Source organism: Hyaena hyaena, unplaced genomic scaffold (genome assembly GCF_003009895.1).
Source record: "Hyaena hyaena isolate Hyena2069 unplaced genomic scaffold, ASM300989v1 scaffold_198, whole genome shotgun sequence".
NCBI lineage: Eukaryota > Metazoa > Chordata > Mammalia > Carnivora > Hyaenidae > Hyaena > Hyaena hyaena.
The window spans coordinates 2,311,291-2,383,379 of NW_024080829.1; the positions used below are offsets into that span (position 1 = coordinate 2,311,291).

General features: G+C 38.6%; 1 protein-coding gene across 1 annotated transcript; it reads left to right on the forward strand.

The window, feature by feature from the left end:
* Nucleotides 1–3,555: 3,555 nt before the first annotated feature.
* Nucleotides 3,556–34,496, forward strand: ANXA5 (annexin A5). Its single transcript, XM_039241609.1, has 13 exons — nt 3,556–3,665; nt 3,805–3,848; nt 14,723–14,804; nt 16,311–16,405; nt 17,546–17,659; nt 19,488–19,578; nt 22,611–22,690; nt 23,111–23,167; nt 28,890–28,983; nt 30,327–30,422; nt 31,914–31,972; nt 32,198–32,320; nt 33,962–34,496. The coding sequence occupies exons 2-13, from the start codon at nt 3,840–3,842 to the stop codon at nt 34,022–34,024; spliced, it is 963 nt and encodes a 320-aa protein (XP_039097540.1). The 5' UTR covers nt 3,556–3,665; nt 3,805–3,839; the 3' UTR covers nt 34,025–34,496.
* Nucleotides 34,497–72,089: the final 37,593 nt, after the last annotated feature.

Sequence of the window (72,089 nt, forward strand, 5' to 3'; positions counted from 1 at the left end):
AACAACTATATTTATTAAACAAAACTAAATTTAAAAGTAGAGTAGTTGAAAATTTTATAGTCTTTTAGAACACAAGACTCCCAGTCTTCTAAAATTAGAGAAAAGCTATACTTATTTATGCAGAGCCTATTACCCATTTTTTTCTCTTTTTATTGATTACTGTATTTAAGAGAAACAGTAGGTCAATGAATATATGATCAAAATACTAAAGTTGAGAGATGCAGAAACTACAACACAGAAAAGTTTAGTGACTTGTTTAGAATAAATTGGCTAGTTCCTGAATGATCCAAATAATTAAGGACAAAAGTGAAAGCCGGAGAATCCCGCGTTTACAAATAAACTGAGTTTCAAATGTTTGTTTGTAAATCAGTTATTTGACATTTGGTATATTTCCCCAATGAAAAGAAAATTTTAGGTAGGAATGCAATGTGATTATCTCATCAGAAATTAGCTGACATCTATTATTTGTACCCAATGACAGTATAGCAAACAACCCCAAATTATTATGCAATACTTACATTTAACACAACAAGAATACAATACACTGAGTGAGAAGGATTTTGATTTTAAATGCATGAAAGAGAAAGCTTAGTTAGGAAGATAAGAAAGTCTGGTAGAGATTCTGAGGATGACTTTTGGACACTGATCAGGGACTTTTGGAAATGGATCATAGATACCTGTTTTTTTTAATAGATAGTAAAGGAAATGTCCCGAGTGCCCACTATTTATAATACCCAGGAGTTTAAAACAATCAGTCATTCAAAATCCATCAATTAAATACGCTATTCAAAGCAGCATCTAAATGGCAGTTTCTCTTTATGTACTTTTCACTCCATGCACAAAAAGGCACTTTCCTTCTTTTGTTTGCTCTACACCTAACCAGATCATCCTTTCTCTTCTCATTGCCTGGTAAAGTATCTTCCCTGAAAGCCTAATTTAAATGTCACATCGTGTAAACTCCCTTGACAAAATATTAGCTGTCCATTCATTAGAACCAGTTGCATTTTGACTGCATTTCTTTCGTGATGTACAGTGTGTCTTCTGTTTTCATTTTTGGTGCTCAGTAAATAGTTGTCAAATACAATTAAATTGTAATATTTCAGATTTGTCCTCATGAAGTGCCTTCAGACTGCCTTTGCGAAACAGTGTTCTCCACACCCCCAGTCCCTAGCCCTGCTTTATTTTCTTTATAGCATGCATTATGCTTGACATAATAGATATTTTGTCTTTTCCACCATAATGTATGACTTACTTTGTTTCATTTACTACATCATCTTTTCCTCAGCATTTAGAACTGTGCCTGATCCAGAGCAGGACTTGAATAAATTGATGTGACTAGAAGTGAAAGAAATGTCAACTGGATCTAATAATTCATTATTTCTATTCTATTTCTATTTCTATTTCTATTCATTATTTCTACCACTATTTAGCTGTAGGACACTGGGCAAGTCATCAACCCATGATGGGCATTTCCCTATAAAATCAAGAAGGTGTAATGTAATTGCATTACTCTGAGAGTCAGAAGTGAGAGAGGGGAAAATGGAAACTGAGTTCAAGGGCTCCTGGGTGGCTCAGTTGGTTCAGTGTCTGACTCTTGGTTTTGGGTCATGTCATGATCTTGTGGCTTGTGAGTTCAGGCCCTCCATCGGGGCTCTGCATTCATGGTGCTGAGCCTGCTTGGGATTCTTTTTCTCCTCTCTTTGCCCCACCCCCACTTGCTCGCGCGCATGTGCGCGCGCTCTCTCTCTCTCTCTCTCTCTCTCCCTCTCCCCCCCTTAAATAAGTAAATAATTTTATATTAAAAAAAGAAATGGAGTTCAAGTAGACATGTATGGGAAAAAGAATGCTGGAGGTGAAAGGCAGAGAGAAAGCAAAGAGCACGTGAGGAGGGAAAGATGCAGAGAAACGGCTGCCTTCAGATGTATGGGCCTGTGAAGAATGCTGTGGGAGCTGGAGGCCACACAGAGATGTTGGACTGGTTCAAAAGAGGCTCCCAGACAAGGGGAAAGGCAAGCTGAAAGGGGAGCCTTTGAGACAGGCTCCAGGCTCTGAGCTGTGTTGCAAGCTCCACAAAATTTTCAGCTTTGCCTTTCCATCCAGTAAAAAATCAGTCTGCGGGGACTTTGTCAGGGCCTATTAAGCATGTGGCTTAACAGGTGAAAGAAAATGAGATGTTTTCTCTCTCTCTCTCTCTCTCTTTTTTTTTTTTTTTTACAATTTTTTGAAGTTTATTTTTATTTATTTTGAGAGAGAGAGAGAAAGCGAGCAGGTGAGGGAGGGCCAGAGAGACAGGGAGACGTAATCCCAAGAAGGCTCTACACTATCAGCACAGAGCCCACCCAATGCAGGGCTCTCACTCACAAACCATGAGATCCTGACCTGAGCAGAAATGGAGAGTTGGATGCTTAACTGACCAAGCCACCCAGGGGCCCCAGATAATGAGATGTTCTATACAAGAATCACAATTGTTCTCCATTTAAGGGGAAAAAGACCTCTTCTTTATTCCCCAAGGCAGACTAGATTCCAATCTCTTATCCTGAATCTCCACAGCACTGCTCTTCTCATCTGAGAATATTTTATCCAGTCTAGTGTTGCAAGGTTGCCTTCTTGCCTTTCATCCCCAACACGAGGAAGTCTATGAAGGACACTATCTATCTTTGCTTTTTCTGTACCAGCCTAGCACAATATCTTGGAGCTAATCTCTGTCTCTCTCTCATGTACTTACATAGTTTATGTTGAATGAATACAGAGCAGAGGTGAAATTTTTAAAATGTTTTTAATGTTTTATTTATTTTTGAGACAGAGAGAGAGAGGGAGAGAGAGAATCTGAAGCAGGCTTCAGGCTTGAGCTGTCAGTACAGGGCCCGATGGCGGGGCTCAAACTCAGGGACTGGACCATGAGATCATGACCTGAGCTGAAGTTGGATGCTTAACCAACTGAGCCACCCAGGTGCCCCGTGAAATTTAAGTTTTGTTAAAATTTTAGGCTGGTTTGTAAAATAGGAACTGACCTAAGCAGAGGTTTTAAAATTCTTCATAAGCTACCAAAGAGCTATATACATTCAAGAGAGAGTCTTATCTAGGAAGCAACCACTGTAACTTTCTTATTTGTTTACTTAAAAACAAACTTGGGAAATACCCCTCAAAACTTCACTCTTATTCTACACCATGGTGAAAGACTCACTGTCCTTGGCCTCAGTGACTTTGTCTCGCCTTGCAAAAATTCGACTCAGCCACGCTATGTCAGAGCAGCTCCACGAAGCCACCACCCTCCCTGCAGCCACGGAGAGAAGAGAGGCCCCAGTGACCCCAAACCCAGAGCCCTGGCCAGAGACCCCACGCCCTCCCCGCTGCGCGACGACAAGGCAGTCCAGCGGCCCTTCCGGAGCCGCGCCTCCGGCCGCTTCCAACACGGCTGCAGCCCAACCCCACCCAGTCTGCGAGGCCTGGGACGAGGGGCGCCCTACGCAGGCGCAGTGGGGCCGGGGGAGGGGCGGGCCCCGGGCCCCGTGGCAGGCCGCGGGCGGGGCGGGGCGGGGCGGGGCGGGGCGGGTGGTGTTTCCGTTGCTTGGAGTGGGCTGAGAGCAGTTGCCTGGAACCTACCGCGCTCGCATCCCTGCCCTGCCCTGCGCGCCGCCGTCCCGCGCCCCCAGGCTGTCCCGGAGGTTCGGAGCCCTAGGGTCCCTCTGTCACCCGCGGGGGAGTGCTCGCCTAGCCGGAGCGGGGACTCGGTCCGGAGGGGGGAGGCGCGGGGAGGGCCGGTCTGCGGCTCGCTAAACCGGCCGTGTCTCTCCTCTCTTACAGGTTTGCATCACCTTTTCCTGACCTGAGCAGTCGCCATGGCACAGGTAGGACCGTGCGCCCCCGCGCCGCCTTGCATTTGCCAACTTTGTAAGCTGTGTCAGGGGAGTTGTAGAATTCGTCCGAAAGCCAAAAAAAGTTTGGGAGGAAGCGAAATCTGCCTTGGAGAAGTCTGGGATACCCTTCCTGTTTCCCCTTTCGTTGCTTTCCCCCCACCCCACCCCACCCCACCGTACCCCACCCCACCCTACCCCGCCCCCGCCTTCCCTGTGCCCCGGCGTATTCCGCAGAGCGCCCGCCGGAACCTGCCCGGTGGCCGCCGGTGGGGCGCTGCCGCGGGTGACGTGGCCAGATTTGTGTGCGCCCCCTTTTCGTGAGTGAATATGTAAAAGTGCGCCTCTCCTCCACCCCCCAATCAAAAGATCCGCTAAAATTAGAACCAGAGCTGGAACAGCACGTACAGGTCATGTGAGCCCAGCGCCTTTCTTCCTTTCTTTCTTTCTTTCCCTGCCTCCCTCCCTTCCTCCCCTTCATTCTTCTTTCCTTCTTTCCTTTCCGTTCCCTGCCATTTCCTGTATTATTTTAATACAATGAGTGGGTCTTGGTTTTTTTTTCCAGTAGAACTCTAGTGAGTTTTTTCCCAGTTGCTCAGCCCAGTTTTATTGTTAGTTGTAGGCAGTTGTTTTTTTTTTTTTTTTTCACGCAAAAGATTAAACAGAAGAGCTGCTTTTCTTAAGTAACGAACTCGTGGAACGAGTTCTAAGTTGAACTTGCTTTGGGATTGTTTCAGAACTCGATTACCTAATATTAGCCTCCCCCCCCCCCCCCCGCCGGTCTTAACGTTGATCAAAATTGCAGGAAAGGGGCGCGGGGATGGCCCCGAGGTTGAGCATCCGACTGGAGCTCAGCTTGGGCGGTGGTCTCAGGGGTTGGTGAGCTGCAGCCCCCGTGGGACTCTGCAGTCGGCGCGAGCCTGGCCTCCGCTTCCTATCGCGTCTCCTCTCTGCCTCTGCGCTGCTCTTGCGCGCGCGCTCTCGCTCTCAAAAATAAATACACATTCAAAAAGTATAGGAAAGAAAAGCATAGTTTGACTTATATAACAGGCTTTAAAAATTGACAATTTTGTACCGTCTTTTTTGAATAAACTATCACTGCTGACACCTCCACCTCAAAACTAATTTTACAGATCTCGGGCGATCTGATTGGCTTGTCAGCATCCAGATGGCTTTGTGTTTTTCCCTTCAGATAATTGTTTTTTAAATAAGTGTTTTAACTGCTCAGACAAAGCCCTCTTTTTATACTCTTCATTTATTTAAAAACAAAACAAAACAAAACAAAAACTCTTATCAGAATTGAATAAGGTTTCATGGTTCTTTCCAAGAGAAAATGGGAGGATTATGATGACTTGGTAACTTCATTAAATTTGCACAGTGCTTCCATTCTTACTTCCTCTTTTGCGCTTAAGAAATATTATAATAAACTGATTCTCCTATTACTTCAAGTGGAAACTTTGGTTTAGCTTCTTCCCAATATAAAGGATACTTTTATGTGGAACTAACTTTCCTTCATTGGAAATTACTTTTCTTATCTTGACATGCTGGTGTGGTGATGTAAATGTTGATGAAACAAGCATCAAAGAATAATTCCCTTTATACTTGCTCATTCGGCTGTTTCTTGAATCTCTTGTAACTTTACCCAGTGATGTCTGAAGTTTTTCAATCAATTCCTTTTAATTATGTAGATTCCAGATAGCATAAAGGAGCACATCTTTCCAATTGTGGACATTTATAATTTAAAATAATGAGAAGTGTAAAAGCTGCTATACATATATAACCTGGGAGAATGGTGGTTTATATTGCAAACTTATGTGCATGATCTCTGTCACAGTATAACACCAGGACTGTTTTCTGTCAAACCACGGTTTTTGATCACCATTAAAGTTACAAGTAATGTTAAGAAAGCTACAGTGTTGAATTTTGCACTAACTCTGTTATTAGTTATCCTTGAAAACCATGGAAGTCAAGCATTTTGTTAAAATGTTTACTATTAGGATAGTGTTTTGTTGTTTTTATACTTACATTTGATGGTGTGCAGAATGCCCACGTTAAGGAATTGCACTTTTACCGTTAAAAAAATTCCCTTGGTCTCCAGTGTAATTGTAGGAAAGCTGAAGTAGCTTCAGTGTTAGGTTTCAAATGGTTTCTATGGTAGTTTCGTTGACCCGTGGTTTTGGAAGCCAGAGACCTCCACTCCGCAGCCATCTGTAGAGTAGTGAAATCAGATGATGGAGACATAGAGATGCACATTGCAGCAATTTAAAATGTATCATTAAATATTGTCTCTTATTTAGTGAAGAATTAAAATGTCACCTCCCACAGCAGTTATTCTTCATGTTTATGAGCTATACCTTCCATACTGGTGTTTTTTGTCTTTTTATTTGACCTTGGGACCACCCTGCCAATCACAGTTTGCAGAGATCCAGGAATCAATTGTATAGGTAGCTCCTGGGCATGATGGTCCTGTTAAGAATTTAATGAGAAAGCATTGATTGATCTTCGATAGATAATTGGAGTTTCTTTTTTCTATAAACAAATATTAGGAATACTTTATACTCTTGTGTATATTTATATTAATATTTTTAAAAAAATTTTAAGCTTTTATTTATTTTTGAGAGAGAGAGAGACAGAGCATGAGCAGCAGAGGGGCAGAGAGAAAGGGAGACACAGAATCCACGAACAGGCTCCAGGCTCTGAGCTGTCAACACAGAGCTCAACGCAGGGCTCGAACCCATGAACCTCGAGATCATGACCTGAGCCAAAGTCAGACCCTTAACCAACTGAGCCACCCCTGCACCCCTATATTAATATTTTTTATCCATGCAATTTTTTTTGTTAAATTTTACCCTGATGGTGTCAGTCTAGGGGGACAAAGCCATGACAGCTACTGTGAACTACATAAAAACTGATTGATGTTGTCGTGTTGGGTGAATACATTCAGATCTGGAGGTGTTTGTGGAAGAACCACCACTTGAGCTCTGCCTTTCTCTTTCTGGTCCTTGTCCTCATCCACTAGCATTGAGACATCTGGGGGTCTACCCACTGACTGCTATTTTGGAGAGAAGTAGTCTAACATGAGGCTTCCCAGTCTATCTCAAAGGTAACACACTGATTAACCGTGTCTTCTCCATGACCTACAAGAAAAATCTGAATTACAAAGGTACCTGCATGTAAACAGTTCCCGGACAGTGTTTTTTTTTTATATCTTTGAAATCATCCATTTGAATGGTTTTAGATTTATATGGTTTGAAACCACAACATTCATATTATCTTAGAATAAACCTTGCTAAGTGAATGATGCATTTTTATGATTACTAGACCACTAACATTTTTCTACTGTGCTAAATTCGGGTATAAGTTAGCTCAAGATACTTACTAAGGAATGGCCAAAGAGCTATTAATTGCCTGAGTTATTTATATATAGTAAAATATTTTTTGAATCCTTTCATCCTTTGCAACAGTCAGCTTATGATTATATAAGTGTGAATTTTTAATTTAGGTGTTACGGTTATTTTCTTAGTCCAACTTAACCATATTTTGTGTTGGGTTTCTTAAACTGGACACTGACCTATTTCTCTCTTATTGCTTTACTTGCTCATGCAGGTTTTTAAAAAATACCACTATTTAGCTAGAGCCAAATTATTTCATGGATATTTTAATTTATTTTAGGTACTTAAAAGTGCATTCTGTACTTCTCTATTGTTTGGTTTAGAAGAGTTGGATGTATTTCAAAGATGAATGTTCCATTTAATACATTTTAATTCAATTTAAGTCTTTTATATTTATAATTTTATTTATGAGAATAAAACTTTAAAAATATAGATTTTGACTAATCTGAACTTACCTTTATTTATAATGTTGTTAATAAAGGTTAATTTAGAGCAGCAGGCATATCATGAAGCAAAATCAGGCTACACAATTTTTCACTAGAAACTTCATGAACATCAGAGTTCTCTCTCCTGTGCAAGGAGATTAGAATTTCTCCTAAATTGTGCAAGGTTTGATTAGAATTTTTTTTGGTTTCAGGGGTGCCTGGGTGGCTCAGTAGGTTAAGCATCTGACTTAGGCTCAGGTCATGATCTAACAGTTTGTGGGTTCGAGGCCCGCGTAGGGCTCTGTGCTGCAGCTAGCTCGGAGCCTGGAGCCTGTCTTCGGATTCTGTGTCTCCCTCTCTCTCACTCTCTTCTGTTCATGCTGTCTCTATCTCTCTCAAAAATAAATAAAAAACATTTTAAAAAATTAAAATCTTTTTTGGTTTCAAATCACTGTACTGTGACAGTTTATAAAGGACAAGCAGGATCAAATGTAAATAAATAAATTTGAGCTGCATTTCATGCTAGAGGGGTCAATCAGATATTGATTGCATCTTTTCCTAACATTCGTCTTAAGATCAGATCTCTCTGTAGTGATCCTTCTTGGGATCCTTGGTCAGGATTACCTGTTTGCCTATGGTCTATACTGCTTTGAGTTAGTGTCTCAGTTCCTGATTCCTTTAACTCTTGTTTACATTTTGCATGCTGAGGAAGAACTAGATCCAAAAATGCTTGGCTACTTTGCAAGCTCCTGAGCAATTCATTGGCATTCAGCAAACCTTAATCTATTCCCTTATCTAGATCTGGTACCCTTGGCCAGAGGTAGCAAGCTACCGACAGTTGCGCAATCTGTGGTTTTCTTTTTTTAGTGACTTAGAAATTTAAGATGGTAGAAATATAACAATATTTTTATATTATAGATCAGTTTCTGAAAACAATTTTATTCAGATAACCTGTATACTGTTCTATAACTTAACAAACACATTAGTTGATCTTTTACAAAAATTTGTTCTCCTAAAACCTTTGTTTTAAGTGTGTTATTTTTTTTTTTTTGGACCCAGCCTTTTAATTCAGTATTTTATATAATATGTCAACCTATATTCAATTGATTTATTGGAATTAATGCATTTTCCAGTTAGTATCAATTTTTTCAACACCTGCTCCTAACTGTTCTCTTTATTTCCCATTCATGCATGCATTCGTGAATGTATGAAGGTTTTGAGTTCCCACTATGTGCCAGGTATTTGTTAGACACGGGAATTAAAAAAGGAAATGGAATGAAAGTTTAGGGATAATACAGAAGCATTATCAAGTCCATTGTATGCATTATTTAGTGCTCATAATACTATTTCAATTTCACAGAAGAGAAAAATTGAGGTTACTTAGCTGGCATTAGATGTGACAAGGAGGAAATCAGTATATAGTCAGATGCTGTATGTGGAGGCAACAGCAGCAAAAGTAAATGCTCAGGGGTATAAAGGAGTTTGGCATGGCCAGGACCTGCAGGCAGTATGGTATTGCTTGAGTGAAGCTGCAGTCAGGTGGGGAGATGGAGCTCTGTCTTAGGAACAGATGCCAGAAAGAGCTTAAGAATAGGAATCATTTTGTAGGTAAGGAAAGATGTCAGGAAGTTGTAAGTTGGGGTATACCATGATTAGATTTACACTTAGCAACAATAACCTTGGTGCCAGTGTGATGTTGCATTTGAGGGCTGCAGAGACCTCATGGTGGTTCAAGGGTTGAGGAAGGGAAGGAGAGAGAAGCTGGGTATTGGAAGACCAGTTAGGAGTCTACTGCTATGGTCCTAGTGAAATCTTAAAAGACTTAAAGTAGGCAGTGGCTGGAACTTTAGATAGGGGACTGTCGGAGAGAGTGGGCAGATTGGATGCATGTGGTAGTTGGTGGTGAAGGGTCTGGGTAGGTTCAGGATGAGTGGCTTGCTTGACTGAGTGGTTGATTTGTCTTTTCTTTGAGGAAGGGTCAGAATAAAATCTCAAGCTCTAATTCTAACCCTTGCTCCAATCCCATCACAAAAAGTAAAAGTTCAGGGTGCCTCGGTGGCTCAGTCAGTTAAATGCCCAACTGACAGTGCAGAGCCTGCCTAGGATTCTCTTTCTCCCTCACTCTCTGCCCCATGCAGTGTGGACATGCGCAAGGACTCGCGCACGCGCTCTCTCTCTCAATAAATAAACATTTAACAACAAAAAGTGAAAGTTAAATTCAGAGACTTAAATTTAAATTGACCTTAGACCATTACCTTTGACCCTTTCTTAAAATCAAGTTTAAGGGGGAAAATATCACATAAATAGTTTAAGTTACATACACAGAGGTAGAAAAGAAGTTTGGATAACAAAATAAAGGCTTTGTCAGCATGATTTAGGTTTTTGTTGTTTCTTTAATACTCCCATGACTATGACTACTTCCCCACCAGGATAAGAATGCCTTCCCTTGGCAAATATCAGTAAATGGAAAGCTAAACTGTCTGTCAATAATTGTGATGCCTTGAGTTAGTTAGAGTGGGCAAATGCTTTAGCTTCCAATGAATACACATTTGGTATGGGGGTATGTGGGGTTCCATTTTACCTAACTGTTCAAGTGGGCATTCTGTGAACAGTAATTGAAAAGCTATATTACTAACCAATTTATTCACCAATGCTTCAGAAAATAAGCATATAGATTTTTCATATTAGAGCAGAGTGTGCATGGATTCACAACTTTATTTCCTTTTGTATCTAAACAAGGGGCAGAAACCTAACAAACAAGGTTGGTCCTACACAGAGGTAGGAAATGTTAGCCTCAAACCATTTTTAGTTGTAGGAAGAGAAATAATACAGAAATAAAAGACTATAGAGATGAAAGAGGATTGAAAGAGCATATATACCCTGCTGTTTACTAGACAGCACCTCCTAAATATTTTATAAAGAACGCAAATTCAACAAATCCCCTACTAATTCTTATCTTTTCCCACACCTCAAACCTTCCTTCCTTGACAGAGAGAAAGAGTGTGAGTGGAGGAGGGGTAGAGAGAGGAGACACAGAATCTGAGGCTGTCAGCCTCAGAGCCCGATGTAGGACTCGAACCCGTGAGCCATAAGATTATAACCTGAGCTGAAATCAGACGTTCAACCTACTGAGCCACCCAGGCAACCCTAAATTTGAAGTTATTTCTGTGTTGTTTTCCTGTTTCTTTAAATTCTGTCTAGAAAAGCAACCCTTCACTTGTGTTTTGGTTTAATTTTATTCATTTTATTTTGGCCTGCCTAGTCTTTGAAGGTAAAGAACTTGCTCATTTAGAATAAATGAAAAAAAAGGCCAACAAAATTATAGAGCTAGAAGAGTGGATAATTTTGAAGGTGAGAGTTAGAAGAGGGAATTATATGTTTTGGCCATATATCGTCTAAGGATATATAATAATTTCCTTGATAAGGCATTAGTGGCCAGGAGTGAAGGTAATTGAGGACAGACTGGGGAATGGGTGAAGGGAACAGTACCTACTTATAGTTGGAGTTAACCTTGGTAAGGTATAAATGTTTAACTTGAGGCCAGTAGGTACTACAGGAAGAGGGAGAAGCCCTCTGGTATGAGTCATGGAAAGTCACATCTGCCCAGTATAGACACTTTTGTGTGGGCAGGGATAGGGTTTGGGCAGGATGTCCAAACAAAGTCTTTGCCCTTGTGACTCATGTCTGACTCACATCTGGTCCGTTACTACCACTACGTGGCTTTGGCCAGCTTTTGACAATGACTCGGATCATGTGGAATGTAGCACGTGTTTCCCAATTTCTAGAAAGCTCTTAAAAATACAACCAGCAGTTATTTCTTCATAGAGTAGCTGAGATTCTGAGGGTATTCCTCTTCCTTCTATCTTTTACCTCAATTCCTCCAGTCCCAGGTCAGATGTATTTTTAAGCAAATCTCTCTTATCTAGCCTCTTCTTAACCTCTTTATCTACTAGCAATTTCATAGCCTATAAACTGGATAAAGTGTTTTTTAGATGTTTATTTATTTATTTTGAGAGAGAGAGAGGGATAAAATGAGAATGAGGGAGGGGCAGAGAGAAAGGGAGACCTAGGATCACAAGCAGGCTCCGCACTGTCAGCACAGAGCCAGATGCAGGGCTTGAACTCAGGAACCATGAGATCATGACCTGAGCTGAAATCAGGCGTCAGATGCTTAACTGACTTGAGCCACTCGGGTGACCCTGGATAAAGTGTTATTTTTTTTTTTAAGTGAGCTTTTAGAAGCATGTTTTTTTTTTTTTTTTTTTTTTTTAAAAAACCCATATTTGTAAAATTGGAGTTCATGGAGATGTTTTGCCTTGCAATTCACTTTTCACTGTTCTCCAATCAGGCTTTTCCCACCACCAAAGACCTCCTCATTACTAAGTCCAGGGAACCCTTTTCACTCTCACCTCCTGTTTCACTTCTCTGTGGTATTGGACACTGCCTTTTCTTCCTTTCCTTCTGGTACATTTTTCTCATTTGTCTTCTCCATGCCATCACCCTCTTTGGAGATTTTCTTTTTGTCTTTGGGAGGCTAGATAGCTTCATGACTGGTAGCCCACAGTCCAATGGCCTGTATTCAAATACAGCTCTGGCCACTTGTTTGCTATTCCCTTGGATGATTCTCTAAACCTTTCTAAGGTAAAATGAGGTTTCATGGAGATGATCCATGTGAAGCTCTGAGCACTGTGCTTGACTCATTGCCACTCTCAGCAGATATTAGCTGCCATTGTGATTGTAGGTGACCTTCCCTTCTCTGCCAACCCTCCTTTCCATCCCACAAATACTGCCTTCTGTCATAGGCTCCTCACACAGCTCCAGTGTGCCCTGGTAACTGGCAAAGCCTATTTCTCTTCCAGTATGCCTACTGGAGAGAAATGTAAAACCAGTGATCCTATTCCTTATCCAAGAAAGGAATCACTAGAATTAATTCCCTTCTGCCATGTCTATTGCTCCTTTCCATGTCATTTTCCTTTCTATGGCCACTGCTCCTTGCTTTGACCAGGTCTTATCTTCTTCCTGTGTTAGTTTTTAAAATAGTGCCCCTGTCTCCACTCTTGCACAGTCCATTCCATTGTCTCCACTGAAGTCCTAGTAATATTACTATGCAGGATCAACATTGTTCTTCCCTCTGTAGATGTCCTCTATGACTTCCCTATGCCTACAGGAGGAAGTCTGTACTTCTTACCATGGCTTTCCAGCTCCTCCTTGCCCCCACCCCCCCTTTACCTTCCCCATGTTTGTTTATCTATGCAAACACTGCTTGTTGCAGTCTGTTCAAACTCTTAACCCTTTGTCCAAAGCACCAGAGTTTTTCATTCTTTCATGTTTTCATGCATGCTGGATTATACCTCCCTGTACTTCTCTACTTTCCTGGATGTGCCTTGGAAAATCACACGCAACTTTTAAGACATTTTTGGGGAAGTTTTTCGGATTTCTTTGCATTCTTCCCAGCTTGGTCCCTCCTTTATGTGTATATGTACCCAGGTGAAACCTGTGTATGTGTGTGTGTATACTCTACTGCACTTGATTACTTACGTGCCTCTCGTTTCCTCTTGACTTTAGAGATTATCACCTTTTCCTAGTGACTAGTACAATATTTGGCATGTGGAAAGCATTCAAAGAATGGTTATTGAGTGAATGAATAAACAGACTGGTGAACTAAGTCATCTGTCCATCCTAAGTTCTTACAGTTCAGAGAACCTGTGGTATTTATTCATTTTTAATGATGATATATTGATGGTGTCTTCATGATCAATGTGAAGTGGTCCCACTAAACAGAGAGAGACTGCAGTTTGGCCTGAGCATACGACTTTCCCAATCCATGCCAATTTTGAAGAACCATTTTCTCAAATCTTGATCAATTTCTCTCTCAACCTATTGCTCCTTTTAATTATGTTGAACCATGTGAAATTGCCAGGGATTTTTTCCTTGTAGGTAATTTTGCTTCCATGCATTCATAATAAAACATGCATGATTATAAGCCAGACAAGTATTCTCAACTCCTTTCCCCTTATAACTGTTTTTTCCTCAACCTTGATAGGAGTTTTGAAGGACTTCTAAAACATTTACTAGTAAAAGTAAGTTCTGGGATCCTCCTTTTATCAGAAGATAAAAACTTATGACTCAGTATTCATAAAGCCTTCTGATTCTAAAGAACTAGTGCTATACACATTTTGAGGGGGAAATATTAAAATATTTTGATGATGAAAAGCACTACACATATGACAAAATAAGTATAATGGGAAAACTTTTGAAGAATGTCTTCCAATATACTTTTATAAAGTTATAAATTTAAAGATTTAGAATATGAATTATCAAATGTCTTTTCAAGCTTTACCAGGTAATCGTAAAATCCCTAAGTAAATTTAAAAAAACAGGACTAGATTAAGAGTTATGTAGTAAGAACATTGCTTGGAGTTGAGTCTCTAGGGTAGGACATCAAGTTTTGTTTTTTTGTTTTTTTTTTTTTAAATGTTTATTTATTTCTAGGAGACAGAGAGAGAGACAGCGTGAGCAGGGGAGGGTCAGAGAGGGAGTCACAGACTGAAACAGGCTCCAGGCTCTGAGCTGGCAGTCAGCACAGAGCCTGACGCGGGTCCCGAACCCACGAACCGTGAGATCACGACCTAAGCGAAAGTCGGACGCTCAACCAACTAAGCCACCCAGGCACCCCAAGGACATCAAGTTTTAATGCAGGATTAGCATGGTCCTCAAAGTGGCAAGAGACTTAATGGAAAAAATCCTGTAAGAAAGTGCTCTCTGTGAATCAGGAGGTATCATTGGGGCTTGATCACTGGGGGTGATGCCCTTGGGAAGAGAGCCTTGGGAGTCAGACTTCCCGTTAATGGTTTTGCACGTGGGCCAGGATAGCTTACTGGTCCTGCTAATCCAAACTGTAAGTGGTCCTCTGCCTATTTCAAATGGGGTTATCAAATGGTAAATTTATTTAAAGACTAAACATGATATAGAACAATGGCTTTTTCTGTATGTTACTAGTTTTGTTATGTTAGTCATGCCATGAATAATATCACTATGTTTCCTGTCTCAGGTTAAAGGCACTGTGACTGCCTTCCCTGGATTTGATGAGCGGGCTGATGCAGAAACTCTTCGGAAAGCCATGAAAGGCCTGGGTAAATTCAACCTTTCTTTGTTCTTAAAAAAATATGACATTTGTTTTTCTAAACAAAAAGTCTCTGATTTACAATAAGATTAATCTTAAAGTAATTTTATCTGACATGTATAGAAAGAGAAAAGATACATGAAAGTAACAAAATAGTATGACTGATATCCAGTATATTCAATCTCTAGAACTGAACAGAAAGTTAAATTCAGCCCCTTTCGTTTTTAACTTTTCAGGTTTACCTGGAAGGCAGCTGACTGAGTAGATAAGCAGTTATTCCTGAGAGTGGTCAGCTCTGCAGGTCTTTGTTCACTTTGCCCCATCAGCTATCTGGTTCTGCAGGCTTCTTGCATTCAGCTTAGCTCTCCACAGATTCCTTTCTAGCCATGTATGATAAACCTCTCATCTTGAGGATTTCTACACAGAATTCATCCCTTGTCCTCAGGCTCCTTCTGCACTAGCGTCCATGTGTGGAGATCTGCCTTCTCCACACTGGCTCTGACCCCATCACTTTCCATGCTGAATATCTTGTGAGATTTCCTGTTGTAGCAGGATTAGCGTTAGCTCTCAGGCCGTGCAAGGGCTTCCTTAGTATCCCAGTGCCTTTTGTCGGAATCAGTTTACAGTACCACTCCATGTGTTATCTGCTCATAGTGAAAACCCTATATGTTGCTCCTGCTGAGCTTTTCCCTCCTTCTAAAAGCCTGTCTTCCCTTCTTACATCACAGCCTGACAAAACCCTTCCATCCTTCAAGACTCTTTAGGTGGTCACCTTCTCCCTGAAGCTTTTCCCAAAACTCCTTACCCCTGTCAGCTAAGAGGACCTCCTTTGAAACCCCATTTAACACCTAGACCTCTCCCGAGGCACTTGTTACATTCTGTCTTAGCTCAAGGTTGTCTGTAGTTGTTTTTTTTTCTTCTTACCCTAAATTAGAACCTGAAGCCAGAATCTGTTTTTCTCCTCTCTTAATCCTCTGTAACACCCAATATGTTGTGCCTTGTGAATAGCCATTATTTGAGTAACTATCTGTTGCAAGAAAACTCAGTGCACTAAGTTTTTTAAAAGTCAGGAATGTTTTCCTACTTCACAAAAATGCATCAGGAATGGGGGTAGTTTATATTGAAAATATAATGTGTTATAAATTGTACATTAAACATTTTTTTAAATGTTTTATTTATTTCTGAGAGAGAGAGAGAGACAGCATGAGCAGGGGAGGGTCAGAGAAAGAGGGAGATATAGAACCTGAAACAGACTCCAGGCTCTGAGCTAGCTGTCAGCACAGAGCCCGACATGGGGCTCGAACCCATGAACCATGAGATCATGATCTGAGCGGAAGTCGGACCCTTAACTGACTGAGCCACCCAGGCACCCAAATTGTACATTTTATAGCTTAATAAGTTATTTAATAAAGTCTGTTTTTTGAGGTAAGGAAGTGACTAGGGGGCTGGTCACAAAGGTTATTGAAACAGTGGATGTGTGGGAACCAAGATGTAATTTTTTGGACCTAAATTGCAGGCACTGATGAGGAGAGCATCTTGACTCTGTTGACATCCCGAAGCAATGCTCAGCGCCAGGAAATTGCTGCAGCTTTTAAAACTCTGTTTGGCAGGGTAAGACTATACTTCATCCTAAGTTAGAATGTAGAGCCCCTATATGATTTTAAGGTTGAACTCTATTAGTCTTTTGTTAACAGTGTTTATTCTATTCTTCTGACTTTATTATTCCTTTTCCTTTTCTAGTTTCTTAATATTAGCTGTTGGTTTGTAGTGCTCACCCAGCTTATCCTCATAATTGTTTTTCCTTGTTTGATGCAAGGAAAGTGCCAAAAGATCGCGTGGTAATAGCTGCCTCTCTCCTTCCCTGCTTCCCACCCAGGACTGTCTCATTATCTGTTTTCCAGGTGTGAGCCTGTGTTACAGTATGTTTTGTTCTGACACGGTCACAGTATCGGTTCCTTTTGGAGTGGTATTTTAATAAATGAGTTTCTAACTCATTGATTTAAATGCTCTTATTTGATTAACAATTCAAAGTAAAAACCAAATTTGTTTCTTAAATGAATTATTGCATATATGAAAAGCTTAAACACAGTTTGGTTATTCTGAAAGCTTGTGTTCATCATCTCATTGCAAAATAAATGCCAAGCAAACAAAAAAAAAGTATTCCAAATATAATTTCTAGGTGCTTATGTGCTGAGACTGAAATGAGTAAGGACTACTGCTTTTCTTTTTGTAATTATATACACAATTTCTCCAGAGTAGCAGCTGTCTCTCAGTGGTCGGGAGCATAATTGTAAACATAATTCCTTATGTATTTACATATTATTTGATATTGAGAGGAAAAGTTGTTTAGTATAGGTATGATAAGCCAGATTTTGTCATTGTAAAAATGCATTTATGATTTTGTTTTGGGAAAATTGTTTTTAAAGATACATACGTTCCTCAGAACAACATTTTAAAAATATCTCTAATTTACCTTTTAAGAATATTCATTTCTTAACTATTGGAGTTAAGAAAATCATATTGTGGGAACAAAGCCCTTGTTACGGAAGTGGCTTTGCTTTAGTGTAAGCTTTAGGTCAAATATCAAGGGTACATTATTCAAAACTATGGGGATTTGTTTAACTCATGCCTTTTTCTACTTGGAGATAGCAGCATAACTAATTCATTAGAGCAAAGGGCTATGTTTTATATTTAAGAAGAATCTCCTTAAAATTTGTTACTGTTTAACACATTTGTGTTCTCATGATTTAGGATCTTCTGGATGACCTGAAATCAGAACTGACTGGAAAATTTGAAAAATTAATTGTGGCTCTGATGAAACCTTCTCGACTTTATGATGCCTACGAACTGAAGCATGCTCTTAAGGTAAGATGATTAGTGAGAGGAGCATTCCTGTCATGAATCATGTTATTTTGTGTTGGTAATTACATTTACAATTTTTTGAGTTATTTCTGTGAGAGTTTCTTATGGGACAAAATTGTGTAGGAGGCAATACGAAGAAAAGGAGGGAGAAAATTACAAGTGCGATATTTAATCTTTTTGTATAGTTAACTCAGTAATAGTAACTATTTAAAATTTTAATATTTTTGTGGCCTTTTATATTTTATTTTCATGCCTGTTTTCTGGTTTTGAGATGTGTTTTTAAAATGTCTGACTATGAAATAATATTGTTGATCATTTTAGGTTAACAAAATAAAGCTACAGAGTGAATTTCATAAAGGAAAGATTTCTAATACCCTTTCCTTCTTTCCTGTAGTACTTCTAAATGCTAAAATAGTATAATACTAAAATAGTATAATACTAAAATAGTAGCTAGTAAACTTGTTATAATTTCATTGTAGCAAATAACTAAATGTATATTTCCTTGACTGGTGTTTGGAATATTGTGTAAATATGACTACATTAAAACATTTGTATAGATCTTTGGGGCAGGAAATAGTACAAGTAGCAGTAGATTTTGAATGGGCAAAATGAGATTTAATAGCAAGGAGATAATGTAGCACAGGGATTCTTATTTATGGAGTGGAAGGAGACGAGGGCTTACCAAGTTAGGAAGTTTTCTGTGCTTTTTCTCTTCATTTTTCTCAAGTGCTTTCTTTGGAGTAAACAAAATCTCAAGTTATTGAAAAAGGGCCTTTTTGTAGAGTACTTCTGAAATCTCAGCAGTAATTGATATACTGCCAGAGCATAAACATAGGTTTTTCAGGGCTTGATTTTTGGAAAAGAAACAGATATAAGGAGTAAGATTAAATATGCTATCTTTTAAAATTAAATTGTACTCTATTATTGCCTATGTCTTCTAATTTAGATATGACTTTTACAATCAGAAAAGGGAAACCCTACTAAAATTACAGTTGACTTTTGAACAACACTGATTTTTTATAGTACAGAATGGTTAATGAATTTTCTCTGTCTTACGATTTTAATAACATTTCTATAGCTTACTTTATTTTAAAAATATATAGTACATATAGCATAGAGAATATGTGCTAATCAACTCCTTATGTTATCAGTAAGGCTTCCAGTGAACAGTAAGCTATCAATAGTCACATTTTTGGAGAGCCAAAAGTTATACACAGATTTTGACTGGGGGAGGTCATTGACCCTAACCCCCATGTTGTTCAGGTGTCAACTGTATTTTCCAAAATTCCAGAAAGCACATTTCAATTCCTTTTGTACTAATCCAGTTCCTAATAACTAAACAATGCTACATTTATTATTTCCTTTGGTACAGAATTTACCTGTGGAAATTCCATTGAGAATTAAATTTGAGGTCAGAGAGTTTATGTTTTGAGGTACAGATTGTTTAATATAAATTTATGTAAAGTTTTCATTTTTACTATTTTGGTCTTTTTAATTTCACGTTTCATTTGCATGTTTTGCTTTTAAACTATTTGGAATGAAACTGATATGATTATGAGTTTATAGACTCTGTTATGTGTCATTTCACACACACATGCAGTAAGTATTATTTTTCATTAGACAAAAAAGGATAAAATTGTCTTTGCAGAGAAAATTAGTTTGAAATTTTTTATTTCTATAACTAATAGAACTTGTATACAAAGAAGTGAATATGATATGGATAGTTTATATGTTATGTTTATATAATTATGCAATTTGGGTAACATCTATTCTAGGAAAATAAGTTTATTTCCTCTGATTTACATATTTTCTCTATTAAATTTCCAAACAGGGAGCTGGGACAAATGAAAAAGTACTGACAGAAATTATTGCTTCAAGAACACCTGAAGAACTGAGAGCCATAAAACAAGTCTATGAAGAAGGTAAATGTTTTGACTGTTATTTCCCCTTCATCTCCACTGTCATTTTTTCATTTTTCTAAAGGGAGCACAGTTCTTCAGTTACAGGAGGCAGGCCGTACACGATTGCTAGAGGAACAGTTGCGTGAATGAATGACTGAGCGACCATTCAAGCTAGTTTTCTTCTTCAGTGAAGAAAAGACTGCTTTTTACTGTACCTGTATTTATTTTGGTACTTATGAGAATCCCCTGATGAAGATGGGAGTTTATTTTTACTTTGAGTTTGCAACTAGTGTAGAGACATACAGGTTGCTTTTCTTTTACTTTAACTTCAAGATGGATGTAGGTTTTCTTCCTGAAGAAAATTACTTTTATTTAAAAATTTTTTTTAATGTTTTATTTATTTCTAGGAGAGAGAGAGAGAGAGACAGCGTGAGCAGGGGAGGGTCAGAGAGAGAGGGAGTCACAAACTGAAACAGGCTCCAGGCTCTGAGCTGGCAGTCAGCACAGAGCCTGACGCAGGGCTCGAACCCACGAACCACGAGATCATGACCTAAGCGAAAGTCAGACGCTTAACCGACTAAGCCACCCAGGCGCCCCAGAAAATTACTTTTAAGTTAGTAGAAGTTAAGAGTTCTCTGAAAGACCCTTGTAGAATTTTGGAAAAGAAACCATGTCCAAATTGGAATTGATAAAAATGTTTGAGTAAATGTGTCATTTTAGCTAATGGTAATGCTTGGATATTCTGCATTTTAATTTTTCGCTTTGGCGTACCTTACTTTTTTGTGTGGAAAAAAAGCTGTATTTCAATCTGAAGTATATTTTGTGAATGGATCCAAGGAAATGAAATAAAAAGTAAAGGTAAAGTGTTCATGTCTCATCTCATCAGCGTTTCTGTACCAGACTCTTTGTCCTACTTGACTGAGCAGGTGCAGACTATCCAGATGGTCAGCCCAGTCAACAGACCAACTAGCTCAATGCCTTCTGCTAGGAAAATGGGTCTCAATCTAGGCATCAGTTTATTAATCTTAGGAATGACATTGTAATTCAGCAAGTCAAAACAGTGTGAAATTTATAGCAGCTAAATAGTTAACTTTCTAAAGTGTTGGATCTTTCTTTCCTGCTTCTCTTTTTATAGTTGGATAGGTCCCAGCCAGTAAGCCAGAGGGGAATACATGTATCTTAACTACAGAAAATCACCTTAGAGTTTTATTTGACATAATATTCAGAGATCTCTTTCTTGCATGTTGACACTGGTGAGTGAGCCTTTGTGTGCTGCATGACCTATGGAACGCTGTAAGAGTCTAGTAACTGTATGTATGGTCACGTATTATGCACACTAACTATGTGTCTGGTGTGTCATGAATGAACAGTGTACTGGCTGGCATGAATGACACAAAAGATAAACATAACATAGCTCCTGTCATAAGGAGTTTGCAATCTATTTAGGGGTGACATGACATAGAAAATATGCAGTTGTTAAAGGATAGTAAAACCCAGACTAAAGTCGAATACCAAAAATCTGTAATGCAAGAATTTTTTAGACCAGAGAGGTCATCGAGGCTTTTGATGTTAGAAGAGGCCCTGTGGTACAGCCACACAAGCTTTCAAGACTAGGTAGGTTTGGGGTGGTGATGAAAACATTTTTGGCATTTTGGTCACTGTCTGCAATGGCATGGAGACTGCAGTGAGAAAAGTGTATTGAGGGAATGGAAAGAACCTGACGGCCATGGAGGATATGTGCATGTCTAGTGCAGGAGATAAATTGGCTCATGCAGGCTGTTTTGTAGATGGTTTTATATGGCTGGGTTAGAAGTTTGGACTTGATTCAGAGGTATTGCACATCCCTGAATGGGACAGTGGAGTATTAAGGAGCAAAGGAAGGAGGCTAATCAGCCTCTTGATTCAAATCTGATTAGCTTTAAGTGTGAGAGGTGATTAGGCAGTTATGTCTCAACCTAGGTGGGTGGGAAGTGTGAGGGGGTTAAATCAGAGAGAGGAAAAGTATTTGAAAGGATTTGATTGTTAAACATATATAGGTTTTGTAGTAGAGGAAGGGATAAGAAGATTCTTTCAATTGTTTTGTATTTGGATAACTCATTGAATTAAACATGTAGCTCTTTTAGAGCTTTTAGACCTTTTATTTTTTAATGTTTATTTTATTTTTGAGAGAGAAAGAGAGAGATTGTGAGGGGATGGGGGGGGGTAGAGATAGAGGGAGACACAGAATCTGAAGCAAGCTCCAGGCTCTGAGCTGTCAGCACAGAGCCCGAAGCCGGGCTTGAACTCGTTTATTGTGAGATCATGACCTGAGCTGAAGTCAGACACTTAACTGACTGAGCCACCCAGGCACCCCTAGAGCTTTTAGACCTTTTAAAATAGAAGTGCCAACCTTTTAAAGTTTGTCTGCTTTCAGATAATGGTTATTTAAATGTCTTTGAGCTGCCTTCAATAGCAGCTGTTTGAAAGTTAGTGAAAAGGGCATATAGACTTTTACAGATACCAGTTCTCCCCTTTACTATGGCATTATGCTGAATAACTGGAAATAGAGGTGGGAAGGGGCATTTTTAAAAATATCACTGCTATCTTTCAGAGTTAACCTTATTTGCTGTAGAGGAAAAATATCTTATTAAGTGAAGGAATGGTCACGCCTAAAGAAAAAAACTCAGAATTTTAGAGAATAGAAGACCTTCTTTTGAAACTAATTGTGTAAAACGTTTGAAAGAAAGCAATACAAAGTTTAAAATTATGATCAATTGTATGTTGGAGGCTTTACTGTACCATCATGTGTCTGTCTACATTGGTTGAGAGCATTTCTAAATGGCTGAGTCATGGATTTAGGTTTGAACTGACAGCTTTTGGGAGACTTTAATTTTTTTTCTATCAACCACTCATGGAAGCATTAGCCTTTAGTCTTTACAGCACTCTGAGATGGAGTAGGGAACATTTATACTAATCAAGTATTTCTTTATGTCTCTTCCATTTGATTAATGGGGCAGGATGTCTTTGTTTAGTTGAAAGAAGCTCTAAATAAGTATAAAATAATTCTGTTGCAGAATATGGCTCGAGCCTGGAAGATGACGTGGTTGGGGATACATCAGGGTACTACCAGAGGATGTTGGTGGTTCTCCTTCAGGTACTGGCCGGAGACTATTTGTAGTTTGATTTAAAAATCTGAAGCGGACTGGTCTGAATCTGGTTAAATAAGGTCATTTAAAACTCTTTTAATCATTTCTGGTACTTGCTTGCCTGTGTTTGTGTTTCAGAATATCTGACCTAAACTTGTAATAGTTAGTAGCTAATTTACAGGTTTGCTTGTTTGTTTGTTTAGTGTAAGATATCACTATTCTCTTTCATTCCTAGGATTTAAAATCGATAGGGTCAGATTGGTTTTGGACACTGCTGTGTGATGAATGAAGTATTGTAGAATTGCTATCTTAAAACCATATTATTCCTAAGAGAAAGAGCTCTTTGTGTACAACCGTCAGGTGGAATCAATTTTCCTTTTGAATAAAACTACTCATGTAATTCAGTAATGTGACATTATCTCTTTTAGGCTAATAGAGACCCTGATGGTAGAATTGATGAAGCACAAGTTGAACAAGATGCTCAGGTGAGATGTGATGTGTGGTGACTTTATTATGACATATAAATGAATAAAGAATCCATGCTAATGGAAAATCATAATATATATTGTTATAGCATCTAAAATATTCTTATTTATGGGCCCTTTATAAATCATAAGACCCATGTAAGTATATTTCTCTCATTTTGCTCTGGCCAGTAATATATTTTGTCCCCAGACTGAAATGAAATAAAATGAATTACATATAAATAGTGAATTTCACACAGATATATATTTTTTTGGTGATTATGGAAATTCACAAAATAGATAATTTTACCAAAAAGCACAGGTATTATTGATTCTGCTGTCAGTGAGGAAGTAGGTGTCTTGACAGGAAAGGATAAAAAAGAAATAATAAGGTTGTTTAGTGATAAATGGTGTCTGAAATCATAGATTACAGGTTATTGTAGTATGTGGGAATTCCTCCACCTTTCTTTTGATAGAATTCTAAATAGGATTGTTCTCTTGACAGCTGCTTTTTAGTGACTTCCAAATGAAATTCTATACTCAAATGGCTTTTAAACCCCAGTATAGTCTTACTGTGGTTAATAAGTAATAAAACAAACTGATGGTAATCTGAGGGGAGGTGGGTAGGAGGATGGGTGAAATAGGTGGAGATTAAACAGTACACTTACCATGATGAGCACTGAGTAATATATAGGATTATTGAATCACTATATTGTACACCTGAAACTAATATAACACTGCATGTTAACTTTACTGGAATTAAAATAAAAAACTTATAAAAACATAAGTAATCAAATGTAGGAAATAGTGTTAGGAAATATTTGAAACACGAGACTTGAAAACTGGAAATTGGTAATAAAAGAATTATTTGCATTCCTAGAATCATATACAATAGTCCTGTCTCTCTGGTCACATGTTTCAGTATACAATTCTGATTGTTGGTCCTATACCGTTGAAAAATGAAGGGTCATATTCACTTCAAGTCACTCCAGTTGGCTTCTCTGTGAAACAGCCATTGGATGTGTAATCCCACTTTGCTAATGGGAAAGAGATGGTGTTAGTATTCTTTTGGGTGGGTTGATTTTATAATGGCTTTGGAATATTGGCATCTTTTTGTCTAGCTGAAGACAGAGGGAAAGCAAATAATATTTACTGAAGACTGTCTATGCAGTATTTGATGCTTCTCTCACTGTCCTCCATAAAATGCAAACGTGTGTCACATCCCTATATAAAACCTTAAAACATCAGTGGATCCCATGATCTTCAGAATAAAGTTCAAGCCCTAAATGTGGTTTATAAGCCTCTTTGTTATCTGTCCCTTGCTTTCTTATGCCTCCAGCCTCTCTTGATCTTTCTTTCTCTACCTCCCTCTTCCTCCACCTATTCACCTGACTATTTTTTCTGCAGGAATCAGTCTTCAGATTAGCTACTTTTCAGGTCTCCCTGCCTGACTCCTCCCAATATATGTCAGGTGCCCTTACAGGAAAGACTATAGAATCTCCAGCTTCCTGTCCCAGTCCAGCCACCTTATATTGAAGCTGCCTATTTACTTGTCTGCTTGCCCAGGGCACTCTGAGCTTTCAGTTCAGTTTGTATTCTCTGGATTTAGCATCTAGTAGGTATTTGGTATATAACTGGTGAATGGATTAGTACATAACTTTGAAGTAGAGGGGATGATTTTTCTTTTATAGATAAGGAAACTGAGGCTCAAGGATTTGAGAATCAAGCTCATGGTCCTCACTGACTAGTATTGGAGCTGGATTTGTACCTAGGCCTGTCTAACCCCCAAGCCCTTTCTCTTTCAGCTAGATGACAGTCTGTATTCTTGCCTGCTAATTCCTCTCCCCTGGTTCCTGTACCATGTAAAAGGCTTATTAAATATAGATTTGAAGCACAGGTCTAGCTTAACTCTGCATTGTTAGAAAAAGAAAATTTGGCTCCTTGAGGAGAAAGTTCTAGGTCAGCCCTTCAAACCAGTACTCCCAACTATGAGAGATGACCTTATTGCTTTCCAAGTATTATTTGTGGGCTTTGTAGGAAACAATGTGATTCTCATACACCTACTCTGAAGAGTAGGAATTCTAGATGCTTTTTGGTGGTCAGCGGTGGAAGAAGCCAACTCTAGTGGTCTCAGATGACTGCAGTGGGTCCTACATTAGCATGCATTGGGCTGGTTTCCCAGCACAATTGGTGATGTAATGAGAGCATTGCTGCAGTGTGAGACTAGTGAGTAGAAACAGTGTGTTTTTACCTCATATTCATTGATTTTTCTCCTCAGGGCACTCAGTGTATAGCATTGCTTCTTGGACTTTTAAGTGCATGTGAATCACCTGGGGATGTCCTTAAAACTGCAGATTCTGACTCAGTAGGTCTGGGTGGAGCCTGGGATTCTGTATTTCTAACAAGCTCTCAGATTATACCTTTGTGGTCCTGGGGCCACATTTTGAGTGCCAGGTCTATATAGGTGTCACTTACCTGCTGTGCAGAGGATATGAACATTCAGAACCGTGAAGGGGAAACTTTATATCTGAAAACCATCTTACGAAGTTACCTTAGAATATCCCTTAAATAGAATCCAGGTTTTCTTTACCCTTTTGGTGATTAAGAACAACAGAACATGTTACATTGGCCATTAGTCTTTGAGTCTTTTTTTTGTTTTGTTTTTGTTTATTGAGAGAGAGAGAGAGAGAGAGCATGGGAGGGTAAAAGAAAGGAGGAGAGACAATCCTAAGCAGGCTCCATGCCGTCAGCACAGAGCCTGATGCAAGGCTCAGTCAAGAATGATGAGATCACGACCTGACCCAAAATCAAGGGTCTGATGCTTACCCAGCTGAACTACGCAGGCACCCCAGTTTTTTTATTTTTTAAAAGGTATTATTATTAGTTAATTCAGACTGTTAAAAATAATTATCCTTTTACCATTATGAAAAGAAACACACCTAATTCTTGTAGCAAGGGTAGCTGGACTGTTCTTATTAATGGGAATTTAAGATTCCTTAATTGAGAGTAAGCTGAGACAACCACAGGGCCTTTGGCCTTTTATAAGCTTTTTTCTCTACTGATACCTGGCATTAAGAGAATTCCTTTCTTTTTCCAGGAATTTGATAAGCCAGTGAGTCATTCACCTGGGAAATTAACATTTTGTAGATAATCCACTTTACTTTGTTATATTTTTAATGTGTTAAACTGATTTTACTTCCTCCCCCCGTCCAAATTCTTGGTTTATGTTCATGGAGAGAAAGCTGAGCAGTTAGGTGAAGTGGGGGAGGAGAAGGGAAAGAGAAGGAGTCAGTGTTTACCAAGTACCTGCTTTTGATTACCTGATACTGTTTAATGCATTCATTATCTAAGTTACATAATCTGCATTAATGCCTCTCTAGAAATATTATTCCTACTCTGTAGGTGAAGACACTGAGACTCAAGAAGAGATTAAGTAACTCATCTAAGATCTCACAGATAAGGACAAGGACCAGGTCTTTTTGACTCCAAAACCTCTACTTTGCACTGAACCAGAGGTTGTCAAACTGAGCTAAACTGTAAAGCCCACTCTGAGGGAGGAGGGGAGGATGAGGAGGTTGTGAGGGTCCCTCATCCAGAGCAGCTCCATGGATATTCACCATCCTCATTTAGAAGAAAAGACTCTTACATTCAAGCAAGACAAAACCAAAACTTAAAAATCAGTATTCCATATGAAGTTTATCATTACTGCATGTGATTTATTTAGTAATTTTAGAATACATATTGATCTAAAACATAATTCTCTTAAGAAAATTATGAGACTCTAGGTTTTAGAAAATTATTTTTAATGTTTATTCATTTTTGAGAGAGAGAAAGAGAGAAGGGGAGGAGCAGAGGAGAGAGGGGCACACAGAATCCGAAGCAGGCTCCGGGCTCTGAGCTGTCAGCACAGAGCCTGATGCAGGGCTTGAATTCACAATCCATGAGGTCATGACCTGAGCCAGTCAGACACTTAACCGAGTGAGCCACGCAGGTGCCCCAAGAGATTCTAGTTTAAAATAGCAAAATGGCTATTTTAATAATAATTAATAATTTGCAGCAAATTATTTCCATTTTAACAGGCTTAAGTCTCCTATACCTAGTAGAGAAAATTTCTAGCATATCGAATACTTGTTCAGAAAGGAGTACTTCAGTAATGCTTCCAGGATTATATAGAATATACCCGTCTGTTTTAGGTGTCAGTGTGTATGTATATCTTATCTATGTGTAGAAAACATTTTAAAGGTAGTAACTAATGTCTTTAGGATGTTGGCATTCATGGTAATTTTTTTCTTATGTTTTTTTCTTTTGTTTTATAAAATTTCTCAGCGAACATGTGTTATTTTTGTAATTAGATATAAGAGTTATTTTAAGACAAGTCTATAATACCATGATGTAGTTCTAAAGTTTAGATACTTGCACAACTTTCATTGTAACTCTTTTCAGTTTTGAAGAACATACTCACATGACCAGAGTTGGTATTATTTATTTTTATAATTAAAATAAATCCTTTTCAAAATTGAGTGTAAAGATTGTGACTCATTTTTCAAAATTCCCTGGAAATATAACAAAAAATAGATCTGTCTCATCATAATCTACATTCTTAAACACACTATGATCAAAATTTCTTCATCTAAACACATGCTATGATCACATCACCTTCTGTCCTTATGTGGTTTGCCACTTGTGAGCATAAAGGCAGCTCCTAGTAGTAGGCATAGCAAATTGCATTTGTCTTGGCTTAATAGGTAGACTTACCTGGAAATGAATAAAAAGGGTAGTATAGACATTTTAAAGGTTGATTCACTGGGTTTTAATAAATTATCCACATCTTAATAAGTGGAATAAAGTTTAATGATGATATTTATATATAATTTTATTTTTTTAGCAATTATATGAATACTAAAAAACATGTATTCTCCATTTAAGAGGTAAACCAGGACACTCAAACAACAAGTCATGTTGTATATGTTAATTGTCAACAAGTATATGTTAATTGCTTGCCGTATGCCAGGCATTGTGGTACACCTACAACCTTTTAAAAAAATCATTGTGATCTTTTATTTTTATTTAATTTTAATGTATGTTTATTTATTTTTTGAGAAAGAGAGAGCTAGAGAATCCCAAGCAGGCCTCATGCTTTCAGTGCAGAGCCGGACATGGGGCTTGAACTCACGAATGATGAGATCATGACGAAATCAAGAGTCAGACGCTTAACTGACTGAGCCACTGCCATGGGGGCGCCCCCATTGTGATCTTTTAGAAATGTGAAAACTCTTTGTAGTTAGTTTTGGTTAAACTGCAGCTAAAAAGAGAAAATAATGGAGTTTACTTTTTATCATGTGTTCCTGAACAGCTGCCGAGTAAGCAAAACAGAAAATGTAGACAGTTTAGCTCCTAGTTAAATTCTTTCCCAGTCTGTAGGTGGATGTGTCAGGAGCGAGGTGATCACAAATTTCTGCCAACCACACCATTGCCCCTGAAAGACTGGCATTATGGTAGACATTTTGGGAACGATTAACCTTGCCCCATTGTTGTGCTTGATTGCTTTGAGTCCTTAATCTGTGGCACAGTTCAGTGGCAAGCTCCAAAATAGCTCCATACTCACCTCATTGAATTTAGGAAACAGAAAAGTATACAATGGTGAATCAGGCGCATTAAGGTACAGGGAGTAAAACAGGTATGATTCAGAACCTGGAAATGACATGGAGGAACGATATACTAATTGAGGTTGAAATTTTCACAGGCTTTGTTTCAAGCTGGAGAACTGAAATGGGGGACAGATGAAGAGAAGTTCATCACCATCTTTGGAACACGAAGTGTGTCTCATTTGAGAAGGGGTGAGTGAAAAAATGTGTATGGTACAGGTGCTTTGGTTAATTTTGAAAGCCAGTGTACCAAAATATATACTATATAACAGGCACTTACTCAGTGAATCAGTTTTCTTATTTCTTCCTTTTGGTAACCATGAAAAATCTCATCATTCTCTTTGTAGCTATTGTAGTGTTTACAGAACTAGAGATCCTTAGTAGCCCCCTTTGCACCCATCAGAGGTTGACAAGGGAGCTAGGCCTCTAGATCGTTACTCTCACAGTCATGAATCACAGAGCCGTGGCTCACTTCAGGTATTTCCCCCTAAGTAGAGGTACGCACGACCTCAGCTCTAGACATTCATTCGTTCTTGTGGTGTCAGGTGGGAAAAAGTTCAGTGGCAAGTGACAGGAGACCTTACTAGGGCTTTAAAAATTGGCTCTTCTGTAGGTAGCATTCCTTGGCTCATTTGGCAGGACCTGGGCTCTTTTTGTTTTTCTGCACCACTGTCCTTGGTATTTTGGGGTTTTCTTTCTCATGCTCTGTACCTCACTCACAGGATGGCTACTGAAGTTCCAAATTTATCAATGACTTTAATAGCAAGAAGAAAGGGACAAATTAATCATATCTGTTTATCACTTTTTTTAATACTTTTTTTTCAGTGTTTATTACTATTGAGAGATAGAGCATGAGCAGGGGAAGGGCAGAGAGAGAAGGGACTGAGGATCTGAAGCGGGCTCTGTGCTGATAGCACAGGGCTCGAACTCCTGAACCATGAGATCATGACCTGTGTCAAATTTGGATGCTTAACCAACTGAGCCATCCAGGCACCAGTATTTATCACTTTTTAAAAAGTTTACTTTTAATTTCTTTTATGTGTTTATTTTATTTTTGTAAGAGAGAGAGACGGAGTATGAGCAGGGGAGGGGTATGGGGAGAGGGAGACACAGAATCTGAAGCAAGCTCCAGGCTCTGAGCTGTCAGCACAGAGCCCGATGTGGGGCTCGAACTCACAGATTGTGAAATCATGACCTGAGCCGAAGTCAGACACTTAACTGACTGAGCCAGCCAGATGCCCCTGTTTATCACTTTTTAATAAGGAAAGGAAGATTTCTCAGAATCCTCTCCAGCAGATTTACCTTTGGTCTCATTGGTTATAACTCATAAGTAGAGGTCAGGAAATCAGTGAACAAAGAATATACTTCATTGTTTAGGGCTTGTCATATTGAGGCTCTACAACAAAGTCAGAGTTCTGTCAGCAAAGAAAAAGGGGAGATTTGTGTTCAGTAGGACAATACCTGGTTAGAGTAAATGTCATCTTTCCTTGCAGAATGATCCTTACATGATTAAGAAATTATTTTCCTTTTTATAGTGTTTGATAAATACATGACTATATCAGGATTTCAAATTGAGGAAACCATTGACCGAGAGACTTCTGGTAATTTGGAGCAATTACTCCTTGCTGTTGGTAAGTAGTTTTACAATGTATATAAAATTTATGGTGTTAAGAGCTAAAGCATTTCATTCAGTTGAAGATGTATCTGAAAATAACCATTTCTTTTTTTATTAAAAGAAGGGCTTGTGATATTTGGGTGAAGCAAACTCCTCAATTTCCATTTCAAAGTCTGTTTTGATGTTGGAAAAGAATTAATCTGGTTAGTTCATCTAATCCCGTGCAAATACTGAAACAATTGTTTAAAAGTCGTTTTGAAGCTGCATTAAAAATACTACTATTTTATTATGAATCTGAAGCATGGGCAGTATCTCAGAGGCTTGTAAATATTTTGGATACTTGTGGAATTATAGTATTCTTTTTGAATGCTGTCCTCACAGCTTTGAGGCTGACTGAAGAATTGGCAGCTGAGTTAGAAAAAATATCTTTTGTATGATGGAAGATATATAATAATGATTGTTTACAGATTAATTTGGAAATTTGTTTCAGCTAAATATTCAGAATGATCTGGAAAAATTGGAGAACTGAGTTTGTGCAGTTTATGATAGTAGTATATACTCTCCAAACCCGAAGAATCTAGTTTGTGAGTTCCCAGTGGCCCTAGTTTTCATATGGGTTTGGGGTGAACCTGTGTGCTGGTTGTTCTGAGTATTTGGCATTGAGCTCGAGTTTTGTGTTGTCTTCTGGAGAGTAAGCTAACAATGTTCATGAACCACCAGTAGTGGTAGCGTTTGATCTGACTTCCACAGTTAATGAATTTTACTAGAAAACTTTTAGACAGTCCCTTCCTAATTACAATACACTTAAAATAATGACATTTTTAGTTACTGGTGGCTGTTTTGTTTAAGCATTGGAAAAGAGAGAATAACTCCACCACCCCCAATTCATGGATTGTTACTTCTGTATATTAAGGAATTTTTATATGGATAGTTTATGAAGCTGAGCCAACTGAGATCTGAGCAGCCCTGACACAGAGTAGATACATACATGTTCAGGGAAGATACTCTTTTTCTCTTATCAGTTTATCTGGGTGTTTCTACTGAATTAGATAAGTCTCATGCTGCTCTATGTAAATCATAGATATTAAATATGGAGAGAATACCTTGTGTTATTTGCTTGAATGTGTTGGATTGAAAGCTTCTAGAATGTTTGTATAATTTATTGAAGATGAAGAAAGTTGTGGTGTAACAGCCCAGGCCACCCAAACTGCGATAGCAGAAATGTGCTCATAGAACAAAGGGCAGTTGAAAAACTCACATGCCTTGTCCTACATACCTTTTTATGTAGAACTCAGAACTTTAAGGAAATCCCAATCCTCCAATTTCTAAGAAAATACTTGGTGAATAAGGAGATCAGATCAGTTTGCAAATGAGGAGTTTTTCAGCCTAGTAGTTACTTTTGTATTTGTAAATAAGTAGAGCAATAAGCATGAAGCAACTTTTGATTTTTAATTACTTCTTTTGCTATCAGAATAGCGTCTGACTGTTGTATTATTTATTTTCTTAGTGAAATCTATTCGAAGCATACCTGCCTATCTTGCAGAAACCCTCTACTATGCTATGAAGGTAAGTGCATACCGTGAATCTTTTATCTAATTAATTTATCTCTTTAGTTATATTTGTGTATTATTATGATTGAAATGATAGACTATGGGTTTTTTTGTTGTTGTTGTTCTCCTTAAAACATACTACCAGATTGTTTTACTTTATTGATTCATCCTAACGCAGGGGAGTTTGATGCCATATTTGACATTTTTAAAAAATGTGCTTCTCTTTCTTTCCTTTTTAAAGGGAGCTGGGACAGATGATCATACCCTCATCAGAGTCATGGTGTCCAGGAGCGAGATTGATTTGTTTAACATTAGGAAGGAGTTCAGGAAGAATTTTGCCACCTCTCTTTATTCCATGATTAAGGTAATAGAATCTTTCTTTAAATTATCTGGAGAAATCCAGAGCAGACCAATAGATAGCATGTAAGACATGGATGAGAGAACCCAGTTCTTGCTGAAGTTTCCAATTTTAGTCATGTGATTAGAGCTATGACTTCTAAAACTTGGCATAATGTTTCCTAAAGTATGGATGATGGCTCCCAAGTGAAAGATTGGCTCTTGGAAACGTTAGAGGCTTTTGTGAGCCTAGAAGCATTATTTAGTAGTGGTGAGAGATGACCCAACAAACCCAACCTCTGTCCCTGATGATAATGTGTTTGTTCTTTCTCTCTTTTATCAGTTCCGGCTGTCTTTATTCATTCCTCCTTCCTCCCATATCAGACTTTCCTTTTTTTATTGTCTGTTACCAGCTTGTCTATGGTGTTCGTTCATAGTTCAGGAAAGAACCAACCAGGTTATATGAGAAATAAGTAGAGTTTAGGTATTACTATCATTTTTATCCTTTTAAAAGCAAGGGAGACTGTGGCCTATATTTAAATGTGGCTTAAGACCTTTTGACTTTCTTTTCTCTCTCTTTTTCTTTCCCTCTTTTCACTTTTTCTTTCTTTTGATAAAGGGGAAAGTGGGCCGTATGCAAAGCAGTATCTCAACTGAGCAAGCTTTGAACTTTGTGTGCGTGTGTGTGTGTGTATGGTATGGATGGCTTGAAGGGCACTGGAGAGTTCTCACTTGCATGCACTCTGAGTTTGAAACACTAATTTATCCTACATATCTGTATATGAGATAAGCAGAGGTCAAGCTTACCTGCTTCTGTCTTTGAAGCAAAAACATAATAGCCAGATAGCCCCCAGATTGCCTCCCTTAGCCAGGTACATGGTAAATGTTAGAAACTTAGAAGTTTAGGGGTGTCGGAGTGGCTCAGTCATTTAAGCCTCTGACTTCAGCTCTCATCATGATCTTGCAGTCCGTGAGTTTGAGCCCCGCATCCGGCTCTGTGCTGACAGCTCAGAGCCTGGAGTCTGCTTGGCATTCTGTGTTTCCCTCTCTCTGCCCCTCTCCCACTCATACTCTCTCTCGAAAAAAAATAAACATTTTTTTTAGAAAGGAAAAAACCCAGGCGCCTGGGTGGCTTAGTCGGTTAATCGTCTGACTTTCGCTTAGGTCATGATCTCGCGGTTCGTGGGTTCGAGCCCCGCGTCGGGCTCTGTGCTGACAGCCAGCTCAGAGCCTGGAGCCTGTTTCAGTCTGTGACTCCCTGTCTCTCTGACCCTCCCCTGCTCACGCTGTCTCTCTCTCTCTCTCTCCTAGAAATAAATAAAACATTTTTAAAAAAAAAGGAAAAAACCCTAGAAGTTAAGAAAGCTTGATTTGAATATCATTGTAAAATCTTTCTTGTTCTTTGTGTCGCTAGAGTGAAGAAGAGCGTACTTCATTGTCTTAGAGCTGTGCCTTGAAGGGGTAAAATTAGAAAGTTAAAAGTGTGTTACATCAGTAGGACACTTCTTGGATAACATTCCTGATGTGAAAGTCACAAACATAGAGATTATCCACTTGGGAAAAAAGTCATATGAATAAAACTGTTTGCCAGACATCTATTTTTTTTTTTTTTTTACTTTCTGCAGCTTCTGTGACTCATGATGCTTAACAGAGTACATTTGGGTTTCAGGGTGATACGTCTGGGGACTATAAGAAAGCCCTCTTGCTGTTGTGTGGAGGAGAAGATGACTGAGGTACCAACTGGAGAGAGACCCCTGTGCCGTGCCTCCCACTGCCACCACGACCTTCCTTTACATCTCGCTGCACTTTCTGTATGCCAGTGCTTGACACATTGCCTCATTCATACTAGCATGCTAATGACCAAAACATACATGTTGCAGAAGAAAAATAGAGGTGCTTCTTTCTGATATTCAGTTAAGATCTTTCTCTCTGTTTATTGTAGTACTGTAAGGTACTTATGTTACTAAAGTCTAAAGTCTGGATCATTTATATTTTCTTTTTAAGTATGAGACTGCTTTTAGCCTTTTTTAAAAACTTCATTTATATTAAATTGATAACTGTATTTCCTTCATTGGAACTTTAGCCTTGAAATTATGAACACCTGGAAACGTTATTAATCAAGTTTGCTACTAAATTAAACCTGAAAAATTATGGTGGTTGCATTCAAAAGATTAATGAAAAATAAACATTTCCTCCCTCCTGAATTATGTGTATGTGTTCAGAAAAAGTTTTTAAAAATCATTTTTATTTGAGTATGGTTGGTACAATGTCATGTTAGTTTCAGGTGTACGACGTGGTGATTCAGCAACTCTATATGTCATGCTGTGCTCACCACACACGAAGCTACCACTGTTACCATAGAACACTGTTATAGTATCAATGACTATATTCCCTATGCTCTGCCTTTTATGCGTCTAACGTATTCATTCTGTCACTGGAAGTCTGTATCTCCCTCTCCCTTCACCCATTTGCCCATCCTTCTATCCTCCTTTCTGGTAACCATCTGTTTGCACTCTGTACTTTTTTTCAAGCTAGTCATTGACAGTGGTATCTACTGACAGCTGAGTTTGCAGTTAACTTTTGGGTGATAAATGTGAACTGCAGCTGTATCCCTCTGCGTGTTGGAATGAGGGAGAGGTTAAAGGGGTCTCTGATGGATTTGTAGCATATCTATTTGGGCATCAGTTAAGGTGATGCTTATGATGCTAGTTGCTTAGTAGAAAAGCTATTTTAAAACAGCCTAAAAATTTAAAAAATAAATAAAACAACCTAAAAATTCAGAGCACTAATTTGCTTTTTCTTATTATTAACTTGTTTTTCCTATTTTCATCTGCTACCTTCTTTGTCATAAAAAAGCAGGCAATATCTATTAGAAGCAATTTCTTTCTTCTAATATTTACCTTTCAATTTTCTGCTTTCAAACTGCTTCTTGAATTGGTGTCAGTTTCCTTTTTGCGATGACACCCTTAGATAAGCATTTTTTAAAAGCATGTGATTGCTAGTAATAAGACATTTTTATAAGTGGATTGCTCTCCTTTTGAAAATTTTTAAGTAGTAGTTTGTTCTTGTTTACAACCTTGGCTGCTAATCAGAATAACCATGGAGCCTTAAAAATTATATGTACATATAACATTGCTTTTTTTTTTAAAGCCACATAAGCAATTCTGATGCAGAGCCAAGTTGAGTATCAATTGCCTGTGTATTTTTTCCAGTTTTACTAGGATGTAATTGACATACATCACTGTATAAGTTTAAAGTATACAAGATAGTGAATTGACTTACATATATTGCAAAAGAATTACTGTAATACATTTAGTTAACATCTATCATCTCATATAAACTAAAAAAAGTTTTTTTCTTGATGATAACTCTTAGGATCTGTCTCTTAAGTTTCAAATATGCCAGATCACAGTGTTAAGTATTGTGCATTATATCCCCAGTACTTATATATCTTATAACTAGAAGTGTGTACCTTTTGACCACTTTCATCTAATTACCCCATACCCCATCTCCCACCTCTAGTAACCACAAATATGATCTCTTTTTCTATAACTTTGTGTTTTTTTGTTGTCTTTTTTTGGATTTCACATGTGCAGTCATAAAGTATTTATCTTTTCTCTGACTTATTTCACTTAGCATAATGTCCTCAAATTTCATGTATGTTGTCACAGATGACAAGATTTCCTGCTATTTCATTCTTTCCTATGGCTGAATAATAGCGTGTTGTCTTATATATCACATTTTCCTTATCCATTCATCCACTGATGGAAATTAGATTGCTTCTGTGTCTTGGCTATTTGTAAATAATACTGCAATGAACATGGACTTGTCTCTCATGCCTTTGTAATTGTTCAAGCAGCCTGCTTTTATTCTTAGTGGTTCCCAGGAGTTGAAGGTGCACCAAGATCTTTTAGTGTTCTAAAGAGGGGGATCTCAGTCATTACTTAGATTCAGGCTAATTGGAATCCAGATTCTCAGGCAGAAGCTTTTAAAGCATATAAAAATCCCCTTTTAAGAGAAGACTGAGAGGTGGGCATTTCTGTTTGCTTTCTCTGCACTGAATCCTAGGATGATGGCCAGTTAAGAACTGTTTCTTAGTTTGGTGCTATCTCACTGAACTGGTGAACAGAGCCCTCCAGACCTCCAAAGCCAGGCTATCAAGGGATGGGTCTTCTGGCAGTGGTCACTAAAGCCAGCGTATTATAAGTGTACACAGACTCCTTAGAGAGACACCAGCAACCTGGAGTGGGGCAGAGGGAAGGAATGAAGATGGCACCTGCCAGCCTTCCTGTTTGTTTTTTTTGATTTTTTTTTTAATGTTTTATTTATTTATAGGAGAGAGAGAGAGCGTGAGCAGGGAAGGGTCAGAGAGAGAGGGAGTCACAGACTGAAACAGGCTCCAGGCTCTGAGCTGGCAGCACAGAGCCTGACGCGGGGCTCGAACCCAACCCACGAACCGCGAGATCATGACCTAAGCAAAAGTTGGACGCTTAACCGACTAAGCCACCCAGGCGCCCCCCCAGCCTTCCTGGTTTGTGGAGAGGATTATAGTCAGCCTCTAGGTATATTTTTGATTAGAATCCTACCCTTAGGAGGCACCTGAGTTGCTCAGCTGGTTAAGTGGCTCAGGTCATGATCTCACAGCTTGGCTCCTGAGTTTGAGCCCTGCATTGAGCCCTGTGCTGACAGCTCAGAACCTGGAGCCTGCTTGGGATTCTGTGTCTCCCTCTCTCTCTGCCCCTCCCCCATTCATATTCTGTCTCTCTGTCTCCCTCTCAAAAATAAACATTAACAAAAAAAAGCCTACCCCTTAGGCCCCAGCTATGAAGATAAGGTAATAGGCCTCTTTCACAGAAAGACTGGGGACTATTCACTCTGCTGTCTCTGTGCTATGCCCTGGGGTAGGTAGCTGGTTAAGAACAATTTCTCCGTTAGTAACAGTTCCTCAGGACCTGTGACCACAAGCCATCCAGATGACCGGAGCCAGGTAACCAGGAGGTGTCTCCTGGGTGTCAGCTATAAAAATCAGATGAATGCACAGTCTCCCACCCAGGAGTATCAGTGAACCACAGCAAGGCAGGAGAGCTGCAATGATAGTGCCCATTGGCCTCTCATTGGAGAGCACTTCAGCAGGCCCCTAGGTGTGTGCTAAACCGGAAGCCTGCCCCTCGGGCTGAAGCTCTAAGACAAGAGAGCCTTACATTAAAGATTCCTTAACAAAAAGACTGGGGGTGTGTTTCAGTCTAGTGTCTCTGCCTTTGCCCTTGCACCATCACTCCCTTTGTCCCAGTCCCCTGGTACCCACAAATGCAAGCCCTGCTGGCATCTAAAGCCAGGTGACCAAAGGGCGTCTCCTGGATGGCAGCCTTAAAAACAGGTAACAGATGTGTCTTCTCTGAGGGACAATGGTGATCTGGGTCACACAGAGGGAGAATAAGAAGACTGATCTTCGGAAAGGATTACAGTCAGCCCTTAGGATGTGTGTTTAATTGCAAGCCTGCTCCTCAGGCTGAAGCCATGATGCTAAGCTAATAGACCTCTTCTGCAGTCTAGGCTCCCCAGTCTGCTGCCTCTCTACTGTAACCTGGGGATGGTCCCCAGTAAGAATTACTTCTCTGTTTGTTACAGTCGGGTGGGATCTGTAAAGCAAAAATCGGAGCTCCAAGCAAGTGTACAAGTGTCTTTCTGGGAGTTACTGGCAACTTGGAGTGAGGCAGAGAGAGAGCATATTTGGAGATTATTCCTGTAGTTCCCTAGGTGTGTGTTCAGTTAGATCCCTGCCTCCTCCATGCCAGTGCTTTAAGATAAGAAAACGGGCCTCTTTCACAGAAAGTCTGGGTGCCTTTCAGTTGGCTACCTCTGCTCTGGGCCCTGGAATGGATGAATCCACATGAGCCCTTGAAGAAGTGTTTCTCAGTTCGCTGAGCCTTGTGGATGCAAGCCACGTTGGCTTTCACAGCTAGATATTTGGGGGGCTCCTCTTTCAGGCACAAGTCTTAAAAGTTGCGGTGCCAAATGTGGGGTTCATGGCCTTTGCTCCTTCAGGGAGCAGTGCTGGGGGTGTGGTTGATGCTGATTGTGTCAGCCTATCCTACCTATTTTGAAGTGGGATTTTTCTTCTTTGCCTAATGTCTATGTAGGAGTCACTCAGCTAGTTTTGTTTTTGTTTTGTTTTGAGGAAATTATTCCATACATAGTTGTAGATTGATGTGTCTTTGGAAGGAGGTGAGTTTTCTTCTTTTTTCTGTTGATAAGCTGAATTATATCCATTGATTTTTCCAATATTAAGCAATCTTGCATTCTCAGGAGAAGTTCCACTTTGTTGTGATGTATTATCATTTAAAAATATCGCTGGGTTTGTTTTTGCTAATATAGTTTTGAGAATTTTTTTCTGTATTTATGGGGCAAACTGGTCTGTAGTTTTCTTTTTTTTGGGGCGCCTGGGTGGCTTAGTCGGTTAAGTGTCCAACTTTCGCTTAGGTCATGATCTCGCGGTTCGTGGGTTCGAGCCCCGCGTCGGGCTCTGTGCTGACTGCCAGCTCAGAGCCTGGAGCCTATTTCAGTCTGTGACTCCCTCTCTCTCTGACCCTCCCCTGCTCACGCTGTCTCTCTCTCTCCTAGAAATAAATAAAACATTTAAAAAAAAAAAAAAAGAAAAGAAATGTTTTTGTCCAGTTTTGGTATCAGAGTAATGCTAGCCTCATAAGATGAGTTGGGGAGTGTTTGTTTCTGTTGTGTCTTGTTTAAGAGTTTGTGTAGAATTGGCATGAAAATTATATATGTTTGATCGATTTTCCAGTGAAGTCATTTGGGTCTCGAATTTTTTTTTTTGGAAAGTTTTAAACTGAAAAATCAAATGTGTATAACTTTTAATATGTAGACATCAAACTGTATAGATCTGTATAGATCACAATGTTAGTGGCTTAAAATAATACAAATTATTATAATTCTAGAGGTCATACGTCTAAAATCAGTCTCATTGGGTTAAAATAAGGGTATTGGAAAAGGAATAAAATAAAGGTGTTGTCAGGGCTTGTCTTCCCTTCTGGAAACTCTAGGAGAGAATCCATTTCCTTATCTATTTCAGTTCCCTTAGTTCTTGGGCCCTTCCTCCATCTTCAAAGCCCACAATTAATTCACTCTCTAATTTCTGCTTTCTGTCCTCACATCTCCTCCTCAACTTTAACTCTCCCTTTTAAAGGATGCTTGTCAATTATATTGGGCCCATCTGGATAATCCAGGATAATCTCCTCATCTAGGGATCACATCTGTAAATTACCTTTTGTCAATAGGAGTTCACATATTCAGATTCTGAGGATTAAGACATGGATATATCTATATATCTATATCTGTATCTGTATTATATATCTATATCATCTATAACTACACCTATCTCTATCTATCTATCTATATAGAAAGAGAGAGAGACATTTTAGTGCCTTCCACAGATAGTATCAGAAAATGATTTTGTAATCTACATAGTCCCTGTTAGAGTAGTAGTGCTGCCCTGAATTCTAGGTATAGGCAGAGCTGCCATATAGTGTACTCCTAGCTAATTCTACTAACTTAAGTAAGCATTTGTCTACTTTATTTTTTACTTGTACTTAATTTCAATAATCAAAATCCTCCAGGGACAAGTTTTTCCTTCCTCATATGCCTCTGTGTGTGTGTGTGTGTGAGCACACGTGCGCGCGTCAAATCTGAAGAATCTCCTGCCAAACCCACAGCAGTCTATCTTATGCCCAGTGGGTGGTGCTGTTGGCATAAAATTAACTTTCATTACATTCAAACTACTTCCATTTAATAGAAGCAAACTTGAAAAATTTTTCAGTGTCACATGGTATTCCTATATAGTCTTCCTCACTACCACTCAGACAAAGAACTCAATCTAAATTTTAATCCCCTGTTTGATTACTCATCTGTTGCTTGGTGGTTTAGTATCATCTTGTTTTCTCTGACTTAGGGCATTCTTTCCCCCATACCCCCCAAAACACTGGTTTGTCCTTTTCCCCAAGATATTCTAACATCTAATTCCCACCTTCTTTCCTGCTCCCAGACTTTCAATGGAGCACAGAGTACATTTCCTTCTCTTATAAAATCTTTGGATATTTTTTAATATCCAAATATTTTTGGATGATGTGTTTTCTCTCATTTTCTGCTACCTGACAACAGTTAAATATACAACCAGAAGTGCACACAGGGGAAAAACAATCCCCTTCTGAAGAATGAATTTGCCTTTTAGGTTTTGATATTCAAAATGAAGGAATGTTTTAAATTTTTAAACTCAATTTTTATTTTTTTTACTGTTATCTTCTCATACACAGATGTCTCAAACTATGCTCATCATATCACCTGCAGACCAGTTTGCCCTTCCAAATTCCCAGTGTTAGTAGTAGCTCTAAAATTCTTCTACTCATTCAGTCTCAAAACTTTGGGAATATTTTATCTCCACTCTTTTTTTGTCCTTCATGTTAAATTAATTATCAAGTCTAGACAATTCTACCTTTATTGTGTCTATTACATCTACCACCTCCTTTCCATTCCCGCTGCTCCCCTATTTCGGAAACCAATTACCTTATTTGAACTACATGAATGACTTTTTTTTTTTATCAAAAAAAATTGTTTTTATCAGAGCAATAAACACACCAGTTTTAAAAGCCAGTTAGCATAGAATACAAGGAAGGGGAAGTCCTTATGTTTTCACTTCCTCATCCCCATCCCTTTACCCACTCAGGGGAAGAGGGAAGTGTCAAAAGTTTAAGCATTTTTATCTATTTCCATTTTAATTTTCTTCCAGGTAGTCCTACCCATACTCCCATGTTATATATAGAAATGACAATTTCCTTCTTCAGTCAATCATTCTACGGGTTTCCTGCTATAATGTTGATTAATTTACTGTACTCATCATTCATCTTCTCTTCTACCTCCTCTCAGCACACTTATCTTCTTAGTTCCTCTCATGGTTACCTGTGTACCTTTAAGCAATATGTTTACATTTTAATTTCTTGTTCCAACAATTATGGGAAGAATCTCTAGACCCCTCATTTAGAAAGGGTGTGGTGCTGGAGACTCTACCTTTCCTCTCTCCTCTCCCCTTTCCATCTTCCAACTTTGGTCAACTATAATTTTTCTTTTTAAATTGTCATCATTGCTTCTGTTTATATTCTGTTCTATAATCCCAATTAAGTCAGCATATTTATTTGTCAGTATGTTGACTCTACAATTTGGAATTAGGAAAGTTCAGATTATGAACTCATAGCTAATTTATGATATCATTTCCCTTCTTTTGTGCTTGTATTTCTCACCCTCATGATATCAGTCTTTATTGCTCCTTAATTGCTTGTAATATATTGTAATATACAAGCATTGTGTGAAGTCTGTGGCACCTTCGCCAAATTTCTCCTCTTAGGATTTCTTTCCTGCGGTTCTATCCTTTCATTTGACTTATTCTTTCTAGCCCTACTGCCTGCCCATCTCCTTCCCTTTCTCCCCTCCCCTCCCCTTCCCTCCCCTCCCCTCCCTTTCCTTCCCTTCCTTTCCTTTCCTCCCCTCCCCTTCCCTCCCCTTCCCTTCCGACTGAGAGCAGGGATAGAAAGTTGGCAAGAGAGGTCCTAAGCTCCAGGGTATAGTGTGTATGTATATAAGCCTTGTTTCACACACAGATTTTCAGTTAATTCTGTTTTCGGTCCTGCATGTCATCCTGCATGTGCTAAAATGACTTCTTAAGTCCCACGCTGTTTACAGTGTCTTCTACTAGTCCTACCTAATTTCCCATGCCCTTGTCATCCTTATTTCCCTTTGTATGACTCCTGTGACTTCCTTCTAGAAGCTTCAGTCCTATTCCTGTTATCAGGCCAATGAGGTTGACCAAAAGAAGGTACAATTTACCCTTGAACAACATGGGTATGAACTGCCTGGATCCACTTATAAAATTTCACAGGCAGTATTTTTTTCAATGAATACAGTACAGTACTGTATATTTATTTTCTCATGCTTATGATCTTCCTAATAACATTCTTTTCTCTAGCTTACTTTATTGTAAGGCTACAACATACAATTCATAAAACATACAAAATATGTGTTAATCAACTGTTATGAGTCAGTCTCCTGAGTCAACAGTCAGCTATCAGTAGTTAAGTTTTTGAGAGGTCAAAAGTTAATACACAGATTTTTGACTGCACGGGGGTCAGCACCATTAACCCCCACATTGCTCAAGGGACAACTGTAGCATTGAAACAAACTCTGTACCTCCCTCACTGAGGATGATCATAGTTGTCCTGCTGGGCTGTGGACAGGAGTCCTAGTTCTGATCTCTGGATCCCAGATTTGTCCAGAAGACATAATTTCTCCTGGGACTCCTGGGACTTCACATCTCCTTTCTTTGTTTCTAGCAACTTCGTGTTGGCCTCTTCTCTTTGCCCAATGGCAGTCTTGTGAGGTACTTTGCAAATAATCAGGGCCACCATGCCCCAATCACCATGGCAGATTCCCTGACACTGTATACTATCTGTGTCCCTGGGCCCTCACTATCTTCTCCTGGGAAACTACCTACAAACTGTTGTCTGCATGTCCCCTGAGGTGGCCATGTCTTTGAATGCTTCCTTATCCTCCTGGTTGCCCTTCCTGCTATTAGTTCCGTCTGCCACCAACTGTGCTCTGACAGCATATTTTCTTTCATTAGGCACCACCTTCTCCACCTCTTGCTTGCTTGGACTCCTATGATGAAAAGAGATTCTTTGTACTTTCATCAGTTCATATATCACCCTCCAATTCTACATATTCTACAATCTATATATCCCGAATGGGGACAATATCACCCCTAAGAGGGTAGAAATTGGTTTTTGGGAGCCGAAAAATTTACTCTTTTTGAGTATAAAGCACAGACATATACAGTAAATGAATAAACAGCATATCTGCAGTATTAAAATTTCACAGGCAGTGGCCATTAGGAAAAATAATGTGCATAAAAGCTCTTTATGGGTTAAAGGGCAATAATTTTTTAAAAAGCTTAAGAAACACTGCTATAGGGACACCTGGGTGGCTTAGTTGGTTAAGCATTTGACTCTTGATCTCAGCTCAGGTCGTGATTTCAGGGTCATGAGTTCAAGCCTCAAGCTGGACTCTGCGCTGAGCATGAGGCGTACTTAAGTAAAAAAGAGAGAAAGAAAAGAAAAAAGAAACACTACTATAATTGTTGCCAGTTGATTTCCCAGGTACCATTTTCATTATGTATGCACTTGTCCAGAAACCTTCAGTAGCTCCTCATGATCAACTCTATAAAGCCTGAATTCCTTGTTCTGTTGTTTACAGCTCTTCACATTTTGCTCCCAACCATCTTTCCAGTCCTAACTCCCACTTCTGTCCCTACATAAATCATCCTCTCTAGTTAAATTGCTATTCCAAGCCACAGCCCCTGCTTTCTTATTTTGCTGTTATGTCTGTTACCTGACTGCCTGTGCCTCATCTCTTCCCTATGAAAATCCATTCAGCCTTCAAGACCCAGGTAAACCCAAGCTCCCTATTTAAATCTTTCCTAATCACTTCAGCCAAAAGGAACCTCCCTTTCTTCTATGTTTCAATAGTATATCTTACCTATATTTTGAAGTAGGTGGGAATTTATTATTTTGTGATTTTAATCTACTTAGATCTTTCCCCCAATAGACTGTCTTCCAAGAGCATTTCTGAACCTCACACTCTGCTCTACTTAGAAGAATCCTTGTGCAGATGGTAGGTACTTTTTTTGTAATTGATTTAATTACTTCTAATTTTTATTAACAAAAAGCACAAATATAAATATTGGAGAGAGACGTAATAGGATAAATTTTGTTTATAGTGTGAAGAAATAGATCTATGTGCTTTTTTAAAAAAATATTATTTCTTGGGGCACCTTGGTTAAGCATCCTACTTCAGCTCAGGTCATGGTCTCACGGTTTATGAGTTTGAGCCCTGCATTGGGCTCTGTGCTGACAGCTAGCTCAGAGCCTGGAGCCTGCTTCAGATTCTGTGTCTCCCTCTCTCTTTGACCCTCCCCTGCTCACACTGTCTTTCTCTCTCTCAGAAATAAAGAAAACATTAAAAATATTTTAATATAATTTCTTTATCTTTCTAATTAAGATCCTGAATACATTTATCAACAGGCAGAACAGTATGTGACTGACGTAAACCAAGAATTTTATAGGAGCTATAGGTTATGGTATGCTCATTTCTCATTGTCTAAAAAATATGATTATAATAGCTAAAATGGAGTTGTTGGTTGAAGTCAAGTAGAATTTTAAAGATCATAAGAACTTTAAGAAGTTCCAGACAGTGGTTGATACTGAGGATCATCTCTTAGTAGAGACCAGTTATCTCTGCTTAGCAGTCCAATGGGGGAGTCTCCACTGATGGTATGACCAATACCATTTTTGATGCTGGACTAGGTTGGACTGGATTACCCACATGAAGACTTGGCTTATGTAAGGGTGTCAGAGTTAGAAAGAGAGAGAGAGAGAGAAGAAGAAGTAGAAAGGGAAAGGAAAGGTAAAGAAATAATAAGAGATACTGATCAAGTATCAATAAGCTTGTTGAATTTTTATGTCTGAAAATTTAGAACACAATTATTTTCATATACCATAGGTATCTTTAATATCAATAAAAAACATAAAGTGTTTTTTAATACATTTTGTGTGGGGATACCCACCAACACATGATTAAGATGTTAAAAAGTTTTATCTTGCCTGGGGAAAGTAAAGATCAGGGCTTTTATTTTGGAGGATCCTATAGGATGAGATATATCTCCATTAGGTGGGCCTTAGGGATGCTAGAAAGGGAAATCCCAAGGACTAGCAGTGGATATATGTGTGGAGATTCTGACAGTCATCTGCTAATATGAATGCTTTGTGTAAGGAGATAAATAATATATCTCATTAGAGTAATGATTAACAGCATGGCTCCTGAGCCCAGACTGCCCGAGTTAGAATCCCTTCTCCAGTAGTTCCCAGTTGTTTGACTTTGTGTAGCCACTTGATTTCTCTGACACAATTTCTTTATGTGTACAATGAGGATGTGATTTGTGTGTACTTTATTGAGAATTACATGAATTAATACATGTACAGATGTACCTGAGCAGAAGAAGTCTCAAGCACGAAAGTTTTTGTATTCCCTGCATCTAGTGCCACGGTGGGCATGTGACAAATATTTGCTGAATAATAAATGTGGCACTACCTGTGAGAGGCCTGAACTAAACCTTTGTGAGTCTTTGGAGGATGACAATGCAAAGCTCCTGATCCCAGCCGCTCTTTATATTAAAAGATAATCTTAGGTAAAATGACTAGCTTTAATTTTTAAAGTCTATTTCTAGGTCCTGTTTTTATGTAAATTTAAATTATTAGTAGTTTCTTGTTTTCCCTTCTTGATGATGTTGCTGTTGAGCACTCACTAGGAAAGAGCAAAGGTTTCACTTCTTCGTCCCAACCTGGAAAGGGAAGGTTGTCATTTGTGTTCTCCAGATTTGAGCTGTGAGGAACATCTCTGTTTCTTTTTTTTTTTAATTTTATATAAATCCAAGTTAGTTAACATATAGTGTAATAATGATTTAAGAGTAGAATTTACTGATTCATCACTTACATACAATGCCTAGTACTTATCCCAGCAAGTGTTCCATCGCCCATCTAGCCCAGCCTCTCACCCATCTCCCCTCCAGCAGCCCTCTTTGTTCTCTGTATTTAAGTCTCTTATGGTTTGCCTCCCTCTATGATTTTATCTTATTTTCCTTCCCTTCCCCCATGTTCATGTGTTTTGTTTCTTAAATTCCACAAAAGAGTGAAATAATGTGATATTTGTCTTTCTCTGACTGACTTATTTCACTTATAAGTATACTCTAATTCCATCCACATTGTTGCAAATGGCAAGGTTTCATCCTTTTTGATTACCAAGTAATACTCCATTGTATATATATAACACATCTTCTTTATCCATTCATCTATCAATGGACATTTGAGCTTTCCATAATTTGGCTATTGTTTATAGTGCTGCTATAAACATTGGGATGTATGTGCCCCTTCGAATCAACATTTTTGCATCCGTTGGATAAATACCAATAATGCAATTGCTGGGTCATTAGGGTAGCTCTATTTTTAGGGTGGTTTTTTTTTTTAATTTTTAAATGTTTATTTTTGAGAGAGAGAGACAGAGCATGACCTGGGGAATGGGAGAGAGAAAGGGAGACAGAATCTGAAGCAGGCTCCAGGCTCTGAGCTGTCAGCACAGAGCCCAACGCAGTGCTTGAACTCACAAACCATGAGATCATGACCTGAGCCGAAGTCTGACGCTTAACCAACTGAGCTACCCACGCATCCCTATTTTTAGGTTTTTGAGGAACCATCATACTGTTCTCCAGAGTGGATGCACCAGTTTGCATTCTCACCAGCAGTGCAAAAGTGTTTCCCTTTCGCCACATCTTTGCCGACATCTGTTGTTTCCTGTGTTGTTAGTTTTAGCCATCCTGACAGGTATGAGGTGGTATCTCGTTGTGGTGTTGGTTTGTATTTCCCTGATGATGTAGCATCTCTGTTTTCATGCATTTTCAGCATGAAGGAGGCAGGGATGAAAGTGAGACGGGGATTATGCAGGAGCAGTCCTGAGTAGGAAGGCAGCCTTTCAGTGGAGGAAGGTGAGGTGGGCCTTCTTGAGGGATTAGGCTTGTACCCTCCTCCCAGATCGTAGGACGTGGCTTCGAATGTGTCAAGGCCTTTGGTGGGGCAGCCGATGGGGGATAGTGGAGGCTAAGGATTGGGAATGTTCTGGAGTTGCTCCTCTAAATGAACCACTAGACTTGAATCTTTCAGGAGAATTAGGATCTGATCAACGGAGAAGTCCTTAAAACTTTTTTTTTTTTTGGTATTGTTTCAACCCCATCAGTTTCTTTTGTGATATCAAGAGAGGAAGAGTGGTTCACAAGGCATGATGAAATTTGAAATTCTTATCAATATGAAAGATGGGGGATTTAAATTCATATTTAATTTGATTTAGGGAAAAGAGAATAGCATGAAATTTCGGCCTCTTAGGGTTGTGGGGGAAATTTGAAGCATCTACAGCATTCAATTCAGCCTATGATCAGCTGAAGCTGGACATAACAATATTTTAAAACTATTTTTGATGATAGACATTGCTTTGTAAATTTGTAGTTTTAAGGTATATATTCACGAGTATTTTCTCCTTATAAAGAAGTTTGCTATCTGTGTAAGTTATTATTAAGCAGACAGATAGTCTGGAGTGTGCTACAGAGACTTAACAGACTGTTGTAGTGTTTGCTAGATGGTTCATTTGGAGGGGCATCTCTAGAACATTCCCCATCTCCTATTGCCCTCCATCAGCTGTTGTATCAAAGGCCTTGCTACATTCCAGGGTACCTCATGGGCTCTGAAAGTGAGGTAGAGGTCCAGGCTGTCAATAGGGCTTTCCCTATGCCTGCCCTTCTATGTCTCCACCTCATCTTCCTCTCCTTGCGGTATGGAAATATATGGCGCCTCACGTTTAAAACATAAATATATAATTTAGCATCAAATTAGATAAAATAAAAGTGACTAATAATTTTCTTTTTTTAATGTTTTTTTATTTATTTCTAGGAGAGAGAGAGAGAGAGAGAGAGAGAGAGAGACAGCGTGAGCAGGGGAGGGTCAGAGAGAGAGGGAGTCACAGACTGAAACAGGCTCCAGGCTATGAGCTGGCAGTCAGCACAGAGCCCGACGCGGGGCTCGAACCCACGAACCGCGAGATCATGACCTAAGCAAAAGTTGGACGCTTAACCGACTAAGCCACCCAGGCGCCCCAATAATTTTCAATTTCTATGTTTGTAAGAGAGATATAATCTAGAAAAGATGCAGCATGACTCACTGATGTATGTGCAAAAATAGAGCCTGGTTGGTAGCAGGCACCCAGTGACTGTTGAATTAATGAACCATAATACTTAGCTATTTTATATAGTTTCTCTATAGATACCTATAGGAGACAGCATAAGAAAATGCAGTGAGAATGGCCTCAGGAACTGAGATTTAAACTCTGACTCTTCTTGGGCATCACTTATCTTTAAGCTGGTATTAATAAGATCTACTGTAGGGGCGTCTGGGTGGCTCAGTCGGTTAAGCGTCTGACTTCGGCTCAGGTCATGATCTCACGGTTCTAGGGTTTGAGCCCCATATTGGGGTCTGTGCTGACAGCTAGCCCAGAGCCTGGAGCTTGCTTCAGATTTTGTGTCTCCCTCTCTCTCTGATCCTCCCCTGCGCACGCGCTCTGTCTCTCTCTCTCAGAAATAAATAAAACACTAAAAAAAACAAATAAATAAAAAAGAATAAGAACTACTGTATAGAATTGCTATAAGGATTAAATAAGAAACATAAATAATACATTTAACTGAGTGACTAGAATATAATTATTACTCAATAAATATTTTGTGATGGTTAAGGTAGATAATCCTAGCTGGTGTAACATACAGACCCACCCCACACCTCCCCCCCCCCCCTTCTCAGTTACTTAGCTTTATAAAATTCATTCCTTCCTCGTTTCCATTTGAGTATTTCTGGTTGCCTGTTATCATTTCAAAATGTGGTCATTTTGAAACTAAGTCTTCTTCCAGTTGGTGATTCTGTCCCACTCTTTGTCCTTGGAGTCGTCTCCATCTAGCCAATGAAAGGGGAAAGAGAAAGCGGGATGAAGTGTGGGAGGTTTTAGTGATATACATCACACCGTCCCTACATTCAGTGGCTAAAACTCTGTTATGGATCCAGCCATAATGAAGACTAGTTAATGCAATCTTGTATACTCAGAAGAGGAAATGTGTTTGTAGCTGGTCAGTCTCTGCTACAATTTTATTCCCCTTTCCTCTTCTATTTTTCTCTCCTCTTAAAATACACTGGTATTTTATTTATTTACTATTAATTACTATTAATTAATTATACTAATGTATAATTACTTATACATTACTAAGTCTAATGCTATTTCTTTTTGACGGTCTAATTCATCAAGTTATTTCTTATACATGATAAATCTTTTTTTTGTACTTGACTGGGCTCTAATGCAAAGTTTGCGTCACAACCCTTGAAGAAGATTAAAGGGAGGGAGGAAGGGAATGAATAGAGAGAGAGAGGAGGATGGAGTGAGGGAGAGAGAGATGGAGGGAGGCAGAGAAAGAGAGAGGAGGGACTGAGAGAAAGAGAGCACAATCATGCATGAGAGTGTGAGCACATATTTAATGCTGGCAAGGGGGAGGTGAAACAGGCACTTCTCATTCATTCCTGATTAATACCACAGGGAACTGTGACTTTCAAATTTGACATATACTATTTGACATAGTATTTCTATTTTTGGGAAATTACCAAAATTTGAATTGAATTTGAATTACCAAATTCAAAGCAATTTTAAGAAATTGCTTTGAAATACAGATAAAAATTCTTACGTGTAAAATATGAACCATACCATTACTTGTAGTAACAAATAATTGAAAACGATCTTAAATAAGAACCCTAGAGGGATGGTTAAATAAATTACAGTACCTACATCTAATTGCTACAGCAATTAGGTACCATATTCTTAAATAACTTTTAGTAACAAGAGAAAATACTTACACCATAATGTTAAATGATCAAAGTAGAATATACAATTCTGGAGATAGTATAATTCCACCATAGAAAGAAAAAATATTCAAAAAACACACTGGATAATAACCAGTATGTCAACCTAGACTAGGATGAATACATTAAATTTTTATATGTTATGCAGCATATTATTATACAGCAATGAAAATAAACTCTAGCTACATTTAATAATGTGTATTAACCTGGCATATGTTTGTTGAGTGGAAAAAAATCATGATATAAAATACATAAAATTTTATTTAATTTATATAAAGATTTAAAAACAGAAAAAATTAGAGTCATATTTTTAGTGTTATGTTACTTGGGTGATAAAATTATAATAAGAAATAACAGAAATAGTTATCTCAAAAGTTAAATAGTCATTACCTATGGGGGAGGAGGAAGGTTATAATTGAGGAGAGATGTTTGGCATTTTGTGAAGTGGTTTCTATTTCTTGGCCTAGATGATGGTTACTGAAAGTTTGTTTTGTAATTACTTCTCTGACTCTACATTTAAACTGTGCACTTATACACAGATGTTATATTTTACAATAAAATAATGGAAATACTAGAAAGAAAATAAGCTACTCATAAAAATATCTCTTAATGGTAAAATTATAGTTTTATGGTTTTTGTCTTTATATTTTACTCTATTTTCCAAATTTTCTACAATGTACACATCTTCCTTTTATCATCAGAGAACCAGTCAACTTAAGCCAGTGAGAAAGCCAATGAGAAAATCGTTATTAAAATTACCTCCTTGCTCTTTCCAGGTGATAATATATAATAAACATTTTTTAAAACAAGTCGAAGAATTCCAACGAGATTTTAGAAAACACTTAAGGAAAGAAATGCCAGGAATATATAGGAAGTTTCTTGCTAGTCAAACAAATGTGGGGATAGAGCAACAATATGTAGAGTATTAATGTAATGCTGACCTCGTTTTCTTATGCAGGGTAGTGAAACCTGGTCCATGCAGATTACACAGTCTAGATAACACACTTCCAGTGTGTTCTTTCACTGGAAGTAGCAGAAATGAACTCAGGTTTTGCCTTATATATTACTTGTTTTGAGTTAACCCAAAAGTAAGCAAAACTCCAGCTACATGTGGCTTAAACAGTATAGACATTTATTATCTCAAGTAACAAGAAGTCCAGATTCCAGAGCTGGCTAATTCAGCAGTTCAATCAAAGATCCAGATACTTTCCATCCTGTTGCTCTCTCTAACCACAGCATGTTGGTGAGTCTCTCCTAATGGATTTGGGATGGGCTGACGATGATCAGGAATCATATGCAGACATGATGACGTCCAGAAAAGAAGGGGAGGAGGTAAGAAAAAAATCCCAGCTTTTCCCAGATCTTATTGGAGTGCATAATGGAGTGCATAATGGAGTGCATAATTGGAGTACCCATGCATAAGCAATCAGTGGTAAGAGGGGGAGCCCTCTGTAACTGGCTTAGACCGTGATTCCCTGGCGTGGGTCTGGGAAGGAAGGGGCCTGGTAGCTCGTAATTACATGGCCAGTAGGGCTTCTGTTATCACAGAAGAGGTGGGGGAGGAAATGGCTGTTGGATAGACAACCAACACTTTTCATCTCAAAGAATCAAGAGAAAATAACTGAACCATTAAATCCTGGACATTAGAGAAATAGCAGATCTAGTGATCTCAGCAGTGGAAATATATGAATCTCTCCCCTACCCCCCACCTTTTTAAAAAGATTATTTGTTTATTTTGAGAGAGAGAGAGAGCTCCATAGAGGGCTCAAACTCACAGACTGTGAGTTCATGACCTGAGCTGAAATCAAATATTGGATGCTCAACTGACTGAGCCACCCAGATGCCCCTGAATTTTTCTCCCCTTATATATCACCCTTACTATGATTCCAATCCAACAAAACTTTGTCTATTTGTCTTTAAGTTCAAATGTTCAAATATTGGAAATGACAGTATATGATCCATCCCTGCCTGAAGCTACATCAACCCTGCTCAAGCTAGTTTCTTTCACAATAACCATGAGTGCTGATCAACATACATCTCCTCTTTCATTCTGTATCAATGCAAAAGAAAATGGAGAAAGTATGAAGTGGATGTGATGTCACATGTGCATGAAAGTCCCAATAAGAAGGCGCTTTATTTTCCCTATTGCTAGTTCTATTAAGGGAATAGCATCATACGATATTTAGTTCATGCAAATCTAACTGAAAGAGAAATATTGGGGGGAAGGGCTTTTGGTGGTTCCACATCACATTACCTTTAAGACTTCTTTACCTGTAATGGTAAAGGGTGGGGAGATCCATTCCCTGGTGCTCTCACAGACTGAGAACCTCACCACAATGAATCTGATTCTAATGTTCAGTAACACATACTTTTCATAAAACATGGTTCCACATGAAGAAATAGTAGTTTGTTCCAAAGCTCAGAAAAATTGCTACTTGAAAGAGAGAACTTTATTAAACCTTGATATCAAGGGCTCTAATAAATACCAGGCTGAATAAACAAGTGTTGGGTAAAATGTTAGTGAAGACTTCTGGTTGCAAAATTGAATCACAAAGGTGAATCTATTAATAACAACATATATCTACAAAGGCCTCTTACTTTCAGATGTCTTGCTTAAGGAGGCAAACAGGAATTCAAAGCCAACTAAGTTATATATAAATGTTTTAACATCTGCTTCAAGTCTCAACCACTTTATAATTTAGTTGTCCATATAAGCACATATATCCTGTATCATACGGGATTATAATTTAAAGGGTATTTAACGTTAATATTGTGATTTTTGTTTATTGAAGATTATCTGTAGTTCCCCTCTGACTTTAAAGACATCAGGAACTTCTTTTGAGCATAAAAATTTTCATTTAGTTATAAAAATAATATAATAGAATCATATTTTAGAAGATTGGGGATATAAAGAAAGGATAAAAATGCCACTCTAACAACTAATGTGTACCATTTTCAAAATAACCTTCTCCTTTGTCGGGGTCTCTCAGGGACTCCAATGTACAGAAACCCCCTTCTCTACTTGGTTCTGATAAAGTTAATATATTACAGTAAAAAATAAGGCAGAAGAAGTCCAAAAGCTACTTGTGTTGCTGGGATAGGGGCTTTCGGTCTACCACATGGGTTTGTTAATATTGAACCCCAGAGTTAGGCAGGTAAACCAGTAATACTGGATGGAGGAGGCCTTCTCAGGAAGGGGCAGAGCCCCTGGTACACCAGAGGAGCATCACTGCCCTGTAGTCAGGAAAGTACCAAGGGTACAAGGAACAAACCAAGCACACCCGGTTATTCTTCCTAAACCCAGCAATCACATAACTCACCCTACCTCTCGAGGACCAGTGTGAGTAAAGGGAGAAGGGGAAGTTAACAGGGGAGCTTAGAGAAAAATCCTCCTTACGGAAAATGGGAGTAGAAAAAATGCTTTATTTTTACGAGTTTAAAAAAAGAGGAGTATAGTATTTCCCAACTGAAAGAGAACAATTCAATGGTTGTGATGGAACCATGATTTTTGTTGTACCAAGACATAAGCACAAAAAGGAGTTAACATAGCAGCACTGAGGCTGCTCTCCAATAAAGGCCTGCTTGAAAGGTGGGCCTCTGACTACCATCTGGTAACTCGGGTTTAAGGGGAGTTCCCATCATGACTACAGCTGATTAAAACTCTTCACTGTGCATAAACTTCACAAACACGTGGTTTATGTTGAACATCTACTTTCCTTCTGACAGTGTGAAATTTTGGTACATGCTAGGCAGAGAGTGCCTGCATGAGCAGCCCCCAATGAGAACCCTGGGCAGTAAGCCTCTAATGAACTTCCCTGGCACACAATACTTCACATGTGTTGACACAACTAATTGCTGGGATAATTAAATGCATCCTGTGGGACTCCACTGGAACTGGAAGAAGACTCTTGGAAGTTTGTGCCAGGTTTTTCCCACATGTCTTCCCATACTTTTCCTTTGCTGACTTTACTTTGTATCCTTTCACTGTACTTAGTTGTATGACCTTTGAGTTCTCCCTGGAGAATCACTGAAATGGGGGTGGCCCTAGGGACCCCTGAAATAACATGGCTAGTGGTTTCAATTGTCCCTCTGATTCTCAGCCATTCCTTCATGAAATGAAAGTGATAGGAGTCTTGTTGCCCAAAGATGGACAGTGAGACTTAACAGACCTGGAAGGAAGGTAACATGGAGGCCATTTGTCTATGGACTGTGGTAGATTGTAGGAGGTAGATTGTATTAGCTAATCCGAAACTGCATTTTCTAGAATTCCCTTTCCTGTATGGTTTTGGGTTATCAAAACCCAAAAGATAGGAAAGATAGTTCATACAAGGTTTGGAAGGCAAAAGTGGAACGGCAGTTATCTTGCTTTTTCATGCATGTTATCACTTGTCCTCTGGTTCATCTGCATAGGTCAGCAGTGGGGCTTGCTCAACTGCAGCTCCTGCCTCACCCTCCTCAACTTCTGAGCCAAATGTGTGGTTAGCTTTATGATGAAGGGCACCAGTGTCTTCTGCAGGACACATTCGTCACCAAAATGGAAGACCTGGAGGTAAGGAAAGAGCAAGGCACATTCCAGCCCATCTATATGGGTTCCAGCTCAGCCTTAAAAATGTTGAAAGAGGCAATTCACAATGGGCTCGGGTGTCCCTTGATGTTCTTGCTGAGTAAGTGGAGGATACAAGTCTCCTCCCACCTGGCCATTTCTCAGGGCTGTATTTATTTACTGTGAGCAACCTTGACGATTAGATAATATTTTACTCTGGGATGAAGAACAGACTTGCTTACTGCTTATTATATGTGCTCACTTTGGTGAATTCTCCAAATTCAGTTTTTCTTAACTTGTGATGTGAATTCACTGCATGTGCAGTATCCATCTGAGTACCTCTGTGTTGCACTCATAGGATGTGGGGGGCGGCGAGAGGAACTGATTCAAACATGATGTTTCTGCTGCTGGCTGTACTGTGAGTAACAAATATTTTATCTCTGACCTTGAAGTATAGGTTCCTCTACTAGAATCCATGGAACAATAAAAGGATAAGTTATTAGTATGAAAGTAGGTTAAAATCCTAGACTCTGACAGCAGGTTCTAGTTTGTCCTAAAATCCTAGACTCTGATAGCAGGTTCTAGTTTGTCCTTCATTCTTCCACTTCATGTTCATCTTCCCTTCCTAACTGCCTGCCCTATGAATGTCAGGCACCACACACAGAAACAACAAACTCACATAGATTTTTTTAAACATTTATTTATTTTTTGAGAGAGAGAAAGAGACAGAGCATGAGCAGAGGAGGGACAGAGTGAGAGGATGACACAGAACCCAAAGCAGGCTCCAGGCCTCTGAGCTGTCAGCATGGAGCCCAACATGGGGCTTGAATCCATGAACGGTGAGATCATGACCTGAGCCAAAGTTGGATGTTTAGCCAACTGAGCCACCCAGGCGCCCCTCACACAGATTGTTTAACCAGATCCCACAATTGTGTAGGGATAAATCCCCCAAATAAAAGCCTTTTATGTATTTGTTCAAGTGGATCTGCCTCTTTGATCAAACCCTCATTATTACAGTTCCCTTCACACTTAAGTCAATTAGTCTCCTGAAGTTTCATATTTTTGCAAGTTTTGTATAAATATCTTTAGTGGCAGCAAAATATTTTGCATTGGGCATGTTAGACATAACTCATAGACCTAAATATTTGCCACAAAAAGTATTTAGGCAGTCTAATTATTTTAAAAGGAAAAGAGATTTATGAAGTTGAATTTAACTTTGAAAATAACCCTTATCTTTCTGCAATTTTAATTTTATGTTAAGTGTTGGGACACTCTGTTATGCATAATTCTGGTATTTCTAGTTCATTTGTTTAGATCTGGACTATTAGCAATACAAAGATGGGAGAGAAGAGTAAAATTGCATTGAAATATTCCAGGCCTTGGTACCACGCTCTTGTTTGATATGGGAAAGAATACTGAAATGAGAGGGCAATAAGGTCAAGTTCAGTTAAGGTCCTCCATAAATTCCATGAATATTTTCATGTATTTACTTGCTCTAAGAGTTACTTTTAAAGTATGGTTAACATAGAAGCAGGCCTGAGTTTTGGATATAAAGCAATATGAAATGCACTTGGTAACAAAAAAACCTGCATTTTTTCCAATTAGGAAATCCAAATGACTCTGTTCATTAAATATGATCTTTCAAGAGGAAGAAAATCATTTGAGTTTCTTGGCAATGAAAATGGCTATTAATTTGCTCTCTGCAATTCTGCCTTTGTGTGTGGGGGGACTAAAGATCTTTTGTAGTATAATTCTTCTCTCACAGTGTGCCAACTATAAAATAATTTAACTATTCTAAAATAATAACATATAGGAGAAGAAATTGTCACGTTTAGTGATTGGAATGAAGAATGTGACCCAATAATTATCTTTCCTACTGAGAAAGAAACAGAAGTGAAAAGCTAGACTGCAGGCTTTTTTAGAGAAATGATTACAACTACCTGATTCATCCTTATATTCCTAGGGTCCAGCACAGTGCCTGGCACAAAGGAAGTGCTTACAAATTATTTGTTTAATGAATGAAGAGGAACTCAGAAAAAGCAGCACCAAGATTTACTCTTAGAGGGCAGAATGCTCTGGAGCACAGATAATCCAACTAAATTCCTGAATTTGGAATTTAATTCCAACAAGGACTCATGAGTCTTTTTATATATGATTTCCTATACTAGTGTTTACTATTTTTATTTATCTTATTCTTGGCCAGTATATATTCAACAAGTTTTTAAAAGTTGAGATAAAATTGATTTATAAAGCACTATGTAAGTTTCATGTATTCGGCATTATAATTTAGCATCTATATGTACTACAAAGTGATCACCACCAAAGGTCTAGTTATCATCCATCACCATGCCATTGATCCCCTCTACCCACACCCTAACCTCTTCCCCTCTAGTAACCATAGTAAACACAATCTGTTCTCTGTGTCTATGAGAGGGTTTTTTGTTCTTTTTCTAGTATTTTTTGTTTGTTTGTTTTTAGATGACACATATGAGTGAAACATGATATTTGTCCTTGTCTGACTTATTTCACTAGGCATAATACCCTCTAGGTCCTTTCATGTTGTTTCAAATGGCAAGATTTCATTCTTTCCAGTGTGTGTGTATGTGTAAATAATCATCTTTATCCATTCATCTATCAAGGGACACTTAGATTGTTTCCATGTCTTGACTATAATAAATAATACTTCTACGAACATGGGGGTCCAGATGTCTCTTCAACATAGTGTTTTCATTTGTTTTGTATATATTTCCATAAATGGAATTGCTGAATCATGTAGTTTTACTTTTAATTTTTTGAGGAACCTCCAAACTGTTTTCCATAGTAACGGTGACAATTTATAATCCCACCATCAATACATGAGATTCCCTTTTCTCCACATCCTCATCAGCATTTGCTATCTCTTGTCTTTTTAGTAAGAACCATTCTAACAGGCATGTGGTTTGATTTGCAGTTCCATAATGATCAGTGATGTTGAGTACCTTCTCATGTGCCTGTTGGCTATTCACATAACTTCTTTGGAATAATGTTTATTCAATTCCTTTGTATTTTAATCAGATTTTTTTCCTTTGGCTATCAAATTGCATGAGTTCTTTATATATCTTAGATGATAATAACCACTTATCAGATATATGGTTTGCAAATATTTTTTCCCATTTCATTTGTTGTCTTTTTATTTTGTTCATTATTTCATTTGCTATGCAGACACTTTTAGTTCAATGTAGTCCCACACACATATTTTTAAATTTGTTTCTTGTGCTTTAAGTGTTATATCCAAAAATCCATGTCAAAAAGCTTTTTATTTTCCTAGGTTTTCTTGTAGGAGTTTTATGGTTTTCAGTCTTACATTTAAGTCTTTTTGAGTTAATCCAGTTTAAGTTAATATTTGTGAGTGGTGTAAAATAGGGAGACTGTATCATGTTAAAGGAAGACTGTGTATCCCAGCAGGTGATACAAGCTATCAATATGGAATCTAGAAATAGGTGGTTATTAAAAGTCAAGGAAAATGAGTGGTAGATATTAGAGACTTCTGTTAACAATCTTGAGTTGATGAGAAAAAGTACCTGGGAAGGGGAATCTAATGGTAGTTGCAAAGCAGATACACATGGATGGATCTCACAAGAATAAACTTTAGCAAGAGAAGCCAGTCCCCAAAGAAAAACATATTGTGTGTGATTTGTTTATTTAAAATTAAAAAATGTAACAAAAATAAACTTATGTTTGGGGGTGCATGTTTAGGTAGTAAAACAAAGAAAAGTAGTTATTATAAAATACAGGATAATGGGAGTGGTGTTTGAGGCTAAGAGGGACATTAGGTCACAAGGGAGGATCCTAAAACAGAATAGACAAGGGATAGTGACCAATGACTAGAACTGGGGCTAAAGGAACTGGGCTTGGTGGCAAGACTGGCTTGCTACTGAATGCTGAAGTTTAGCTTGGCCCAGAATGCCAAACTCTGGATTGTACCTAGAGATGGAAAGGGGAGAGCCAGCAAGTAGACGTCAAATGATTCTGGCTATGGGAAAAGGAAGCCTGTAGATTAGATGCAGGGAGCCCAGTGTGAAAATGTGATGCACCTGCCATTAGTGACGCTAATGTAACAACATAAATGCTCTCATTTTGTCACCTGGCATCGCATACTCTCTTAATACGTGGCTGCCTTTTCCACTCATTGTTGTTCTCCTTCTCTCTTTTTTCGGTGTTTTGGTGTGACCATATGTAGAAACTGGACACCCAATCAGAATAAAAACAGTAGAACTGCATAGGATCTTTAATTCATACTTGCGGTGATGAGAGAGGCCCTGGGCCTTTTATCTTCCCCGCCCCCAGATTATCTCAGGTGGTCCCATTACGTTAGATAGTCTACAGATGCAGGTTATATTTCTAGCTTTGACTTTTGCAGTGAGGTTGGAGGCAGATCCACCTGCCTACTTGTCATTCTCCCTACCCTTTCACATGAAGCCTGCTCCCCTCTCAATCTTTTCTAATTCAGTAAATGCCATTCATCCTGGTCTGTAATCATTCTCCAGGGATCAGCCAGTGATCTTTTAAAACACAATCACATCATGCCACTTTGCTATTTAAAAACCTTCCAGGGGTGTCTCCCACAATTAGAATAAGATACAGTGAGTCCTGCTAATAGGGTTATTTTGAAAAAGTGATAGATATATTAAGGCACAATTTGAGCTTCACATTTGCTAATGCTTGAAAAATGCCAGACAAATGCAGATGAATGGAGCACACATGCAAGCTCCTCACCTCCCACCAGCTTCCTCAGGTCACTGTTCGTTATAGGCCACGCCTGTCCACATCAGGTGTTGCTGTTTTCCATTGGATTTAAGATAACCCTCCTTCCGCTCCCCAAAACTCAGAGTTGCAACACTTCTGATGCCCGCTTCCATGAGCAAGCTTCAGGTCTTTTTTAAGGTAGTTTGCTATGATTACTGTAGTATTTATGTAGTTAATCATTTAGAGTATATAAAAATGTGTTATTATTAGGTTTTAATCAGCTTTAAAGTGTCACAAAAGTTTTAAATGTTTTACCTTCAGCCCCATGTTTTCCCATAGGACCTGTGGTTTTTATTGTCTGATTTGCATAGCAGAATGGTTTTTAGAAACGCATGTGTTTTATTATAGTGGAATTAACTACACAAATTTCTTATGTATGAGGATCTACATGTTACACTCAGCTTGTCTGTCTAACCTCATCTCATACTACTCTTGGCTCAAAGCGATTCAGGGACTCAGACAATCCCCACCCAGGGGAGAGACTTGGTCTTTCTGCCTTGGAACTTATTCTTTCAGTTCTTATCATGACTGGTTCCATTGCTTCTTTCACATTTTAACCTCAATTTTACATTTTCAGATTGGCCTTTGCCCACCACTTTATCTGATGTTTCTCCCCTCCCCCAAATCTCCCTTTGATATCTCTATCATATCATCTTGTTTATTTCAGTGAACCTATCATAATCTAAGATTATCTGAAATATTTTATTTTTCTGCTTACTAAAACATAAGATCAATGACGGTATTTCTTTTTTTAATTTTTTAAAAATGTTTACTTGAGACAGAAGCAGAGCATGAGTGGGGGAAGGGCAGAGAGAGAGGGAGACACAGAATCTGAAACAGGCCTCAGGCTCTGAGCTATCAGCACAGAGCCTGATGTGGGGCTCGAATCCACCAACCGTGAGATCATGACCCGAGCCAAAGTCGGACGCTTAACCAACTGAGCCACCCAGGAGCACCAATGATATTTCTTTATATCCATCAGCTTTAACAAGGCCTGGTACACCATGGGCACTCAATATTTTTTCAACAAAAGAAAATGAACATTTTATCTTTTTGCTCTACCATGAATGCTTTTACCAAAAAGCCCACATATTTTGAGCTATAAAAATCCATGTTTTCTCCAAAGGGAACTGTAGCATTTTATTAGAGTAAATGGACACTGGGAAAAAAGAAATACCCAGACTTTTGAAGCATTTGTTATACACTGGCTCTGAATTGATGCTAAATCCAAGGGAACCAAAATGCCACTGTGGTTCAATAGTCAAAGTAGGGCTCATGGAGGTCAAGTGATAGATCTCTATCTCTATAATTTTTGGCTTAAGTTTGAATTACTTTCTGCTCATTAGACCCACAGACTCCTATGGTTCTTTCCTAAGTTACTGAATGTATAATTTGAATAGGCACAGTTGTCACCTGCAAGAATCATTACAGAGGTTCTCTGATGGTGAAGTAAAGACTTTAGGTAGGAAGAATCAAATGGATTCCCCTAGAATTGCCCCTCTATGCCAGGATGGTAAAGAAAAGTAATACTACATTTCTATAGAAATTGCAGGGATTATTACCACTAGCAAAGACTTGGAAGATGCTGGTGTAATGAAACAAGTCAGATTTCTAATTTGCTTGTTTGGACTCTGTAGAAGTATGGTGGATCTTGGAGAATGACCATGGAATATCATGCATGTAATCAGGTGTTGACTCTTCAATTGCAACTGTTGCTTGAGATGTGGTGATTTTAACTAAAGCAAATCAACACTGGTGTGCAGCTATCTATTGACCTGGAAAATGCTCTTTTCCTTCCGTATTAATTTGCAAGAACCACACATAGAAAAGTAGTTTGTTTTTCAATGGTAGGAGAAACAATATGCTTTCCTATCTCAGGGCTATGTTAATTTTCTTCCTTTCTGTTACAGTATCTTCCAGTGATTGTCTTGACATCTTAAACAATCTCACATTTCTCCACTACATTGGCGAGATTATAAATTCATGGTCTCTGATGAGCAAGAAATAACAAGGTGTTTAGATGCCTTAGTAAGACAGCTGAAAAACAAAAAAATAAACCCCATAAAAATTCAGAAACTCACCAGCTCAGTGAAATTTCTGAGATAACCATCTCAAGGGTAAAAGAAGTTACTGCATCTTGAGCCACCAACAACAAAAAGAGGAATAATACTGGGTAGAATTTTTTGGATTTTGGAGGCAATATATACAAGATTTGGTATTTGTGATATTTTTAATACCTCCTACTGATAAGCTGGAGTTGTCAGCTTTGAATGGGGACTGGAGAAGAAGGCTCTGCAACAAGTCCAATCTGCAATGAGAACTTCTTTTCCACTTAGGCTTTATGAAGCAGATCTGATGATACTTGAAAAGCCTGTGGAGTATAGGGATGCACTATGGAGCCTTTGGCAAGCCCTATTAGGAGGATTATAGGGCAGAAGTCTAGAGTTTTGAGCAATTCATGTTTTCTTTTATGGATAATTATTCTTTGGGGGAATAGCTCCTGGTTTGCTACCAGGCCTCCATAGAAACTGAATGTCTAATCATTGGATATTAAGTGACTACGTGACTTTAGATTCCCATTATAAACTTGGTGCACTTTGAGCTACCAAGCCATAAATTTAGGCATGAGCAACAGAAATCAATTATTAAATAGAAATGGTAAATAAGAAATTGAGTTTGAGCTTGTGCCAAAAAGCACAAGGAAGTTCTGTGAGCAGATACCTCAGACTACTTCAACACTAACTGCTGTTGTATTGACTTTTTCTTTCTTCTATACTTATGGATTCATGGATAATTCCTTATGAATTTATGTGTGAGGAAGAGAAAACCTTGGGCCTGGTTTACAAATGGTTTGGTGGTCTTCATTCCCAAGAGGGACCCAACAATGGTTCTATTAAACTACAAGTCGAGACCGCCATTTGGCTACTTGGGTTCTTATGTCATTGAATTAACAAGAAGGAGGTTACTCTGCTGTTTGAGGGACACTGATCCTGATTTTCAATGGGAAAATGGGTTCCTGCTACACAAGAGGGGCAATGAGCATGTCTTAATCTTTTTGTGCTGCTGTAACAAAATAGCAAGTACTGGGGTGCTTATGAATAACAGAAATTTATTTCTCACAGTTCTGGAGGCTGGAGGTCTGAGATTAGGATGTCTGCATGGGCAAGTGAAAGTCCTCTTTTAGAACTTCAGACTTCTTCTGTTCTCACACAAGAAAAGCAAGGAATATCTTATAAAGGCACTAATCCCTTTTATGAGGGTTCTGCCCTATTGATCTAATCACACTCAAAGTCTCCCCCCATACCCTACCTCCTAATATCGTCACCTTGGGTATCAGGTTTTCAATGTGTGAATTTTGTGGGGGAAATACAATTTCAGACTATGACAGAGGAATATGGAATCAAGGAAATTCTTTTGAGTTTTCTTGGTACTTCCTGTCCAAGAGTGAAAAGTTAAGTTGTTAGAAAACTACAGAAACTTAAAAAAAGATAGGACAACTAGAGATTGAGAATTCTGAGAAATGAAGGTTTGGTTCAGTATGTAAGGTAGAGAATCCTGACCAGCTGAGGTTGTTATACCCAGACTGCAGTATCCTCATCAACCAGAGACCACCGGGAAGACCGAATCACGCATGCAAAGGCAAAGGGCTTTATTACGGGCTCGAGCTCGGGCTCACAGACTTTACCAGCGCAGTGGATCCGTGCTGTGAGCCCCGAACAAAGGCAGAGTAGGGTTTTTACGGGGTTTGTGATGGGGGAGTTACTGAAATTGTGGCATGGAAACAGTGATCCAATCATAATTATACAACATTATTGACAGCGGGTTTAACCATACATGTTATCCAGAGTATCTGTTACTTTTGGCAGGATCTGATTACCACATTCAGGGTACCCTTAAATTCAACCAACCATAGAGCGAGTCTAGAGTCTTGTTCGGCGACTAATGGGTTAACTTTTACATTAGGCAGCTAAGATTTATCTATAGTTGCTGGCCTTTCTTGATTGGGCGTTCCCAAGGTAGTGTGTTGGAGTGAAGTGGTGGGCAGTTTCTTCGGCCTTGGACAATGTGTAGCTGCCTGATAGTTTCAGGGAAACTAAAACTTAGGCCTTCTAGTTTAGAGGGGAAACTTAAAGCCTATTATGGAGTCAGTCTGGTTTAGACTTGTGTCCTTACAAGGTCCTGATGGGGACAAAGGAACATGAATGAGATGTAGAAGAAAGGGGTTATAAGTATCAGAGATGACTGCATGACCATTACAGAAATGAAGATTGCAGCAGCTATATATATCTTCTTGTGTGTGTGTATGTGTGTGTACCTAGACACTTTCCTATTTTCCTTTTCTTTAGAATTGTATGTAAATTTTGTTGGAGATAAACTTTACAATTTGGTCTTTAGATAGAATGTTTACCTCTGGCTATGACTGAATTGTGATTAACATAGAGAGGAATACAATGACTGATCGAACTTTGCATCTCATTTTGGGGAGAGAATGAGAAGTCTTCATTTGCCCAAGGAATAGTTCCATCATGTGAGGTGCAAATAGGGAGTTTATTTTTGTTGCTGTATGAAAGTTCAAATATATGTAGAAAGAGTGTGAATAGAGGCTGAGTAGCCAAAGGGGAAATGACACCAGTTTTCAGCTATTATGTCTCAGGTCCAAATTCATTTCATCTCTGCTTTGTGACATCAGGGCTGGATTCTGCTAACAGGATTTCTTTGTCAGTTGTCTCTGAGACTCAGACAAAAGGGGGCACTAGAGATAACTGTGAGCTGAAGGAGGAAGAAAAAGGTCCTTCCTGTTTGCTGTTAAATTGAGTTCTTGTTAGTATCCCAATCGTCTCATTTCTTCAATCTGTCAGTGACCCTTTATTTTTCTAGAAGCAATTGAATCCAGTTTGCAGATTTTCCAGCCTTTGAAGAACCAGATCTCACCACGCCTCTCAGGGATACCAAAGCTGGCATTAAGCATCCCCTCTGAGAAGTCTGATTCTATGCCCCACGGGCTTCTTCCTCCAAATTTAGAGACACCTGCTCCAGCTAAGGAAGATTCCCCTTTCTGAGTATCTGCTCTATGTGACCTCTTGTTCAAAATTCTCATTTTAATAGTTCCAACCTCTTCTCTTTATTTTCTTAACACTAGTGGTGGTAAATGTTTCCTGCAGTTGCTAGTTTCATGACATCTTACTGTTTTTTAATTTTTCTGTTTTCAGTTCTCCAGTTTTTAAAAAAAAAAAAAAACCCACTACCTAGTTTAGTTCTTCATATTAAACCCTTTCTGTGAAAATAGCATATGCAATACTTTTTGTCTCCTAACAAAGATCAGTATATGAAAACAGTAGAGGCATACTTGCTTTATTGCACTTTGCTTTATTGTGCTTTGCAGGCATTGCTTATTTTTTTCTTTCTAAGGATTGAGAGTTTGTGGCAATCCTACAGTAATCAAGTTTATCAGTGTCATTTTTCCAACATGATTTGTTTACTTTGTATCACATTCGGTAATTCTCACAATATTTCAAACTTTTAAATTATTAAATTTGTTGTGGTAAGCTGTGATTAGTGATCTTTAATGTTGTAATAAAATTAGGCCAGGGGTGTCTGGTGGCTCAGTAGATTAAACATCTGACTTTTGATTTCAGCTCAGGTCATGATCTCATCATTGTGAGATCAAGCTTGGAGTTGGGTTCTGTGCTGAGCGTGGAACCTGCTTAAGATTCTCTCTCTCTCTCTCTCTCTCTCTCTCTCTCTCTCTCTCTCCCCCCCCCCTTTATCCCAACCCAACTTAGTTTCTCCCAAAAAAAAAAAAAAAAAAAAAAAAAAAATGCCAGTTAATAATCCTATAATGACTTGTAAGTGTTCAAATAAAAGGTAGAGCTATGTGTCTCTGTGAAACTTGAGAGAGGTGAGAAAGCTGCAGGAAAGAAGTATGAAGCTAGCTGAGGTTGGTTCATGAAGTTCAAGGAGAGAAGCTGTCTCCATAACATAAAAATGTGAAGTGAATCAGCAAGTGCTGATGTGGAAGCTGCAGGAAGGTGTTCAAAAGATCTAGCTAAGGTAATTCATGAAGGTGGCTACACTTAAACAACAAAGTTTCAATGTCAATGAAACAGCCTTCTATTGAAAGAAGATGCCATCTAGGACTGTCATAGCCAAAGAGGAGATGCCTGGTTTCAAGGCTTCAAAGTAGAGGCTGACTCTTGTTAGGGGCTAATGGAGGCAGTGGCTTTAAATTGAAGCCAGTGCTTATTTACCATTCCAAAAATCCCAGGGTTCCTAAGAATTATACTATATCTTCTCTGCCTTTGCTCTAAAAATGGAACGATAAAGCCTAGATGACAGGTCATTTGTTTATAACATGATTTACTGATTATTTTAAGGCCACTATTGAGACCTACTTCTTGGTAGAAAAGAGACCTTTCAAAATCCTTCTGCTCATTGACAATGCACCTCATCACCCAAGGGCTCTGATGCAAATGTACAATGAGATTCATTTTGTTTTCAGGTCTGTTAACAGAGCATCCAATCTACACTCCATGGATCAAGTAGTGATGTAAATTTTCAGGTCGTCTCATTTAACAAATACATTTTATAAGGCTATACCTGCCATAGATGGTGATTCCTGTGATCAGGAAAAAGTAAAGTGGAAAAGCTCCTTCAATAGATTGACCATTTTATATGCCATTAAGTACATTTTCGATTCATGGGAAGAGGTCAAAATATCAAAAGAAACAAGAGCTTGGAAGAGGTTGAATGCAACTTTCATGGATGACTTTGACAGGTTCAAGATCTCAGTAGAGAAACTAAATGCAGATGTGGTGGAAACAGCAGGAGGAGTAGAATTAAGAGTGGAGCCTGAAGATGTGACTGACTTGCTGCAATGTCATGATACAACTTGAATGCATTAGGAGTTGATTCTTAAGGATGAGCAAAGAAAGTTGTTTCTTGATGGAATGTACTCCTGGTGAAGTTGCTGTGCAGATTGTTGAAATGACCACAAAGGATGCAGAATATTATACATATGGGGTTTTGGAATACTGACTCCTAAGTTTGAAATAAGTTCTGTGGGTAAAACACTATTAAATAGTATTATGTACCACAGAGAAATCATTTATATATATATATATATATAAAGAGTTGATCGATGCAGCAGACTTCATTGTTGTCTTTAAGAAATTGCTGGGGTGCCTGGGTGGCTCAGTTAATTAAGCATCCAACTTCAGCTCAGGTCATGATCTCACAGTTTGTGGGTTTGAGCCCTGTGCCAGGCTCTGTGCTGACAACCAACTCAGAGGCTGGAGCCTGTTTCAGATTTTGTGTCTCCTTCTCTCTCTGACCCTCCCCTGCTCAGTCTCTCTCTCTGTCTCTTTCTCTCTCAGAAATAAGAAACATTAAAAAAAAAAAAAAGAAATTGCCACAGAATGCAAAAACTGGTGCAGCCACTCTGGAAAACAGTATGGAGGTTCCTCAAAAAGTTAAAAATAGAACTACCCTATGACGTAGCAATTGCGCTACTAGGTATTTATCCAAGGGATACAGATACGCTGTTTTGAAGGGGCACGTGCACCCCAGTGTTTATACCAGTACTATCAACAATAGCCAAAGTATGGAAAAAGCCCATACGTCCATCGATGGATGAATGGATAAAGAAGATGTGGTGTATATACACAACGGAGCATGAATAAGCAATCAAAAAGAATGAAATCTTGCCATTTGCAACTACATGGATGGAGTTAGAGGGTAATATGCTAAGTGAAATTAGTCATTCAAAGACAAATATCATATGACTTCACTCACATGAGCCCTTTAAGATACAAAATGGATAAATATAAGAAGGGAAGCAAAAATAATATAAAAATGGGGACAAAAATATAAGAGTCTTAAATATGGGGAACAGAGGGTTACTGGAACGGTTTTGGGGAAGGGATGGGCTAAATGGGTAAGGAGCATTAAAGAATCTACTCCTGAAATCATTGTTGCACTATATGCTAACTAACATGGATGTAAATTAAAAATATATATATAAAAAAAAAGAAATTGCCACAGCCATCTTAGCCTTCAGCAACCATTATTCTGATCAGTGATCAGCCATCAACATCCAGGCAGGACTCCTCGCCAGCAAAAAGATTACAACTTGCTGAAAGCTCAGGTGAAGATTAACATTTCTTACCAATAAAGAAGTTATGTACATTGTTTTATTTTAGACATAATGATATTTCATGCTTGATAGACTACAGTATAGTGTAAACTTATATGTGGTGAGAAACCAAAAATTCACTTGACTCACTTTGTGTTATTCACTTTATTGCAATGGTCTAAACCAAACTTGCAATATATCCAAAGTATGCCTGTACTATATTCACTGATTTCAACACTGAGTAGACTTCTTTAAAAATTCAGAAACCTTAAATGGCCAGTCTTTGTGAATTTATGTTACTCATAAGCCATTTGATATTCTCTGTACATGCATCTTCCTCTTGTTAGTAACTTGGAGACATGTGCTTTTCGTTATCGCCTGGTTTCCAAGCAAATGAGAATATTAATTGATACTGTCGGTCTGAGGTCTGTTCTGTTTAACCTTTCAGTTTTTCCAAATGAAATAATTCAAAGTAAATTGAATTAGAGTTCGCCATATACTGACTTAGATCAAGCAAGAAACACATTATCTAACGTATTGCTGAACTTTGTTTTTGTTTTCGATCTTTTAGAACAAATAGAATAAAACAACATGTAAGTTGTTTCTGAGAAGTCAGGCTAACTGAACATTGTTGTTTCAAACTCCAGAACAAAGTTTTCTTATATTTGCTTCACCTTAATCAGCATTGTTAAAAAAATAAACCCAAAAAACAAGAGAACCAAAGCATACATGGTCATAAGTATACAAACTAGGTCCACATGATGGCCAGTAGTGGAGCCCATGACTGTGGCTGACTCCCAGTTCACCTCATGTCATAGATGTTGGCAGTTAAGACTACAGTCCCCTCATCACTGTTTGGCTGAGGCTTCAAAATTCTCATTTGGAGTCTTTGACAGCTCCTACCCAAACTCAATCTGTAAGGGTCCAGGAAGGTATATGATTGCAATTATTTTCTTCCTACTCTGTGGGTTCTCTTTTCATTCTCTTGATAGTATCCTTTGTTATACAGAAGTTTTAATTTTGGTAAAACCCAATTTATCTACGTTTTCTTTTGCTGTCTGCACTTTTGGTGTCTAAAGCCAGGTTTTGAAGCTGGGTTGGCTTATTCTAAAACTCAAACCACACTCAAATATGATTTTCAAGTATAGGAGGGGATTTGGTATACTGACAGGAAAAAATTGGGTACAGTTTATTAATATAATTACCTTGACTCAAGTAAAAGTTCCGCATGTTCAGGGGGTTCTTTCAACTTCTTTTTCATTATAAAGGACATTTGCTTGTGACTTGGCCTATTATAATAAACACAAGAATGAGAATCTAACCATACTCTTACTTAGCTCAGTTAGCCCTGCTAAACCCTATCAGCCAATTGGGAATTACAAATGTCTGCGAATAGAAGAAATCTTAAACAATGGTTTAAAGAAGATGATAAGAACTTGCTTTCTTCTCACTTGGTATGAAGGCTGGAATTAGCCAAGCTTGCATTGGATGGGTGACTCCATGATTTGATCAGCAATCTTCTTGTTTCTCTGCATTGATTTGTGGCTTCATTTTTAAGATCATTCCATGATCAGGATGCCTGGCTGGCTCAGTTGGTAGAGCATATGACTCTTGATCTTAGGTTTGTTAGTTTGAGCCCTGCACTTGGCGTAGAGACTACTTTTTTTTTTTAATTTTTTTTTAATGTTTTATTTATTTCTAGGAGAGAGAGAGAGAGAGAGACAGCGTGAGCAGGGGAGGGTCAGAGAGAGAGGGAGTCACAGACTGAAACAGGCTCCAGGCTGTGAGCTGGCAGTCAGCACAGAGCCCGACGCGGGCCTCGAACCCACGAACCGCGAGATCATGACCTAAGTGAAAGTTGGATGCTTAACTGACTAAGCCACCCAGGCGCCCCAAGATTACTTAAAAAAAAAAAATCCTTAAAAAAGAAAATCATTCCATATTACAAAGGGGCTTTAGCTATTAAACCTGAATTTTAGAAGGATTAAAGGGGGAAAAAAAGATGCATGCTTTCTAGATGAGTCAGGCCTGCTTAAAGAACTTTTCTAGAAGCCCCACCAATGACCTGTGTTTATATACCCCAGAGCATATTAGCAAGGGATTCTGGGAGACATGGGGCAGTAATTAATTTTTAGCCAAGCTTATTGCTGCTGTTAGACATTTCCCAAATTATTATTTATATGATATTGATACCTTTTTTTTTTTTTTGTATGAAAGGATATTCTACAGCTTTCTGGAAGCCTCTTCCCAAACAAGGTTATTTCTTTTACTCATTTATGTTAAGCCTCAAATAACATGTCTGCAAATAATACTGCAGGTCTGTTTTCTACTAGGTCACCCCTATAGTACAGTGGTTCCCTTGTAAGAAAGGAAGAATCAATATGGGATAGACAATTAGCAGGTGGTGGTTTTTTTTTTTTTTTTTAATTCCTCCTAGACAGAGAGTAATGTCATTTCAGCTCTCCCATTCATTTCTCTGGCCCCATTACAAGAATATTACTTCCCTTCTCTCTTTTTGTTATCAAATTGTCATTTTCTAATCAGTTTCTATATTTTATACTACAATGCACAATGTACAGGTTGTCCTTAAAAATCAACACTCTCTCTCTCTCTCTCTTTCTGAATTTACATCCAAGTTAGTTAGCATACAATGCAATAATGATTTCAGGAGTAGAATCCAGTAATTCATCCCCTATGTATAATACCCAGTGCCATCCCAACAAGTGTCTTCCTTAATGTCCCTTACTCATTTAGCCCATCCCTCCACCCACAACCTGTCCAGCAAACCTCAGTTTGTTCTCTGCATTTAAGAGTCTCTTAGGTTTTGTCCCCCTCCCTGTTTTTTATGTTCTTTTTGCTTCTCTTCCCTTATGTTCATCTGTTTTGTATCTTAAATTCCTCCTCTGAGTGAGGTCATATGATATTTGTCTTTCTCTGACTGACTTATTTTGCTTAACATAATACCCTCTAGTTCCATCTACATTGCAAAAATTTCATTGTTTTTTATTCCTAGGCAATTCTCCATTATATATACCACATCTTCTTTATCCATTCATCAGTCGATGGACATTTGGACTCTTTCTATAATTTGGCTATTGTCAATAGCATTGCTATAAACATTGGGGTGCATGTGCCTCTTTGAACCAGCACACCTGTATCCCTTGGATATATGCTTAGTAGTGCAGTTTCTGGGTCATAGGGTAGTTCTATTTTTAACTTTTCTGAGGAACCTCCATATTTATTTTTCAGAATGACTGGACAAGTTTGCATTCCTACCAACAACATAAGAGAGATCTTTTTTCCCTGCGTTCTTGCAAACATTTCTTGTTGCTTGAGTTGTTGATTTTAGCCATATGACTGGTGTGAGGTGGTATTTCATTGTATATGAGATTAATTTGTATTTCCCTGATGATGAGAGATGTTGGACATTTTTCATGTGTCTTAGTCATCTGGATATCTTCTTTGGAGAAGTGCCTATTCATGTCTTTTGCCCATTTCTTCACTGGATTATTTGGGGTTTTTTGGGTGTTGAGTTTGATACATTCTTTATAGATTTTGTATACTAACCCTTTATCTGACATGTCACTTGCAAATATCTCTCCAATTCTCTTGGTTGCCTTTTAGTTTTGCTGACTATTCATTCAGTATGCAGAAGCTTTTTATCTTGTTAAGGACCCAATAGTTCATTGTTGCTTTTGTTTCTGTTGCCTCCAGAGACATGTCGAGTAAGCAATTGTTGCAGCCAAGGTCAAAGAGGTTTTTGCCACTATCTCCTCTAGGATTTTTTTGGCTTTCTATATTACATTTAGGTCTTTCACCCATTTGAGTTTATTTTTGTATACAGTGTAAGAAAGTCATGCAGGTTCATTTTTCTGCATGTTGCTATCCAATTTTCCCAACACCATTTGCTGAAGAGCTTCTTTTCCATTGGATACTCTTTCCTACTTTGTCAAAGTTTAGTTGGCCATACATTTGTGAGTCCATTTCTAGGTTCTCTACTCTGTTCCATTGATCTAAGTGTCTGTCTTTGTGCCAGTACCATATTGTATTGATGATTACAGCTTTGTGATACATCTTGAAATCTGGGATTGTGATGCTTCCAACTTTGGTTTTCTTTTTCGGGATTACTTTGGCTATTCAGGGTCTCTTCTGGTTCCATGCAAATTTTAGAATTGTTAGTATTGCTCTGTGAAGAATACTGGTATTTTGATAGGGATTGCATTAAATACGCAGATTACTTTGGGTAGTATAGACATTTAAACAATATTTCTTCCTCCATTCCATTAACACGGTACATTTTTCCATTTTTTTTGTGTGTCTTCTTCAATTTCTTTCATAAGCTTTCTATGGTTTTCAGTGTATAGATTTTTCATCTCTTAGGTTTATTCCTACGTGTTTTATGGTTTTTGGTTCAATTGTAAATGGGATCTATTCCTTGATTTCTTTCTGTTGCTTCATTATTGGTGTATAGGAATACAACCAATATCTGTGCATTGATTTTATATCCTGTGACTTTGAATTCATGGATCAGTTATATCAGTTTTTTGGTAGAATGTTTTGGATTTTCCACGTAGAGTATCCTGTGCTCTGTGAAGAGTGAAAGTTTGACCTCCTCCTTGTTTATTTGGATGCCTTTTATTCCTTTGGTTGTCTGATTGCTGAGATTAGGACTTCCAATACTATATTGAATAACAGTGGTGAGAGTGGACATCCCTGTTATATTCCTGACCTT

What these genes read in the sequence shown, in the direction of transcription:
- ANXA5 (XM_039241609.1), top strand. An exon ending in TTAAAACTCTGTTTGGCAGG is followed by an intron (nt 16,406 to 17,545) that starts GTAAGACTATAC and finishes CTCATGATTTAG; the next exon opens with GATCTTCTGGATGACCTGAA. An exon ending in AAGTTGAACAAGATGCTCAG is followed by an intron (nt 23,168 to 28,889) that starts GTGAGATGTGAT and finishes AAATTTTCACAG; the next exon opens with GCTTTGTTTCAAGCTGGAGA.